The following is a 72,089-nucleotide window of genomic DNA, read 5'->3' on the forward strand; positions in this document are numbered from 1 at the left end:
TGAGACGAGAGGGTTGAGTGCTGGGTATTGTTAGGATTGAGTGTGAGATATATAACTGTAACTGAGAATAAAGCTGGTAATCAAGAACCCTCCGTCTGGTCTGTGACAACGCTACAATACAAACCTCATTCACCTGCGTTCATTTGACCTGCGTTGGTATAGAAGGAAGCACGTACGCAACTTTAAACAAGCGCAGCCCGTTTATAAATAATGCTTACGTCCGTTTAGAAAAATGTGCTTACGTGAAAGTCAAAGATGACGTTCAAGTACTTTTTTTATAAAGGAGGCCCCTGGTGTCCAGGTTCAGCAGTGGGTGGGCAGAAATAATATTTCAGATTTTTTCTCATGCAATTTTTAAATTCACTTTCCTATTAACAACATTGAACATGTTCAACAAATACATTTCATATACTTACATAATACATAATACTTAGTAAATAGCCTCAGCTGTTGACAGCACAAGGGGGAGTGAGGGAGATGCAGAGAGGAGTGAGGGAGAAGAGTGAAGAGATCATCTGTCAAGTGGCACTCCGCCCACCTTCCTCGGGTGTATATAAATGAGGATTTATTCAAAATAAAAGCACAGAAGTTAAACTTGTTTAAGCGTGCACATTTTAGAGTGTCCTTTTATTGTGACCAGCCTAAGGCCCATCTAATAATAATAATAATGTATTTATATAGCGCATTTCTGGGGCTCAAAGACACATCTGTGCAATAAACATGCTGTCTAATCAGCATCTGGATATGCCACATCTGTCAGGTGGATGGATTATCTCAGCAAAGGAGAAGTGAAGAACAGCTTCTACCACAGGGCCGTCCAGGCCCTGAACACAGCAAAGACCTAAGTTCTGGGCCCTGGACAGTCTGGACGGATTGTATGGCAGCTGCTGGACTGAAAAAATCAGGTGTAGTGCTGAGGCACAAACATGTACATTTCAAGCCTGCAAACTGTGACACTTTAAATAACGTGAAACAATACTATTGTGCAATATGACAACCCTAGTCGTCTATCTGTACAGTATAGTACAGTGGATAGTGTACATAGCCTTTATTTATGTAAACCAGCTCCTTCCCTTCTTGTGATTTAAAAAAAAAAAAAAAACCTGTACCTGTACTGTAGCAAATGACAATAAAGTCCATTCATTCATTCATTCAAGTGCTCACTAACACAGATTTAAAAAGCACATGAACACAACGAAGTCGGAAGAATGACTTCCCAACTCGGGAACTCGGACCTTCCAACACCACATTAAATGCAGCATAACTCTATTCCTCGCATCTCCTCGCTTCCTTCTCAAAACGCATTGGAGAAGAAGATCCAAAGTCCCTCCCCTTAGGTAGTCTGATCCAATGTGTTTGAGAAGGAAGGGAGAGGATGCGAGAATTATGATGAGAGGAAACACTTTTATTGGGACGTCTCGCAACAGTTGTTAATCTGTGTTCTCTGAACGATAATAATCACCAGGTTCAGACAATTAGACTTCCGGTTTCGTTTTCTAGACTTCAAAATAAAAGCGCGTGGTAAGCGATCACTGGAAAATGATGGGATCATGATCATAATTTACATGAAATAAGGAAATATTACAGAACGGATTATCATTACAATGTACATATTTATGCAATTACATGTCGTTTTACATAGGGCACCTATAATGGACTGTAGGCTACAGAAATATTAATAATAGATTAAGATTATTTAAACTAATCTCTAGTACAGACAAGATGTTTCTGTACACTTCAGAATACATTCTGCTGCTACTGTCACAGCAGTAACATAATCAATTAAGACAAGTTAGACTGTTCTTGTGGTAACTATATAAGCCAACCTTAACAACCCCTCCATCATTTTTGACAGATGAGGTGGTATGCTGTAAATCTTGGGCAGATTACGTTTTCTCCAAACGCTCCTTTAACAGAAGTGTTGTTTATATTAATTGTTTGATTTCAAACAATATTGCCTAGTTTTTACACACTTCCGTTTCGGATGGAGAAAGAGCAATAATGAAGTATATTCAATTTAATTATGGTGGGAGTACTTTTAGCAGCAGACAATTTTCATTTCAGTGTTACTGGTTTAGGTGTGTCCAGTAGTGACCTTCCACTTCACTAGCGTATTAGGATATCAGAATTACAAATCCTAAAAAACACAAAGAATACATAGAGAGCAAAGTTCATTTCCAGAGATAAGTTAAATATAAACGTATGGTTACTTCATTCATATTTGCTATGTCTAAATGCTTAAATAAGCTTAAAGTGGACGCTTTTATTTGAATAGGTGGGCGGAGTTCCACTGTCGTTGACGGAACACAGAGCCGTAGTCTGGTGGTGGAGGAGGCGGGTCAACATTGGCTATGTCCGAGAAATTATCTTAGTTTCGTAGTTTGAATTGCAATTTGTTTAGCAATATTTGTGTGTATTGCATTATTATCATTCGAGCTTATTTTGGCTTTTCGCTTCTCTGTTGAATTATCAGTCTGCAAAGTTGGCTAGATGGCATTAAATCCAATGCCCTGACTAGCTAGCTATGTAGCTAGCTTCACTTGCTAGCTAACAATAACAACTGAGGCTGAATAACGGCGTTCGTAGAAGAAAGGACGAACCAAAAAACTAGCCTAATCCCACCATTTGACTTTAGTATGCAGGGTTATGATGAGTTCATACAATGCAAACTCTCCCAGCTGAGGGAGAGCAATGGCAATCAAGTGTCACGAAGTTGTAGCCACGCATCCTCGTCCATCCGCTTCCATGGCTCTCCCATCCTCCCTCCTCTGGTAAGGGTCGGTGAGTCATTCACTACAAATGACTACACAGGTGGAGGACTTCGTTGGTGTCTAGTTATTGAAAAGTGACTGTATGTGTGCATGTACAGTAGCCTACATTTAAACATTTTCACACCTCTGTATGAGCCTATTGAAATAACTTGTCTGACCACTCGTCTGTTGGATTTCAGCTCACAGGAGAACAGAGACAAGAGATCCTGAGACACAGAGAGGCAGCCAGAATGGTGATGGACCGGAGGAAAAGACCGTCTGATTCAAGGATGGCCCATGTTCACAACCTTTTACACAGTATTCAGGTGAGCCAACATGGATTGAACGTTTGGAAGTGTGCATGAATTGCCTTAACTTTGAATGATGATTCGTTTTTGTTTTGTGACTTTCTATCTGTGTTATAATTCTATCTTATATTTTAGGTAAGGCAAGCACCTACTTTGGAGGTGTTCTTTCAAGAGGAATCTGGCCTTACAGCAGTGAAAACCTCTGCCCTCAACATCAGCAGCAACATATCACTGTCTCAGAGTAATGACAGAGACAGCCTGCCTTTGACTTCTACAGCCTACAGTGCCTTTACAACCAATCACCTTGCAGCACATCTACACCCCAAACTGACATCCCAAAGTGAGACCCGAGCCAGGGACACCGTCCTGTACGACCAGGAGGAGAGCGTTAGTGGTCCATGTAGAGAGGACCTGGGTGGCCAACGGACCACTGACCCTCTTGCTGACATAAGCCGCCAGACACAGTCATCAGGCTACGCGACCTACGAGAGCGTGGAGGCCGTCTGTGTCTTGACCAGGACCGAGCCAGAGGAGAGCAACAGGTCTGGGCTCCAGGGGGGTACGACTATTGCTTCTGGTTTTTTTTTCCTACACAACACCTCAAACACAATCGCCAAGGTCCCTGATATTATTAGCCACCCTCCAGTAGATGGTGAGGATTTAGAGGAGATGTGTGCAGAAAAGCAGTCCCCTTGTGATGTCACAACAGCTTGCATAGTGGAGGATGCATTTATTACATCGGCCAAGCATGATGATTTAATATCAGCTCATCCAGACGGAGTGTCGGTGATATCTCATTTATATGATGACGACGATGTAACGGCTCCTCCAATAGCAGACTCCAAAATTACTCACCCTGGAACTAGAGAGTGTGTAGAAACATTTAGCTACCCTGGAACTAGAGAGAGTGTAGACACATTTAGCCACCCTGGAACTAGAGAGAGTTTAGACACATTTAGCCACCCTGGAACTAGAGAGAGTGTAGACACATCTAGCCACCCTGGAACTAGAGAGTGTTTAGAAACAAATAACAAAGCTACAACAGACAAAATTCCACAACAGACTGAAGCTGGGGATGAAGAACGGCCTTACCGGCTGAGCCTCCAGACCCTCCTCAAGAAGTCACGGGAGGAACGGTGGCGCCAGCGTCAGCTGAGGAACCAGGCCACGGTCTCTTGGACCCAGGAAAGGAACAAGGAGCAGCAGCATCAGAGGGCAGAGGAGCACAGCTTATCTGACAAGGAGAACTATGAGTTTTCCCACAAGTGGAGAACGCCGGTGGAGGGCAGCAGGAAAACCCGGGAGAGGAGGAAGGATCTAGGAAACCAAGTCCAGGTTTCCACACCAGAGACAACATTCCCGAAGGAGGGATGGGGTCAGCATGAGGATGATGTAGAAAAGTCAGGGATGGGGGGTGTGGAACTCAATGATAAAAGTTGTAATGCGGGAAATATAAAGCTAGAAACTGAAGATGTACCATTGGGTGGAGAAGACGATATCCAAACTCCAGAAGGGAAATTACCTGGAGAGGACAACTTGGCAGCAAATGACGTACTGGTGCACTTGTCACTAAATATCACAACTCAGTCAAAACTGATGGATAGGCTTGAACTTCCACAGTCCATATCTGCTGAGGACTCCCCAGCCAAGGAGGCCTTTTACCTGACCAAGGGAAAGACTAGGATCAGTAGCCTGACTCGGCTATGCTCTCAGGGGGGTCAAAAGTTCCAGACTGTCCCTACCCCTCAGTTCTGCAGGAGCCCAAACCGCTGCAAGAGTCAAGGCAGCCGAAAGCGTGGTGGTGCCCCCCAGAGGAAACTCACAGTTAACACACCCCTAAATGTGGACATTGAGGTGAGGTCATGCCAGAATGATGCCAGGGACCAGCCAAATGTGTCCATGGGGTCTCATATAGGGCCTCTAGTGGTAGGGGGTGGTATGTCAGTGCCACTGGGCAGTTGGAGCTCAGATCAGACGGAGCAGATTGCACAACTGGAGATGAACCTGTCCAGCCTGAAAGCCATGATCTCAGATCTAGAGTCCACGCTCAGCGAGACACAGAATCAGACTCTCCCTAGCAAAGCTGACTCAACCACTCACAGAAAGTGCGACGACAATGACTATCATACACCTAACAGTCAGGCTGACTGTAACTTGGCCATTGACCAAAAGCACAATCATCCTAAGATCCAGGTTGACAGTTATGCCAGAAACAATTGGGAGGACGGTCAAACTGATCTCCATAGAAATGACCAGAAAAGCAATGACGATCAGAGAGACAAGTATAAAACATCTCCCAGAGAGTCCCAGACCTCAGAGCTGGACAGAGGAGGTGGAGATGGACGTCTGATGTCAGCGGCTGAGGTGGCCTGTACAGTCCTGGGGTCTGACAGAGGACCACAACCGTCATCAGTCATGAACGTCAGTGGAACAGGGTGTGAGAAGCAGCCAGACGGTCTTCAGCACACTCCCAGGCATCGTATCACCTCCCTGGTTCAGAAGAGGCGGGTGCCCGACCTGTTCCGGAAAGTTCTGTTGGAAATTGAGATGCCACACAAGTCCTCTACCGTCCCCTCGTGTCCCAGCAACCAGCCGATAGAGAGGCAGAGCGAGGGGGAGGACTCCTCCGGCCAATTCCTGTCCCTCAACCAATCGTATGACGTGGACACCCCCTCTGGTCTGTGGTTCCAGGGGGAGGAGTCAGGATCTGGGGTGCATGACTCCAAGGGGAAGCAGCTGACTCCTGAGTACGGAGGGTGGGGTGAAGGAGGGCGGGCGAAACGCAGGCTGGTCATGCATGTGACAGAGGGGAGCAACAGAAGTGGAGGGTCCACGGTCAGAGTCCAGTCCAGCACTCCTAAAGGTAAGCCTTTGTCTCGTTGTGGATTCAGGGCCCAGTTGTTCGAAACCTTTTTGCTATCCAGGATCAGATCAATCTGGCTTTTTTTTTTTTTTGCCTATAGGGGAAATCAGCCAGCTTGATCAGATCCTGGATAGCAAGGATCTAATCTGTTCTCCATGTGTGACTGTTCTCCTCCATGTCTGACTGTTCTCCATGTGTGACTGTTCTCCTCCATGTGTGACTGTTCTCCTCCATGTGTGACTGTTCTCCATGTCTGACTGTTCTCCTCCATGTGTGACTGTTCTCCTCCATGTGTGACTGTTCTCCTCCATGTGTGACTGTTCTCCTCCATGTGTGACTGTTCTCCATGTCTGACTGTTCTCCATGTGAGACTGTTCTCCATGTCTGACTGTTCTCCTCCATGTGTGACTGTTCTCCATGTCTGACTGTTCTCCTCCATGTGTGACTGTTCTCCATGTCTGACTGTTCTCCTCCATGTCTGACTGTTCTCCATGTGTGACTGTTTTCCTCCATGTGTGACTGTTCTCCATGTGTGACTGTTCTCCTCCATGTGTGACTGTTCTCCATGTCTGACTATTCTCCTCCATGTCTGACTGTTCTCCATGTGTGACTGTTCTCCTCCATGTGTGACTGTTCTCCATGTGTGACTGTTCTCCATGTGTGACTGTTCTCCTCCATGTGTGCTGGTAGGGGGGGGTCGTGAATGTGGCGGGGAGCAGCAGATGAAACAGGCCCACGCCGCTCAGCTCAGTAGCCTGAAGGAGGAGCAGCGCAGACAGCAGCAGGAGCTACTGCAGGTGAGCCGACCGCAACCCAACCGCAGTGTACGACCACGACCGTAAAGAAAACGTGTGTGTGTGTGTGTGTGTGTGTGTGTGTGTGTGTGTGTGTGTGTGTGGACTGCAGACATGCTCATTACAAGGGACCTTCAAACTTCCCCCCTGCTTAAGCCCTGGGATTGTTCTATAAATGTTTAATTGGATCGTTCTTAAGAGGAGCACTGGCATGATGCTGTAGTGTGTGTGTGTGTGTGTGTGTGTGTGTGTGTGTGTGTGTGTGTCTCTCTCTTTTCCCCAAGGACATCCCAGGTTCTTTGACATCAATTTCTTATTCATTCTTGTGTGCGTGTTTGCGTGCGTGCGTGTGTGTGTGTGTGTGTGTGTCCACGTGTCCTTGCCCTGTTAATTACCATCTTTGTCTCTTCTCATGTTTAATTTATGCAGCTATAACAACACTGTGATTAACATAAGCTGTTTAATAATAGGACCTCTCTGTATGTTCCCCCCCCCCTCTATCATTGGTGGTGTGTTGAGGGTAAAAGGAGTGAGACGGGGTGTGTGTGGATGGAGAGGGGGATGGAGAAATGAGGGGTGTGTGTGTGTGTTTGTGTGGTGGGGGGGTTAATTGACACAGAAAAAGGAGGAGATTTGTTTAATTCACGAGTGTCTGTGGTTAAGTGCCACATCGTCCTGCAGAGTGCCTACCGCTAACGGTCCCCCCTCTCTCTCTCTCTCTCTCTCTCTCTGTCTTTTCTCATCCCTCATTTTCCCCATCCCTCTCTCTCACCTCTTTCTTTCTCTCTCCTCCCTTTTCGTATCCGCCCTCCCTCGCCGCCGCTCACTACGGCTCATTCCCTCCTCCCTCTCTGTTCTCCCTCTTTCCTTCCCCTCCTCCCTCTCTGTTCTCCCTCTTTCCTTCCCCTCCTCCCTCTCTGTTCTCCTTTCCTTGTCTCCCGTCGCTGTCCTTCTGTGTTTCTCTCTCTCTCCCCCCTGGTGAGGTTCGTCCCTCCCTGCCTCGTCTACTGTCCTTTCCTTCCCCATCGGACGTCTCCTCTGATACCCTCCGTCTCACTCTCTTCACTTGGGCCTCCCTGCCTCCATGCCTCCCTGCCTCCCCTCCCTGCCTCTCTGCCTCCCTGCCTCCCCTCTCTGCTCCAGTGCTAATGGGCACCTGGTACGTCTCCTCTGATCCTCTGGTTCCCTCCGTCTCTCCCTCAGACGCTGGCCGTGCACCACCACCTCCTCCTCCTCCAGGCCGCGTCCTCCCCCCGGCCCCCCGCGTCCACGCCACGGCCCGGGGACCACCAGGCCACCTCCCTCCCCCTTCCCTTCTCTCTCTCCCCTGGATCCCCCCTACCCACCCATCCCTCCTCCCCACACTCTGACTCCTTCATACAGGTAAGACCCCCCCGCACACACACACACATACTCCCTCTAAGGCAGTGCAAAGGCACTGTGACAGACATTTGTACAGTTTTAAACAATGTTGTCAACACGTCAGCGGGGGCGTCAGTGTGGACGCAGCTGGTTGAACCACCGTGACAATCTGAGATGGGACATCAGAATTCTCGCTTCCTCTCTTTCGTTCTTCATCGATGCTCTTTTTCTCTTCTCCTCGCCCCCCCCCCTCTCATCTTCTCTTCCTTCTTCGCCCCTTCCCCCCCCACCCCCCCCTCTCTCTCCTCCCTTTCCCTGCCTCTCCCTTCCCTTCCCTTCTCTCTCTCCTCCCTTTCCCTGCCTCTCCCCTTCCCTTCTCTCTCTCTCCTCCCTTTCCCTGCCTCTCCCCTTTCCTTCCACTTCTCCCCTCCCCTCCGCCCCTCTCCTTTGCTCTCTCCCTCTCTCTCCTCTCCCTCCCTCAGCCCCCACGTGTTCTCCAGGTGGCGTGCGGCCCCCTGGTGGTAGCGGCGGTGAAGGGCTTCCTGACGCGGAGGCTGTTTGGCACGGAGAGAGTGGGCCGGCTGAGACGCACCATCAAGGTGACCCCCAACAGAACACTGGCTCATCCCTGGTTCACTCTCATATGATGATGAAACCAGGAATGCTGTTTCTTACCTTCACTAAAATGGGCTTGGAGCCCTGATTTTAACTGTCTTGTATCGATTACATCCCTGGATGTATATGATGGAATGGAAGGATGAACAGGTGTGTGTAAAGCCCAATTTATACTTCTGCGTAAAATCGACGGCGTAACCTACGCCGTAGCTTGCGTTGGTCCGCAACCGTAAGCACCAGGCACGTGCCGTGAGCTTTTAGATTGGGTAAGCATAAAATATAGAAATACACGTAATTACACATACACGCTATCAGTGAACGCAGTTTCAAGGAAATGCAATTTTGATGCCCTAGAACCCGCTAATAAACTGTAGTGTCACTTTGTGGTCAGATTACCAAAAACAAAAAAAACTGTTGCCAGTTTCGACTATATCAGGGGTGCTCATTGTTCAATCTTTTTTTAACCAAGATATTTTCAAGTAGCCAACCTGCTGAAATCTACAAGTCCAGTTTCAACATTGCAAACGCACACATGCACAACACAGACACACACCGTTTCCATCCTCCATAGTAAACTCACAACACACTTTCTTTTCACACTTTGTCACACAGGCACTTGACATCACATCACAAACCCTCCCTCTCTATCTCTCTCAAACACTTTTGGTCCAGAAGGCACGGACAGCGACATTAGGCCTATCTCAGCGATTGATTAACCAGCTCTCTGATTGATTGATTAAGCAGCTCTCTCTCCAAACACAACGGCACATGACTATTCAAAGGTAAAAGCAGAGGAAGTCTTAAATAAGAAGCCATAGCCAGCAGCACAGCAGTACCCAAACCAAGCTAAACAAGCACAGATCGCCACCAAGCTAAACCAAGCTAAACCAAGCTAAACCAAGCTAAACAAGCACAGATCGCCACCAGCCTCGCCAATCATATAAACCAGCAAAGAAGCCATGACGTAAATTTAAAAATTATATCTTACCTTTACTTGAAAACGAGGTCCATGCGCCTCTCCTTGCGAAAGAACACCTCTGTCACTTTAGTGTAGAAGTCACTCGCCTGTTGCAGTTTGGAAAGTCTCTCTTTTTCAATTTAGATCAGGGCCAGTGATGACACTGACAGTAATGTCCATATTCACAAAATTAAAAAAGCAAGTTATCCTTATTGATTAGATCGTTTGAGCTAGGTAGCATAAACTATTCTGCCGGGCGAGAGAAAGTAGTGTGAAATGTTATGTGAACTTGAAAATGATAGCCAATCAGTAGCTCTTATCGGAATTAAAGACCTACTGATTGGCTATAAGCATGCTTACCATGGCCACATTAAACAGCGGGCTGAAGCATCGAAAAAAAAGAAAAAAGACATTTTCACGCATTCGAATGTACGCGAGGGAAAGCAGAGAGAGGAGTGCTTATATGCAACGCAATGCAGAGTAGGAAGTGCTTACTCCTGCAGGTGGCGCTAAAAATGCAACGTCAAAATGAATGACTCCTGCTGCCCTGGGACCTAAAATACGACTCTTTTAATGAAAACAAACAAACGGTTTACATGCACTTTTATTTTAATATTTTCTTTCCTTTCCTTTTTTCGTTGGGTAAGCACTGCTTACCTCTGCTTATATGGACGGCACGTCCCTGGTAAGCACTGTGATTGGTCCGCTTGGTAGCACATGATTCCGACATGATTCCGACTCTCTCGTAGGCCAAAATGCGGAAGCCATGACAGAAATGTCATTTACTTTTTCTGTAATTACTTAGAAAAATTATGATAACCATCGTATTATCTTAGTTTAATGTCATTTCAATGCATCATATAACTTTTATTTACAACAAGCATAACAAAAATAAGTTTTTTTGATCGCTATTATGCCGCTATGAGTACACCGACCAACGCGACAAAGACAAAAAAATCGCTATAATGCCGCTTTGAGTACACCGTTCCAACGGTGCGCCCTATGGAAGCGTCAGGCACAGCCTTCCTATAAGGAGCGCGATTCACATTTACAAGATGTACAATCCTGTTTATTTAGAAATAAATGATTAGTTACAGGGAGCCCCATGGCTGTTCGTTGGGTTTAAATGATATTTATGATAGACATATTTAATGTAAAGTTATCTATAAGAACTGTGATTGGTCCGCTTGGTAGCGTCACATTCCGACTCTCGTAAATGCGGAATTCATGACAGAAATGTCATTTACTTTTTCTGTAATTACTTATTAATAATCGCTATTTTTTTTTATCGCTATTATGCCGCTATGAGTACACCGACCAACGCGACAAAGACCGACCAACCCAGAAGTATAAATTGGGAGAGCCCTTGCGTAGGCTACGGCGTAAATTCGACGCAGAAGTATAAATTGGGCTTAAGGATGAACAGGTGTGTGTGTAAGGATGAACAGGTGTGTGTGTAAGGATGAACAGGTGTGTGTGTGTGTGTGTGTGTGTGTGTGTGTGTAAGGATGAACAGGTGTGTGTGTGTGTGTGTGTGTAAGGATGAACAGGTGTGTGTGTGTGTTTGTGTGTAAGGATGAACAGGTGTGTGTGTGTGTGTGTGTGTGTAAGGATGAACATGTGTGTGTGTGTGTAAGGATGAACAGGTGTGTGTGTGTGTGTGTGTGTAAGGATGAACAGGTGTGTGTGTGTGTGTGTGTGTGTGTGTAAGGATGAACAGGTGTGTGTGTGTGTGTGTAAGGATGAACAGGTGTGTGTGTGTGTGTGTAAGGATGAACAGGTGTGTGTGTGTGTGTGTGTCAGGATTTCCGTTAGAAAACATTGGTGCCGGTCAACGTGTCCGCCGGAAAGATTTCAATGTGTCGGACAAACGGGAGAAATTCCGGTCATCATATTAAAATATAATAGAGGTGTTTATCGCGGTGATTAGCTGTTGTGTAGTCTACATATGCCATTTAATGTCTATTTCTCATCCGATACGATTAGATGCGAGCTATATAATAATATAGAGCTCCGGACGTCACGTGACTCGTTTTGTTTACACCGTGATTTTGGCAGGAAGCAAAGCGTGAGCAAAAATGAATGGCGCCAGCGTAGATTTCAAGCCATCAGAGATCACTGCGCACTTTAATTCCAAGGACATTGAACGCTATATTGCAAAACTTGACCCTTAAAATGCCCCCATGGTGCTTTTCACCAGTATTGAACGGACGGACAACCTTCCAGACCTGCAGTATCCCGACATCTATAATCACCTGATCAACTTTCCCTCGTCCTACTCTGGAGAGTCTTTAAGCCCCTTTCACACATACGAGCCTTCCCAGTATAAGTAAACAGAAAATGTCCCGCAACATGTTAGTGAGCAACAGGCTTCTTTCAGCTTAGCCTTTGTTAGCCCTGCAAAATCCATGCCATAATGCATAGCTCAAACTTGCCTATTAGTATAATAAAATGGTCAGAAACCGTAATAAAAGCCTGTTAAATAAATAAGATATTAATGTTAGGAAGCGCTGTATTCTGTACCTGATATGAAGTGGTCACTACACAAGCGGAGTCCGTTGCTTGTCGGGTCCCATCGCTCTTTTCGCTTCTAGCATGTTTTATTGCAGTAATCCATTTATGTCGTCTTTCGGGTTCTTTTGGGAATCTGATAAAAATGCTCTCCCTTTTACTGTTCAAAACACCCACTTTCCTGCCAAAATGACGGTGTTTTGATTTCGACTCTTGCGTGACGTGGTGGCCCGCTAGGCAGGGTTGCCAGATGGGGCGGGTTACCGCCGAATGGGCTGCTGGATTTAGTGGTTATAGACTGGTTAGGCTGTAAATTGTCAATCCCATCTGGCAACCCTGCCGCTAGGCAGGTTATTACCGCTGTTTCTTCAACGCATAGGCTAGCGCTAGCCTACACATTAATCAAATATATAGCCTATATATTGGTCTTTTTTTATATAGAAGGAACCAGAATATGTGACAATTAAATCTTTGCAAATTGTATTCAAATTGTGCTTAGAGGGAATTATTTTCATTGGACATTATGTCGGACTTCAACAGATTTTACCAGACAAAGACCGGTAATTACCGGTTAACGGAAACCCAGGTGTGTGTGTGTTTGTGCTTGTGCGTGCACTTATGTTTGTGTGTACACAACAGTTATTTTAGAACTTTGTTGTGTGTGCGTGTGTGCGTGTGTGTGCGCGTGTGCGTGTGCGTGTGCGTGTGTGTGTGTGTGTGTGTGTGCGTGTGTGTGTGTGCGTGTGCTTGTTGTCCCTCAGGACACCCAGCAGTTTCTGATGGCGTTCCGGCCCCAGACCCCCGGCAGAGGAGAGCTCAGCAGCAGACAGGACCTGCTGCTGCAGGAGAGAGTCACCCTGCAGGTACACCCACGCACACACACACACACACACACACACACACACACACACACACACACACAGACACTCATAATAAGATCTGAAGTGCATCTGTCTTGTTCCAGCTTCGCTCAGCTCGGTACGAGGTCCATGCCGTCTTCCTGGTTCAGTCCACGGGGGAGCAGATGCAACTGATCAGGCAGGACCGGGAGCTGGCCCGGGAGAGAGAGCTGAAACGCCAGGTAACACTCCAGACCCAGACCCAGACCCAGACCAGACCCAGACCAGACCCAGACCAGACCAGACCCAGACCCAGACCCAGACCAGACCCAGACCCAGACCCAGAACCTCACCCAGACCCAGACCCAGACCCAGACCCAGACCCAGACCCAGACCCAGCTCGGGTTTCGGAGCAAGAGCATTAGTCAAGCATTAGTCAAATACATGCTCACATCCAGTCATCCGCTCACTGCTCTCCATCAAAAATGGCACATCCATCAATAATATTACATAATAACAACTGCTCTGATTAGATTGCTTAGATTGTTTAATACATTAACGGGGGGAAAAGCGAGATGAACTCGCGAGTATCATGCTTCCTCCATTGGACTGAGGAACAAGCATAGGCACAGGACATCGCCATAATAGTGATTTTTTTGTTATGCTTGTTGTAATAAAAGTTCTATGATGCATTGAAATGACATTAAACTAAGATAATACGATGGTTAGAATAATGTTTCTAATCTTTATTAATAAGTTATTACAGAAACAGTAAGTGACATTTTCCGAGAGCGAAATCTGTTGTGGTATTTAAAGATGGCGGTTAGTGAAGAAATCTATGAACATGGGATGACGATTTCCATTGACCAATCAACGGTGTGCAGCGTCACACGTCACACGCAGCCTGGCAAAAAAGTACCTTTGGTACCTTTCGCTACCCATCACGAACAAGAACTATTTTAGTTCTTGTTCGGCATGGGTACCAGAAATGGCACGGGTACTTTTGGCAGTGGAAAAAGGATAATAAACCGGGCCAGCACGGGCTGACCCGGGCTGGCCCTGTAGTGGAAAAGCGCCACTAGAACTAGACCCAGACCAGACCCAGACCCAGACCCACCCGCTTTGCTGCCAGCTTATTGTTGGAAATATTTAGCTTTTGCCTGTCTTCTTGGTCATGAGGAACATGTGAAAGGCTTTATGTGGGTTTACATACCGTGGTACATAACGACTACAGTACTACAGTATATTGAGTATGTTACAGTATATTGAGGTAAGGCATTGTTTATTTTATTTTTATTTAAATGTTTACAGGGGAAAGCACCTTGAGACCAGGGACTCTAATTTTGTATAATCTAAACACATCACTATTTTTTATGACATTTTTTTATTTATTGATTTCATTTACATACCGTTTTACAGACAACAACAATCCACTGCCAAGAATCAGGCGATGGAGTTTGTGAAATGCCCCAGTGAGACTAATGGCGCTTTTCCACTACAGTTGGCCTCAATATTTTGTGTGGTTTGTATGGAATGTGAAATATAGATAAGTGTGAACACAATGTCAATACCTATTCCTCCAAGTCAAGTCTGGGACGTGTGACTGCATATGTGTGTTTGTGTGTGTCAGTGTAAGATCAAATTGGAATATTTTGTGATGTTGTGTGGTTTTCTACCTGCATGTGAATGTCAGTAGTGATGTAGTCTGTTGTATAGGATTCGTCCCCCAGCAGACCCAAGCATCCATGCCAGAACAAACATCTCTTACCCACACTCCCAACGCATATAGGCACTGGAGAGACAGAGAAGCTCAACTAGTGAAATCTGTGAGGTTTTTGTGAATCTTAGACTGTGTGTGTGTGTGTGTGTGTGTGTGTGTGTTTAGTCACAGAGTGGGGACCCAGTGCACTGCAGGGGGAGGACATCTCTGTCTGCCGTGACCCAGAAGGCCCTGGAAAGGAAGAGGGGAGTGATGTAAGTTCTGGGTCACCAGACACGCCCTTATACACTGAACTAAAATATAAACGCTTTTGTTTTTGCTCCAATTTTTCACGAGTTGAAATTAAAGATCTAAGACTTTTTCCATGTACACAAAAGGCCTATTTCTCTCAAATTTGTTTAAATCTGTGTTAGTGAGCACTTCTCCTTTGCTGAGATAATCCATCCACCTGACAGGTGTGGCGTATCCAGATGCTGATTAGACAGCATGATTATTACACAGGTGTGCCTAACGCTTAAAAACACACCGCAAGCGCCAACCTCAGCAGCACGTGTGCGTGGCGGAACTGCTGCGGCTCTTACCGTTGCAGCTTCCACACTGGCTGCGTGTCTTCTGTGGCTCTAACTGCTACTGGAGCTGCTACTACTAAGTACTGGAAAGCGGAAGCATTTTGTCTTCTTTTAGCTCTCCAAGAGTTTGGAATCAAGCAAATACTATGGGGTAAAAGTAGAGATTCTCAGCTTTAATTCAATGGTTTTTGTTTCACCATTTAGATTTTTTTTTAAAACACACTCCCCCCATTTCAGCTCCATAAGTATTGGGGGAAAACATAATAATATATAATAATAAATATAATACATTTATTATATAAATAAGAGTAAATAAAGTACTTTACTAGTATTTGGACGACAATCATTTGCATGCAATAATAGCCTTGAAGTCTGCGCATTGACCTCATAGACGCTGAGTATCTTCTCTGGTGATGTTCTGCCAGCTCGACTACAACCATCTTTAGTTGTTGTTTGTTTTTAGGTCTTTGAGACCTCTGCAGGCTTTGTAGGTACTTTTTTTAGCAAATTGTAACCTGACCATCTTTTCTGAGTGGTTTGATCCTTGCAGCGAAGCCTCTGTAGTTGGCCTGGTGACGTATTATGTGGGTAGTAGTCTATCCACATTCACGCCTACCTGCTGAGTTCCCCATCTATGGGACAGTTTTCTTTCTCTTAGTTTTAATATTAATCATGGTGAGCATTATGCGGTCATCCACTGTAGAAGCCTTCCTTGGCCTACCAAACCGTTTGCGATTGCTGATCTCAACAGTGATTTCTTTATCTTCTCTCTTCTTCTCTCTTTTTTTCTCTTTTGGTTTTGGTAAGTGTAAGGTTTTGGCTATGTTTATGTTTCTGGTTGGTTTTACTGATGTTTCAACCGCATTGCTTCCTTGACTTTGATTGCCGTCTCTTTGGTCCTCATGTTAACAGACACCAGTAGTAGACTTCATGTTAACAGACACCAGTAGTAGACTTCATGTTAACAGACACCAGTAGTAGACTTCATGTTAACAGACACCAGTAGTAGACTTCAAAGGCAAATGCAGAGCCTAGGATCAATACGACATTGGCAGCTCTCTTTCTCCTGTACAACTGATGTGACGGAACACACCTGACTAACCAGAAACGCCTGTCAAGCCAATTTTCCAATGCTTTTGGTACCCTGAAATAATATGTATAACATGTGTAATTTCTAAATGGTGAAACCAATCTGAAAAAATAAAACATTTAATTAACCTGAGAATCTCTACTTTAACCTCATATAATTGTTTGATTTCAAATCCAAACTTTTGGAATATAGAGATAAAAGAAGACAAGGTGCTTCTTCTTTCCAATACTTATGGCGGACACTGTATACATGAACGTTTTGGTTACATAATGATTTATTTACTTCCTTCTTTTCCCATCAGGATACAAAAGAAAGCAGCTGAGAGGAAACGAGGAGCGGGAGCAGGGGTTGGGTCTGGGACTGGAACTGGGTCTGGGACTGGGACTGGGTCTGGGACTGGGTCTGGGACTGGGACTGGGACTGGGTCTGGGTCTGGGTCTGGGACTGGGACTCGAGCTGGGTCTGGGTCTGGGACTGGGACTCGAGCTGGGTCTGGGTCTGGGACTGGGTCTGGGACTGGGTCTGGGACTGGGTCTGGGACTGGGTCTGGGTCTAGAGCTGGAGCTGGGGAGCCTGAAAAGTGGTTCAGGCCAAACCATGGAAGAGTCTGCAAAAAGACTACCGTGTCACAAAGACCCCGTTGAAGATTCCAAACCTTTCTGGTTATTCATGCTGTAGACTAAAATAGGAATAATTAACACAAAAGTGACTAAATTAATTTCATATGTACCCAAAATAAATCTTGTTTTGCTTTGTTGTAACAACCAGCAAAAAAAAAAAATATGTTACACTGTAAGATTGTATTCAAGATGTATACAACTCACCACAGTCAAGTGTAGACATTGATCTGACAATCAACTCACACCTACATTTTCTCAATTCTCAAAGTTTAGTTTTGAAACATAGTATATGTTTTGTACGATTTCTATTTATCTTTCTTACCCGTTTGTGATACAGTATTGGAATAACAAAGAAACCAATGCACATACAGTTTTTTTTTATCATAATGTTATAAGAGTTCTAACTTATTTGGTATTTATTTTGTATGTTTGCTTCTAATAAATGTTTTGTTATTGAAACTTTGTCACGTGGTGTCTACTTTAAAGTTTACTCTACTCTTCAGTATAGTTTGAAGCATTATTTTGAATTGTGCTGTAGTTTTGAAATAGATTCTAAACGCAAACCGCAGAGGGCACTATGTAGAATGTAAAATAGATTCCAACAACTCAACAACCGACATCCTGATCTCGTCTGTCTGCGTAATGTAGCTCCATTAAGACTTCCGGTTTTGTTTTCCGTCGCTTTTGCGGCTTCAAAATAAAAGCGCGAGTTGAAAGATAAATGGAAAGTGATTGTATCACAATATTTTCTCTTACTTTTGCTGAAATAAGTACGATTTATCCAACAGAAAGTATATGCAAAGAGTACTATTGATCTTTAGAATGTACATATTGGTGCATGCAACTTTACACATGCCTATTTGTATAAACTGGTCACATGTCAAGCTGTAAATGTATAGGCCACTTTAAGCTGTATGGCGCCATCAAAGAGCATCAACCTTTGCTAAAACATTGATTTAGACTCAAACTCACCTGATATTTAAGTGTTGAAGTGAAGATTCATTTAAATCTTTGAAAAATGGTTCTGTTCAATCCATTTATATATCCTATGTAGTGCAGACAGACCACTTTTAGATGTATGGCAGTCCTTTATTCTGGGGCAATACTACTATACTATACTATCAGGTTAATTAGGATATAAGAAGAAATACAAACCCTTCTGGGGTAATACTATACCAAATATCATATGATGATGATGTAGATTATATTATTGTTATTATGATTATTTATTTATTTTAAAATGTTTTAAGATAATTAGCATATTAGCAATATTATTGTTTGTGGGTCCTTATTTCCTACCATGTTTCCCTCTCTTGGACCCTGAACACCTCTTGGTCAAAAAGGCGCAGCAGCGCCTATACTTCCTCAGGAGACTGAAGAAAAAGAAAGCCCAGCTGTCTCCCAGGATCCTGACCAACTTCTACCGCTGCACCATTGAGAGCATCCTCACTAACTGCATCACAATGTGGTAAGGCAACTGCACTGTGTCTGACCGGAAGGCCCTGCAACGGGTGGTGAAAACCACCCAGCGTATCATTGGCACCAAACTCCCTTCCATCTAGTCCCTCCAGGCAACCTGGTGTCGACAGAGGGCTGCAAACATCATCAAGGACACTTCACACCCCAACCATGGACTGTTTGACCCCCTACCTATGAGACTCAGGAAGAACAGGATCCTCAGGTCCCGTACTTCACAGAGCTATCACTCTGATAAACAATCCCCCCCTCCACACACCCCGCTAAACTAGTGCCCCCCCCCCATTTACATTTACATTTTTGGCATTTAGCAGACGCCTTATTCCAAAGCGACTTACAATCAATACATTTGAATACTAAGCATGTGAATCAGCAATCCACCATTCGTTGCAGGAAGAGTAATCTAGCTCGGGCCCGGGGCCACTGATAGAAGAAAAAACCTTCTCCCTATCGCCTTCTACAAAAAAAAAAAAAATACTTTTTTTTTCTGGAGAAACTGAGAAACAGTACAAGGGGGGCAATAGAAGTTCTTAGGGACACAGTAGAGGGGAAAGCGGGTGTCTTTAGGAGACGTAGTGGTGAGGGTCAGAAGATGTCTCAGGAGGAGCAGTTAAGATGTAACCTGAAGAGATGGGTCTTCAGTCTACGACAGAAGATGGGTAGTGACTCAGCCGTTCTGACGGCCGTGGGGAGCTCATTCCACCAGCGGGGAGCCAGTGTTGTGAAGAGACGTGATCGGGCAGCCCGACTGCTGTGTAGAGGAGGTGGGGCCAGTCGGCCAGCCGAGGTGGAGGAGCGGAGTGAGCGGGCAGGGGTTTGGGGGGTTACCATTTCCTTCAGGTAGGCAGGGGCTGTCCCTTTAGCTGCCTGGTATGCAAGCACCAAGGTCTTGAATCTGATGCGAGCTGCTATCGGGAGCCAGTGCAGGGTGCGAAGGAGAGATGTGACATGCGAGTATTTGGGGAGGTTGAATACCAGCCGGGCAGCAGCATTCTGGATGAGCTGCAGAGGTCTAATGGCTGAAGCGGGGAGCCCAGCCAGGAGTACATTGCAGTACTCCAGGCGGGAGATGACCAGTGCCTGGGTCAAGAGTTGCGCTGCCTCTCTGGTAAGGAATGGTCGTATCCTTCTGATGTTGTAGAGGAAGAATCTGCAGGAGCGAGCCGTTGCTGCAATGTTCTCCGCACAGGATAGTCGGTTATCCAGGATCACTCCAAGGTTCTTGGCTGTCAGGGAGGGGGTTACAGTAGAGTTCTCCACTGTGATGGAGAAGTCTTGGAGAGGGCAGGCTTCCCCCCCCCCATGGTTTAAGTTGTATGCTAAATGGGTGAATGAGAGGCCGTTGTAAAGCACTTTGGATAAAGGCGATATATAAGTGCAGTCCATTTACCATTTACTAACTGTACATAGCTCATAACTGTATACAGCCCATAACTGTATATACCTCTAAACTAAACTGATGTTACAATACTACCATTGCACATACTGTATATTGCCTACTTACCTATCACTACCATTCTTGTTTTATTTATATCATGTTCTTAAATCACTATTTGCACTTTTGGTTGGATGCTAAACTGCATTTCGTTGTATAGTACTTGTACTCTGCGATGACAATAAAGTTTAATATAATATAATCTAATCTAAAATGCTAAATAAAGTTTCACTTGGGCGTTCTTATTTTGAAGAAATCTAAATGTACATTGACCGGAAGTAGATGGGCGGAGTTCCGCTATTCTAGCTCAGAGAACCCAGGGTTCCACTGGTGGTTTATTACTATCGAGAACACAGTCGCTGGTGGTTTTATTCCTCTTCTAACTCAGAGAACACAGAGCCTCTTGTGGTGTATTACTAGGAGCAGTCTGTGCCTTTGTTCTTAAATATATTTTACTTCTGTAAGAATGGAAGCTGCCTCAGACACCGGAGCGTCTTCTCGGACGGAGAGAAAAGCGCAGGAAAGGGCTAAAATACTGCAGCGGGAGAATCAAAGAAAGACATTTAAACTGGTGAGAGAATGTAAAGCGCGGGGACGTTATGATTTGGAGTCTTCATTTGCTAGTAAACATGACCGTTTTTTTTTTACTCTGCTTAGCTGTTTGTCATATTACTACAGCTAGCTACCGGTATCTGGCCAAGAACACAAGTTGGTGGACAACGAGGACAGACGTAGCTACATAGTTCTATCAAGAGGACAGACGTACATAGTTCTATCAAGAGGACAGACGTACATAGTTCTATCAAGAGGACAGACGTACATAGTTCTATCAAGAGGACAGGACAGACGTACATAGTTCTATCAAGAGGACGTCCCCGTGGAACGCATACAGATAACACTGCCAGTCGTCATATAGCTATCTGTTTGAGCTAGCTAGCTACTTTGTTACTTTTTTTGAATGTGACCTACATTGTAGACATTCGTTGCCTATCGTCAGACAATATAATAATAATAATAATAATAATAATAATAATAATAATAATAATAATAATAATAACGAGGGTAGCCAAATGTTCTTAATGATCTACATGTTTCATGTAACAGAATGTGTTGATGTGGAATTAATTTAATTCAAGAAAACGTGACTTATGTCACTATTGGTTTATGTTACAATGTACCTTAACGGTGTCTGTTTTACCTTGGGAGGACTACCTCAACAGTGTCTGTTTTACCTTGGTTAGGGTTAGGTTGATTTTATATTGGGAAGACTGCAGTGGATTTACTCATACCCAAATCTCATCAGACACTCCACAATCACAATCTACAATCTAATCTACTCTACAATCTCAATTTGCAAAACTGATCCATATTTATTTTTCTTTTACCTTTTGACCACATCATAATGATAAACATCCTATTGTGTCCTCATCAATGAGTATACTGCATAATGCCTACTAAATTCATAATAAGTATGCCAATACTAGCCGACCGTTTACACCACAGTATGCATACTGCCTCCCAGAATGCATTTCACACCGGCCGGCGGCGGGGATTTTAAATCCTCCATTTTAAACCTCCATTGGCTAAAAGCTGTAATTTTGGCTCTATAAGTGCTAACATGTCATTTTCTGATTTTTAAATATATTTTCAGGCAAGAAGGTAACCATATATATTCCCAAAATGTGTCCAGTTTATCAAAATAACCCATTTATATATCTGATCTGACATTTTTTTCCCTCTTCTGTTCGCTAGCTACATTACGGCTGCGTTCATAAATTCACCCTGGAAATCTGATCAGCATTCATGGAATGCCTCTTGTCCAATCAAATTACCGGGTCCCTTTATGACATTGAACCCAGTGTGCGCTCCGGCACTCTCAGCGAATTTACGAACTACATTGCTTAGATACCTTCATTGCGGGGTTCGACAGAAACGTCAGAAGACATTAGCTAAACAAGTTGTAAAATGATTTGGGGCCAATATCTTTAGCTAGCTAAAGTAACTAGATTACTTTATTGTTGTCTTAGCAGTTGGTAAAAGAACAGGATTCAAATAAATATATCAACAATATCGTGGGCTTGCGACAGCAAGCACAATTACAACCCAACTTGAAGCTACAATACTGGGACCATTCGTGACTGGGCAGTCAAAGGGCCAATCCCAATTCACCCCTACGGCTTCGTTTTCACCCCTATGGCTTCGTTTTGCGCGTTCACGTTTAGGGGTAGGGCCGGGGTGTCCCAATTCATATTTCATCGAGCCATGGCTTCATTTCGAGGGCTAACTATGGCTTCATTTCGAGCGATTCCAGGACCAGACTAGCTTCGAAGCCGTAGGGGTATGCTACCCCTTGATTCCAGGATGCATTGCGAATCATCTACAGAAATGTTATGTCGCTCTATTCAATGCGGAAATGTCATTTTACTTTCTCTGTAATTACTTATTAATAAAGATTTGAAAAATGGTGATAACCATCTTATTATCTTAGTTTAATGTCATTACAATGCATTATAGACCTTTTATTTATAACAAGCATAACAAAAAAAATCGCTCTTATGTCGGTGCTGTGTCTAACGTGACAGTAACGCAACGCTGCATGACAGTCGAGCATTTCAGAGATGTACAATCATAAATCAATTATTACCTGTGGCGTTTGACAGCGGATGATGGTACACATATGTAAAGTTATCTATCAAACGTTAGGCTGACTTGTACATGATGCGCAGTTTGACCTATTTCCATGTAGCGGCACCCGCAATCTAATCCGAGCAGTTGTTATTATGTAATATTATTAATGGGTTGTATCATTCATTTAAATGCATTATAGACCTTTTCTTTATAACAAGCACAACAAAACATTATTATGCCGATGTGCTGTGTGTCTAACGTTACAAGCTGATTTGTGCATGACAGACGCGCATTGACATATTTCCATGTCTGATGGCATATGACACGCGAAATGTAACTACAGTTAAGGATACGCGTAAAGGATGATGATCTATCATCGTTCGACTCTACTGAGAAATGTTTCTGCCTATTTGTCATCTCTCCTTCACGGGCAAATGTGGCCGCGTCCCCAAGAGATCCTCTTTCTACGTTTTTGACCACGACTACTATGATGGAATGGTTTTTGGATTCTTGACGACGAATTGTTCTGAGAAAGGCGCTTGGTAACGTGATTTTTGGACAACGCTTTATGACAACTGATGGACTCGTGTGTATGTGGTGGCTGAGGATTGAGAGTCACGGGTATCTTTGGAGGAACATCGTGCGCTGACAGATCTGGTTAATACTCTGTTTTGGTTGTAGTCATTCATTGTCATTATTGCGATGTCCACAAAAAAGACATCGTTGACGGAAGAGACTAAAAAAGGAATGTCTAAACACTACAGTGTGTTGATAACAAACGAAAAAAGATGCTTATAGCACACGCAACAGAAATAAACACAGCTGAAGAAGGCATTGTGAGATGTGTGATTTCGCCGGCAACATATTAACTCGTCATCCGTACCGCGTTTATTTAAACCACTGCTGATGACGTATCGGTCGTGAAGGGCTGTCCCATTTCATAGGGGTAGATTTCAACCCCTACGGCTTGTGGCTCTGTTCGAAGGCCTTAGCTCGAAATCGAGTCACACTCGAAAACGAGCCATAGGGGTAGAAAAGGGAATCGAGATTGGGCCAAATACTAGGCGAACATGTGTGTAAGACACAAATAAACTTGGATTTCATGCATGGTATCTTTGTTATCATGACGATGTTGTCATGTCTAAGAATGCTTTTCACCATGTTAATTCCCAATATAGTGAAAATACCATCGCTCATCCGTGATCAGACTAAAGCCTGGTACACACATAAAGATAATCTGGCCGATTTTGGCCCGATTCCCCCCTTCCGACCAAGGACAGCAAACGCCCGATTATCGGATGGCTATCCTGTGGTGTGAGGTGTGTTAAGAGTCCATTTCTCCCGACAATCTGCTCGGAAAATGGTTGGGGCCGACGATCGTAAATATTAAACGTGTTCAATATTTACGATTGTCGGCACCGACCGTTCACCGAGCAGATCAAAAATCCTCTTGTGTGTGGGCGAAACTGACAACTTGCGATCACGAGGTAGGAGATCCTAGACATGTAATGTATTGACAATTTCCAGCCTAACCACAGTCTAAAAAACCAGCCCAAAACCTATATTGTCAGAAAAACGCTAATTACTATTGGGCAGGTGCCCATCTCCTGCCCCCCAAACTGTATGTCTGTTGCCACGCTGACGCGTCTTCTTCTTTTCTTCTGCACTTTATTTGCCCTGTCGCACATGGCTGCCACGTACAGGTCAGTCAGGGTACTACTCCATCACGTGAGATTTCTGGCTTGGCGGACGAGACTCTTGACTGTGCTGTGCTCTATTGGGAATATCGGATTACACCACACACAATACGATCAAAACTGTTCAATCCATGATCTCCATGTGTGGGGTCTCTCGATTTAGAAAATCTTTATGTGTGTACCAGGCATTAGCTGAGGTGCTGCAGCTGAAAAGTATCAAATTTGTGCAAAAAACGATGTTTATTGCAAGCCTTCGGTCTCCAGGCTATCAGACAATGTAAACAACAGCTGTATGACGAGTTTGTATGATGCGGTTTGACGAGACACGCAATGCATTTTGGGGATTTAGTACCCCAATAGTGTCCAGTCATGCCAAAATCTAGTATACATACTAAATTTCTCGCATACTCAAATCTCGCATACTGTACAGTGTGAACGCTCTCGCATACTAAAATCTTTGTCATATCTAGTATGAGTAGTATGCCATTCCGAACACAGCCATATAATTACAGCAAACATGTCGTCAGTTTGGCATTTGTTCTCCGTTTTCGTGACTTCAAAATAAAAGCGCAAGCTAAGTGATCACTGGAAACTAGGGATGTAATGATATACACACAAGTAGGGTTGGGTACCGAAAACCGGTACCGGTATGGTACCGGTTACTTTACATTCGATCTACCGAACCGAATTACAAGAGAGATTTCGGTTCCTCGTTTCGGTTCCTCTGTCGCCCCCTGGTGTCCGAAACGGACGTTACATGCAAACGCACGTGCCATCGCCTGTTAGTTACACTCAGTGCATGTAATCCGAGACTGAATCGCTCTCAACAAGTGCAAGGTGACGCGCTTGCAAAACAGTTTTGTGATTGGTCTGAATTTAGCGGGAAATTTGGATTTCAGGAAATCCCTCTCCTTTGCGTCTCTCCATCACTTTAACAACGACATTGGCAGGGGAAAAGAATTGGAGTCGAATTTTTATTGACAACGGATTTACATGCTGGAAAAACATGCAGCTAAAATTCAGGGAACATTTGGACAATAAGAGACACAAGGAAGCTGTGGTCGCGCGGTCTAACTACAGGGCAATATGCACGGGGCAAAAATAATCTAAAGTCATCACGAACAGACCGGCGGAGGTACTCATGTCGCTGTCATCAAAGGTAAAAGTTGGTTTTCTTTAACTCAGCTGATGCATTACCTTGCTGTTGATTGTTTACCGAATGCTCCATCTGACTGTCTCACTGTGATTTTACTTGTGTAAACAGTTAATGAGTAACGTTAGCCCGTTTTGTGCGTGTACTCTCATGTAGGGCTGCCACAAACGATTATTTTCATAGTCGACTAGTCACCGATTATTTTAACGATTAGTCGACTAATCGGATCATAAATTACAGCTTATCGCACAATTACTCAATCGCTCTTATTTAGCTATCATCTTCTAAATCAGCTTCTAAATTTAGCTTGAAGTTGTTAGTTGTTGTTGTAGGCATGTGCTAACTAAAAATAAAGACAATTAAAATGATTGTTCACTCAAAAATAGATATTTTAATGAACTTTGCAGATTTATTTCTGGCATCACTTGCATGTAATGTAATGTAAAGAGTAGTAGAGAGTGCAAACTGCTCAGTAAAATGAGGTAGGCTAGGCACTAGGCAACCAAAAGAATACAAAAACAAAAATAAATACTTGTGCAGAGTACAAAAGTTTTGCTTTCCATAGTAGAACGCGCCTTCTTAGCACTGTAACGTTAAGACAACATTTTTAGCTATTTGATAAGTATCGCTCTGATGACAACGTTACAGCACATAACGTAAAATAATGTAAGAAGGCTTTTAACGTAACGATATCGTTAGCCAATAACAAGCTAACTAGCTTACCGTCTTCCTCGTCATCTGCCACAACGTGCTTCCTTTTGAGATGCTCGAGCATCATAGACGTGCTGCCATGATAAGCGAGTTCAGCTTTGCAAATTGTTTATTTTACATTCTTTTTTTCAACGTTGTGGTTGAAATGCTCCCACACTTTAGACGTACGAGGACGGGAAGACATTTCTCTCTGTTTGTTTTTCCGGGGACGTCACGTGTGCCCCGGATGACCGACACTGCGCATGTACATCAAAGACACTGGGAGACGCTAGCCAGTGGCAGCTTCAGGGAAGAAAAACGGAGGGGAAAAAAACAAAAAACGTATTTCAGCTCCAAAAAAACATGCGACGACGTCGATTACCAAATATGTCGGCGCCGATTTTGGTAATCGACGTCGTCGCGACTAGTCGACTAATCGTGGCAGCCCTACTCTCATGTAGGCCTACTTCATATTGATGAGCTGATAATCTTTCAGTGTGTGTGTGTGTGTGTGTGTGTGTATGTATGTGACTGTCAGTCACAAGTTTATATTCTACGGATGTTGGTCAGTGCTGTATGCGCGTTCCCGGTTCTGTGTGTACTCTTGTATACTTCATATTCAATGAGCAGATTATCTTTCACTGTGTGTGTGTGTGTGTCTTGGGCATATCTGTCAGTCACATGTATATTATACGGTAACCTATGTTCAGTGCTGTAGTTCCCCATGTTCTGCTGCAGCTGTAGCATCAGGATATGTTCGTATTTGATCACCTTATATAAAACATCGCCGCTCGGCATTAATGGCGTGCACTCGGAAAATCGCGTCAGTGACCACCCCGCAACTGATGTGAAAAATCCTGGAGGGAAACACTTATATATTTATTTATTTTTATCAAAAGTACCGATTTAAGTACCGTTTCGGTACCGGTACCGGTTTTAAAGTATCGATTTGGCACCGGTATCGAATAAAACCAAACGGTACTCAACCCTCCACACAAGTCACGATTCGATATCATTCACGATACAATTTTCTCATCATTTCTTTTAACAAAATGAGATTGCAGACAAATTATGACTGAAAAATATTATTTTATTTATTTCTCAGAAAAAAACAACTAAATAGTGTATTTCCTTCAAGAATCCCTTTTTATTTCTGAGGTAGATTATAACTGTGAAACGGAAACTATGCAATGAATGCATATTTCCTTTTCTTTATAAAGACGAAAGCAAAGTCAAAAGTAGATTACGCTCTCTGCTGTTTAAAAAGAATATCGCGATTTAAATCGTCACATATTTCTTGAAACTGATAGGCTCACATTATTATATGACATCTGCTGGTGAAAATGGTAACAAGCCAGCAACCGACTTTTATTTACAAAAATGTACATGCATACAGCGTTGTTGAAAATCAATGACAGCTACTAACACAGCTTGTGTTGTGAGCTTGCTAACAATGTAAAGTAGTGTTTAACATTTTCATTGGTCACTTGTGCCCCCTTTCACCAGCCACTGTCACAATTTTTACATCTTTCATGAAATTAGGAAGTATTATGTAACATAAAGTATATACAATTTCAAACATGCAATTTTGATAATTATAATTTTACATTTTACATGAATAAGGATACCAGCGTAAATAAAAAGCTACATTTATTTAATTTATGCAATGGTACAAACATTTTCCCAAAAAAATGAAACTGATGCCAGTATGTTCTGACTCTCTGCTTTGAGACACAGTCGGGTCCTCTAGCTATGTTGAGGGTCCCATAGAGGTCCGGCTAGGGGTGCTCACATCTCTGTCCTCTATCAAGGTAGCCAAGATCCTGAAGAAGTCAGAGGCTGAGCGGACAGAGGATGAGAAGGCGGCGCTGCAGCAGCACCAGGACACGACGCAGGAACTGTGCAAGAGACAAGTCCACAGGAACGTCCTGAAACGGAAGCAAGAGGAGGTGAGAGAGTGGGAGAGAGCACACTCACACATTCCTCACGTAACAAAATGTATGGAGTTATTAGCTTAAAATGATAGGACAAGAAGATATGCACATATACTGTACATCAGGAGAACCCAGCCCTCCTGGAGAGATACCATCCCGTAGGTTTTCATTCCAGCAAATGACAAATTAGTTGCTCCTCAAGACCTTCCAGTCGAGTGTAGTGTAGTGTGCATGATGATCATATGCTGGGGAAGAGTAGCACAGAAATCCACGCTTGTAGAAAATACTACCAGAGTTTTGTCAAGAGCTGGAGGCGGCAAGAAATATGATGGAGACGGCCGCTTCATAATTCTCTATGCAGGAAAAACCCTGCTACTATTCAGCGGTAAACATTCAGTCTTTTCATACATTCGGCCGAATACCGAATATGCTTTTTTTGCTATTATTCGGCCGAATACATTCGGTGGCCGAACCTTCGGTGCATCCCTAATCTAATATAATCTTGTGAAACAAATGCTGCAGATACTGTTAGTTAGTTGAGAATCTCTCTCTCTCTCTTTTTTTCTCTCTCTCTCTCTCTCTCTCTCTCTCTCTCTCTCTCTCTCTCTCTAACCCGTCTGTCTGGTGTTGCTGTTGCAGGTGTTTGATGATGCAGAGGAGTTGAGTAGTAAAGTGAAGCGGCTGGCTGAGGCGGTCAGACAGGCTCAACACCTGGTGATCTACACTGGAGCTGGGATCAGCACGGTAACACTGGAGCCCTGCTTCTACACATCTACATGGTTGGCAGACTGAGCCTTAACTGAACTGGCTGAGATGTTCTTGTGACGTCGCATTTTCCAGTGCGGCTTGGCTCTCAGAGCTGAACCATGCTGGCTGTACTGGGATGGCCTAGTTACCAGGTGTTGTTGTACTGGGATGGCCTAGTTACCAGGTGTTGTTGTACTGGGATGGCCTAGTTACCAGGTGTTGTTGTACTGGGATGGCCTAGTTACCAGGTGTTGTTGTACTGGGATGGCCTAGTTACCAGGTGTTGTTGTACTGGGATGGCCTAGTTACCAGGTGTTAATATTTTTTTATACTTTCTAAATGGTGAAAGAAATGTTGAATTAAAGCTAAACATCATCATGTAGGCCTATTATCAACGTTATGGCCTTAAAGAGGTACCTCACTAGTCTAAAATGATGGCCATAATGAGGTACCTCACTAGTCTAAAATGAATGAGGTACCTCACTAGTCTAAAATTATGGCCTTAATGAGGTACCTCACTAGTTTCAGTGTGTTGACTTTTGACGGGAATCAATATTCAAATAACTAGTTTAAGAGTCATTTCCTATCATGAGCTAGATGTACTTTGGAAGTGTCCCTCCTAATTGCATTATAAAATTCTATTCGCGGAAATCGTATCACAGAAGTATTTCAACGCCAGCCAGTGTGAACTAACCGTGTTGTGCGCTCAACTCAACTAGAGAACATAAAGTAATTTCTAGGCTAAACCTGGTCAAATATATTGCTTGCTTAGATTCAAGCAGATTATCTTAGCACAAATATCTATCTGTAGCATTTTCGGACAAATGAGAAAAACTTTTTAGGAGATGTATTTTAGACAAACAATAACATTCAGCTTAGTCATACAATCAAAACTATAAATACACAAAATATGAAACATATTATGATAGGTGAATGTCCTAAAAAAATAGTCAAGTGAGAAAAGATCGTCTTTAGCAAGACAATACGTGCTAACACACGGGTAAGCTGACTCATAAGAGTACGATTCTGTAAACAATTTATCCCAGACCAAATGGAATTTCTACAGAAAAAATCAAAGGACCTTTTATCAAATAGAGTTCTATCAACAATAGCATTCAACTTATAAACAGTGTTATCCACAGGTCTTCAGCTGGATCTAGTGGTGCAATACCGTTTATATTCCAATTACTTATTATAATGAACTGATCGACCATTTGGCTGAATCTCTGTGGAACGTTATAAAAGATACACATAAAATACTGGAAAGAAACATCACACAATAATGAAAATGACAGAAGACTAGTAAAAAAAAAAAAAAGACTAGAAGACTAGTCATAAAACACATGTTAAGATACACCTAGCACAGATTCAAATGTCATAAGGGAAAAGGTTTGATTTAATTGAATCGCGGACAGGATGTCTGCTAGGTGTGCCCAAACACTCAAAGTTGATCAAGACATTCGCTTTGGCTCATAAACACAGAGAGTAATTCACATGTAAATAGATCACGATTTTAGCCAACAGCTGCTCAGCATACTCATCAATTTTCAGACCAGTTTAATAATCAGCCTGTCTTGAAATTCAGACAGTCAGTCAGAGACTGAAGACCCATCTCTTCAGGCTACACCTTAACTGCTCCTCCTGAGACATTACTACACCCACCACTGTGTCTCCTAAGACACCTACTTTCCCCCTATACTATGCCTCCTAAGACTTCGACTACCCCCCTTGTACTGTCTCTCCAGTGTCTATTAATAAAAAATTAAAAAATATCACGACGACTGCCACTGGCCTGAGCTAGATCACTCTTCCTACTAGAACTGGTGAATTGATGATTCACTTGCTTAGTCAAATGTATCGATTGTAAATCGCTTTGGAATATGGCGTCTGCTAAATGGCCAAAATGTAAATGTAAATTAAATCCATCTACAACTCCATAATGCACCCTATGCCTTTATTCCTCCCTCCCTTCTTTGGGGTAACCGCTGAACCATTGTCTAATGTGCCGTGTTTCAGGCAGCATCCATCCCAGACTACAGAGGACCCAATGGGGTGTGGACACAGCTGAAGAAAGGCCGGACTGTCAGGTGAGATTGAATGATCATTTGCGGCAGTAGCAGCGTGGAAACGAAATGTAGGTGGATGTGGAGAGCCTTACCGCCTGGCAGTCACCATAAGAATGATTGTCTTGGAAGTCTGGCTGACGTATAGTTACAAAGCGTACTGTAATATTCATAAATAATACAATGTAAACGAGTACCGTATTTTCCGCACTATAAGGCGCACCGGATTATAAGGCGCACCTTCAATGAATGGCCTATTTTAGAACTGTTTTCATATGCAGGGCGCACCGGATTATAAGGCGCATAGAATAGATACTGCAGTCAAACGTTTGACTGGGGTTGCGTTACGCCCAAGCTCCACCTACTGCGTTGCGTCACCTCTCCATCGGTGTTGTGTCAACTTCCCGTTGTCCAAGCTCCACCTGAGCGTTGTCACCGCCAACGTTCTACCTGCTCCACTGTCAAAAATATATATTTTTCCACCTCAAGTATCAGCCGTTCGTCATCCATTTTTGCAACAAGCGTCAAGGACCTGCGGTGATTTACAGCTGACTCGCGTGAATAGCAATTCGCAATAGCTGCAACCACGAGATATAGAGTAGTTAGCTACAAGCATTTTCAATCTGCTATTATCTCTATTAGTGGATTAACCGCTGTGGTGATTTAACAGCTGATAAAAATACATCAAGTAGACTACAAACAGAGCAAAACAACACCAGAAAACAACCAATAGGCTATACAATTATAACCAACAACCAATATGTGACAGCTCCTGGTGAAATGTGCAACGTACTTTTTCAGTTTTTACACATGCTTAAACTACAGATTGTAAGCTTTCAAATGATGTGTCATACATTCAAATCAGAGAAAGATTGAACACGACAGGCGTATTTGAATGTTGGTTCACCTCAAACACTGAATGGGAGAAAAGTGACTCTGACCAAACCACAACAAACGCTGCTAGCGGCTAACAGCTAACAAAACACATCGCTACGAAGGTCTAAACTGTATTTTAATAACATGACAACATACTGGGAGAACATCGACATGCTAAAAACACATAACTACACATAACTAGATGAACACACAGTTCTTGCTTTTGAACACGAGCTAAAACGAAACTATGTTTACAAGTCAACCCTCCCTTACCGGTAGCCTCCGGCAAACGAGAATAATGAATCCAATACACAAATGATAAGTGTTTAGTGATCGTTAAACTGTTGTTTATTATATCGAGTGGGTACTTTAAAACTTCAAGTTGAAAGCACCAAGAATCTCACTTTGTTCCCTCGGAAACTCTGTTTAGTCTTCTTTACTTGGGGTCTTGTGGTGTGGGACTGTGAGTAAGCACAGTATACCGGTGTTTACTGATTACCGTAATGCTGCAAGCGGTGCGGCTTTGTAGTTTACCAGTCGTACTGAAACATTTTGACAGAGCGCCTTGAGCGCCGTGTACAACCAGTATGGATCAACAAATTAACCAATTGATCCATATATAAGGCGCTCCGGGTTATAAGGCGCACTGTCGTTTTTTTTGAAAATTAAAGGCTTTTAAGTGCGCCTTATAGTGCGGAAAATACGGTACATCTTTTAAAAGAAGAGAGTTTTATACTCACCTTTCAACCAAGAGGTATTCAAATCAAGAGTTGTTGTCAGGGAGAACTTCCCGTTGTCCATGCTCCACCTGAGCGTTGCGTCACAGTCAACGTTCTACCTGCTCCACTGTCATTTGGCGCATATAAAAATATATTTTTTTCCACCTCAAGTATCAGCCGTTCGTCATCCATTTTTGCAACAAGCGTCAAGGACCTGTGGTGATTCACAGCTGACTCGCGTGAATAGCAATTCGCAATAGCTGCGACCACGAGCTATAGAGTAGTTGGCTACAAGCATTTTCAATCTGGTATTATCTAGTGGATTAACCGCTGTGGTGATTTAACAGCTGATAAAAATACATCAAGTAGACTACAAACAGAGCAAAACAAGAAAACAACACCAGAAAACAACCAATAGGCTATACAATTATAACCAACAACCAATATGTGACAGCTCCTGGTGAAATGTGCAACGTCATTTTTCAGTTTTTACATGTGCATAAACTACAGCTTTTTAAACAGATTGAACACGACAGGCGTATTTGAATGTTGGTTCACCTCAAACACTGAATGGGAGAAAAGTGACTCAAACGCAGCCACAGCTACGAACGCTGCTAACAGCTAGCGGCTAACAAAACACATCGCTACGAAGGTCTAAACTGTATTTTAATAACATCACAACATGCTGAGAGAACATCGACATGCTAAAAACACATAACTACACATAACTAGATGAACACACAGTTCTTGCTTTTGAACACGAGCTAAAACAAAAGTATGTTTACAAGTCAACCCTCCCTTACCGGTAGCCTATGGCAAACGAGAATAATGAATCAAATACACAAATGATAAGTGTTTAGTGATCGTTAAACTGTTGTTTATTATATCGAGTGGGTACTTTAAAACTTCAAGTTGAAAGCACCAAGAAGGACCGCCTCGAAATTCATCGATGTTCATGTCCCGTGCTAGCGCTGTTGCCTTCATTCGAATAGTGACTGTAGAGACGCTTCTACTTGCTGCTCTCTGTTCAACAACCCACTGTTCGAGTTTGTCCTCGGCCATCTCGCTTTGTTCCCTCGGAAACTCTGTTTAGTCTTCTTTACTTGGCGCAGGTCATCTTCTTGCTTCCTCCACTTCCGTACCATTGATTCATTAATGTTGAATTCTCTCGCTGCTGCTCTATTCCCATATTCTACTGCGTGACTGACAGCCTTGAGCTTGAACTCTGCGTCGTAAACGTGTCTCTTGAAAGGTGCCACAGTACCGGTTAAGCCGTAATGCTGCAAGCGGTGCGGCTTCAGTGATTCCCGCAGAAATGAAATATACTTTGGGGGAACGACTCGGGGTGGGGGGGTTGTATGTGGGCCCCCCCCACCCGTGAAAAATGTTGAGTGAATTTTCATAGTAACATTGCACTTCAGACAACCTACAACTGGTGATGGTGTCTAGGTCTTTAAGTGTTAAACAGCTGAGAGCAGTCACTGCTGTTTTTTGTGTCTTCTTTCACTCACACATCTTACCAAGTGTGTATGAACATCCTCACAAACCAACAAAGAACTTGATCTATATCAAATTTAAGACAGAAAACTCCACACAGTTTTTTTTACTCACTGAGCACAAATTATACTTTGGGGGGAGCCATTATACTTTGGGGGCCCCCCAAAGTATTAACATGCTGTGGGAATCACTGGGCTTTGTAGTTTACCAGTCGTACTGAAACATTTTATTATTATTAAATAGTTTTTATTGGTTTTTCATACTGAAACATTTTGACAGAGCGCCTTGAGCGCCGTGTACAACCAGTATGGATCAACCAATTAACCAATTGATCCATATATAAGGCGCTCCGGATTATAAGGCGCACTGTCGTTTTTTTTAGAAAATTAAAGGCTTTTAAGTGCGCCTTATAGTGCGGAAAATACGGTATTTGGTTTGGTTGGTTTAACGTGTCGGACAAGGGGTCACTCATTTTAAACAGGTTTCCACCCCTTTGCAACTACTTAGTCTCAACAAGGTTATGTTATCGGTTACAGCAAAATGGATTTCTAAAGTTCCACATTTTTTTCACTCACAATTCCTTTGTCTTAATGAGTTTACAATGATCATCTGGCCATTGGGGAAATGGATAACAAGAAGGTGGGCAGATTCAGGTTTCCCCTCAAAAGATGAATGTTGGGAGGTGAACTGATTATGCTGCTCGTACTGAGAGAATTTCTCCCCATCTCTCTCTAACTCTCTGTTTCTCCCCATCTCTCTCTTTAACTCTCTGTTTCTCCCCATCTCTCTCTAACTCTCTGTTTCTCCCCATCTCTCTCTCTAACTCTCTGTTTCTCCCCATCTCTCTCTCTAACTCTCTGTTTCTCCCCATCTCTCTCTCTAACTCTCTGTTTCTCCCCATCTCTCTCTCTAACTCTCTGTTTCTCCCCATCTCTCTCTCTCGCTCTCTGTTTCTCCCCATCTCTCTCTCTAACTCTCTGTTTCTCCCCATCTCTCTCTCTCACTCTCTGTTTCTCCCCATCTCTCTCTCACTCTTCGATGGACTCTCCAACAGTTCATCAGACCTGAGTGAGGCAGAACCCACGCTAACACACATGTGCATCAGGATGCTACACAAGGAGAAGCTGGTTAGTGAGCATTTATCTGCTGTGAGGGATTCCCTTGACCTGTGTGTGTGTAGGTGGGTGGGTGGATGGGTGGGTGGGTGGATGGGTGGGTGTGTGGATGGGTGGGCGCATGTAAACACCTTATTCGGAATATTACAATAACCCGAATATTGACCTTAATCGGAATATGGTGTGCATGTAATCACAGTCATTGAAACATTTGTATCTATGGAGGATTTCTAATCCTTTAATTCTATTTAATCTTTTTCTTATTACCAGCATGTCAATTTCCATGACAAATAATAATAATCAGAAAAGTAACCATTACTTTTTCACCTTACACAGTTTATCAAAGATGAACAAAATCTAGACCTTTGTAAATAAAATGTAGTCTTTATGGTTCAATGTCTGCTATGAAGAGTAACCTTGCATTTTTGTATGGTCCACAGTGCTCTATATTTCAAGAAATTGTCTTCTATTACCCCCTATATATTGCCCTGTAAAACACTGTGATCATGGTTTACCATCTCAGACGTGTGTGTTTCTATGCAGGTGCAGCACGTGGTGTCTCAGAACTGTGACGGGCTCCACCTGCGTAGCGGCCTCCCCAGACAGGCTCTCTCTGACCTGCATGGGAACATGTTCATTGAGGTTGGTCACATGTGTGCCCGCCCCACACACAACACACACTCAAACCAAAATACCATAAGCACCTATAGCTCTTCCTCACCTTCACCAGTCCACAGCCCCAAACCTAACCCACTAACCAGAACCAAGTCACCTTGTAACCTGTCTCTGGAGTCTCCTAATCGATTTCATAACGACTTACACATTTTTTGGGGGGGAGTTACAGGTATGTACTTCGTGTTCCCCGGTGAGAGAATACGTCCGTTGTTTTGACGTGACGGAGCGCACGGGGTTGCATCGCCACGGGACGGGGAGGGGTTGTTCCCACTGCGGGGGCCAGCTCAAGGACACCATCGTGCATTTCGGCGAGAGGGGGACCCTGGAGCAGCCCCTCAACTGGAGGGGGGCGGCGGAGGCCGCTGAGAGGGCCGACGTGATCCTCTGCCTGGGCTCCAGTCTGAAGGTAGCGCACATCGCTGACATGAAGACCACTTGATGTGGAACAGGTGTCACGCTTCTGAGAAACAGTATAGCTTCCTCCCTTACAAGCTAATTACAAGTCTCTTTCTTGCGCTTGCGTCCTCTGGTTTGCCTGCATACGTGACCGCCATTTGAAACACCCTAAGCCACGCAACTAAAAAGCTAGCAGTTTGATGGCAAGGGTATTTGAATATATATATATATATATATATGTGTGTGTGTGTGTGTGTAGCTTTTGTCTCCAAAATATGAGATACCTACAGTTATGTTTACGTTCTGCTGTTTATGACATATGGACTTTCTTTGCCATCCCACTTCTATTAATCCAGTCTACATAATAGATGACTAGCTAGACTGATCCTAGGCTTGTGTTTTTTCAGGTGCTGAAAAAATATCCCTGTCTTTGGCACATGAACAGACAAGCCAGCAAGAGACCTAAGCTCTACATCGTCAACTTGCAGGTACAGCTACTGTTAAACTTGTGAATCAGTTCAACTAGATTTTATATTGGGAGAGTTTCCTGGACCTGGATTAATCCTAATGTTTAGTTTATAATATGAGTTTCGAGACTCTTTGTTAGAGAGTCTCCATTGAACGTGTGATTTTGTCCAGGACCCCGCCCCATGGTGTTGTTATGGATTAGTCTTCACAGTAGTCAGAGTTGGCAGGACGATGACCGGCACACTGGCAGAGGCCTTGGTCTCAGTGTGTTTTCCCTGGGTAGATAAAGGTTCAGTCAGTGATCTGTTGACATCATGAGGAATGTAATCACTTCAATGTTGACATCATGATGAATGTGATCACTTCAATGCTTTAGTGGACGCCCAAAGATGAGCTTGCCACTCTGAAGATCCATGGGAAGTGTGACGATGTGATGCGTCTTCTTCTGGAGGACTTGAACATTCCCATCCCTGCATACCACAAGTGAGAACAGCCTCCAGTCCACATGGGCTGACATTCCCTCCATTCTGCCCCTCTTTAATTCCCCTGTTACAGATCTAATATGTCAATCTAATAATTGCTTTATTGCAGAAAGTGTATGGCACTGTTGATTATACTTATTCAGTCGTCTCAGATGAGTGATTAAGTGACCTTCTGGCCAGAGGCAAATAAGAAAGAAAAGCATGTATGAATAATCTGGATGGTCCAGTGGCCTCACCCACTTTCTTCTGCTAGTACAGTGCCCTCCATAAGTATTGGAAAAAGGAAACATTTTGTCTTCTTTTACCTCTGTACTCCAACAGTTTGTTTGAATTCAAACAATTACCGGTACTACTTAGGTTAAAGTAGAGATCCTTAGCTTTAATGAAATGTAATATATAATTATAATAATAAATATAGCCGCAAGCAGCAATTAAGGACGCGTCTTTGAGTCCCTGAAAAGCGCTCTATAAATATAATGAATTATTATTATTATGTTTTTTTCATTTTAATTTCTAAATGGTGAATTTGGTTTCACCATTTAAAAAGTAAAACAATTGTTTAAACCTATTTCGGGGCTCTAAAAGTATATCATAACATGTCCAAATGAACGATTCATGATTCGTATTTGGTCGACAATCTTTGCATGTAATAACTGCCCCTGAAGTGATGCACTGCCAGGCCTGTACTGCAGCCATCTTCAGTTGTTGTTTGTTTTGAGGTCTTTTTGCCTTCAGTTCCCACTTCATCAAATGAAATACATGTTCAATTGAATTTAAGTCTGAAGATGGACTTGGACAGCCAAGAACTTTCCACTTTTTGGCCCTGAAAAACTCCCTGATATAAGAAAGGGAGTTTCATCAATCAGGGATGAATGAAGTGGGCTCATACATTGAAACATTTGTATCTATGGCCTGGATTTCTAATCCTTTAATTCTATTTGATCTTATTTTTATTACCAGCATGTCAATTTCCATGACAAATAATAATAATCTGAAAAGTAACCATTACGTTTTCACCTTACACAGTTTGTCAAAGTTTAACAAAATCTAGACCTTTGTAAATAAAATGTCTTTATGGTTAAAAAAAACTGGAAAAACTCTCTAGTTGCTATTGCAGTATGTTTAGGGACATTGTCTTCCTGTGTGATGAAGCTCCGTCCAGTGAGATTGGAAGCATTTGCTCGTACTTCAGCAGACAAGATGTTTCTGTCCACCTCAGAATACATTCTGCTGCTGCTGTCAGCAGTTACATGAAGGCTCTTTTTGGTACTTTTTACCAAACTGTAATCTGGCCATCCGGTTCCTGCTGCTAACTGGTGGTTTACACCTTGCCGTGTTCTGAATCATGAGCATTCTTCCTCATCCACTGTAGAAGGCTTCCTCGGCCTTCCTTCCTTGGCCGTTTGCGATTGCTGAGCTCGCCATAGTTGTTCTTGTTTTGGATGATTTTCAGACTGTTGTTGGCAAGCCTAAGTCTTTGGATGTTTATGATAAGCCCCTTTCACACACAGTTCCCTGTAAATTGCATGGAATCCCAACCCGGGTCTGCCAGTGGTTTTCGCCGTTCACACATGAGCCAAATGCCCTAAGATTCCTGTGTTCTCCTTTTCACACATGGTTCCGACCCGGGTCTGTGAATCACGCATTCAACTGGATGCAGAACTGGAACGAGACAGGCGCGTGAGTAGGGATGGGACGATTATCGTTTTTATCGTTAATCGCGATAAAAACACCCGCGATAATCGTGGAGAATTTAAATTATTTGAATAATCGTCATAATCGTATGTTATGAATAAACTGTGTTTAACAAATGTCTGGTGCTATTTTTCAGCCTAGGCTACATTACTTTTGCAGTCAAGTTAGCGACTGTTACTGTAATATAATTGCAATTCCTCACATGAGCCGCGCGCGAATATCCTCACAGAACTTGTCTCGCGCTATTGTTCAGCCTGCATGGGTAACGTTACTGTCAAGTCAGCCTTGTCAGTCAGTCACTAGGTAACGTATGCTAGCCTTCTCACCATGGCTGGTGAAAAACTTTAGACGGGATACTGTCATTGGCCTTCCTTGTTATTACCAGGCAGTGACAGTCTATGGCTGCAAAAGGCACGGTCGCCCCTAAGCTTTAGCAAATATATTGTGGTTTACTTAATACTGTTCAGCACTTGAGGTTACATTCAATGCATGACTTGTGCTATAGGCTAAATACAATGATTAAAGCGGCAAGTAGCAAGTGTGCGCATCAAAGGCATTAGGCACGTAACATCCATGCTGTATAAACACATGACAACCGTCCGTTATTTCCCGAACTTTGCCCGAACCCCCTGCGAGGACCCGGGGGACAACGGTACGCTCCCCGCGGCTGCTATCAGACTGGCCGCGGGAGTGAGTGTTGAGGGAGAGAGGAGACATATACATATATATAGGGTTAGGGTTGGAGAGTGAGTGTTGAGGGAGAGAGGAGACATATACATATATATAGGGTTAGGGTTAGAGAGTGAGTGTTGAGGGAGAGAGTAGACGGCAACCCTCGCTCGCCATAGACTGTATCCCTACTCGTCTCTCCTGAGCTCGGTTGTAACGTGAACCGTGGAATACAGGATATGTTAGATGCTTTACAGTAATTCCCCAAATGACCAGAAAAGGAAGTTAGATTTGTCGCTGGTCGCTTTTGACTAATTAAGTCGCCAAGGGGCTCTGGAAGTTGGCAACACTGGGAGTGCGTTCTTTAAACTTCCTTGGGTACGTTAATGAAAGGTGCTGATTAGCCGAAAAGGAATTGCTCTTTCTTAAGGACCCGGATTATGGCCAGAGATATGTGCCACTAGAATCTGAATTTGAATTACTGACTTAAAATGTCCTAAAAATACAACAAAATCTAAGTTAAAGTGATTACAGTGTTTTTTTATTATTATTTTATTCTCGCGATAATATCGTGGATCGCGATTATTTTGCCCACGATAATCGTGACATGACATTTTCTAATCGTCCCACCCCTATGCGTGAGACTGCCATATATCATACCTCCATTTTATATGTATTCATCATCATATTTTTCACATTAATTTAACAGCGAGTCAACTCGTATTATGCTTACCATCACCAAGTTCGCAAACCAACTAAAGCAGTTGATTACTGTTGATATAAACATACTATACTAGTCCAAAAGCACAGAATGGGAGAACTTGGTGATGATAAGCATAATACCAGTTAACTCAATTAGACATATTGCTATGCGCTCTGCGCTGCGGGCTCTCTCCCTGCTGACTGCGCGATGCAGGACAGCTGGGAGGAGATGGTGTGTGTGCACTGCTCCGTAATGCGTCTATATCACAAAATGTACATTTGTTAAGTAAGTAACCTAGCTAACTATGATTGGAAACAACGTACTATCCAGTTGTGGAATTATATTGGCTGCCCCGGGCTTATTGAATCACGCATTCAACTGGATGCAGAACTGGAACGTAGTAGACGTGATTCGAACGAGAACTAAGGCTTCCCTGTGAATTCCCTGGAATCGTACATGGTCCTGACCAGGGAAAATGCCTGGTCGATTGTCCCTGCTCAGTCGTGTTCACATATAAGCCGACTCGGGAAATTCCATCGAATCTACTAGGAAGCCTTGTATAATGTGAAAGGGGTTATAGTTTCTTTCAGACTTCTCATCCTAATAATTGCTACCTTGACTTGCAGTGAAAGCTCTCTGGTCTTCATGTTGACAGACACCAATAGCAGACTCCAAAGAAAAATGTAAAGGCTAGAGTCAATACCAGACATTGAAAACTCTCTTCCTGCACAAATGATATGACAGAACATACCTGTACCTGACCGACCCTTGTCAAGACAATTTTCCAATACTGTAGTCTGCAATAGTCCCTGCAATAGAAGGACTAGGTATAAAAAGGGTTGTAATTTCTAAATAAAAACCAAGCAAACATTTATGGTCCTCTGTGGCTCAGTGTATGACGCTTAGATTGTGGGTTTGATTTCCGCTGAAAAATGTATGCACTCACTGCAATGTAAGTCGCTTTGGATAAAAGCGTCAACTAAATGGCATATATTATGATGATTATTATTAGGGTGCAAGCCCACACAGTGGGCAGAGCCTTATTGTAACTGTTAGTTATTCAGCCCTGTTCCGTTTTCATGAAAAATGGCCATGGCCAATATTGGATTTTTTTTGTTGCTTTTTAGCAGTAGAGGTCCCCAGTCCTCACCCTCACAAGAATTTTGACACCAAAATTCCAGAAGGGGGGTGTTATGAGGCTGTTTATAGAGGCACCAAACCAACACTGGCAGATCAGCCTCCTCAAGACGAACAAACTCAGACTCACTCTACGCTACATTTCCAGCCATTTTTTAATATTGTTACGTTGTATGCTTGTGCCAGTCCCTGTGGGGCGGCTGTGGTGCAGGAGGTAGAGCCGCCGTCTAATGATCTCAAGGTTGGCAGATCGGCGGTTCGAGCCCCGGCTGGCCACATGTCGAAGTGTCCTTGGGCAAGATACTGAACCCCAAATTGCTCCCAGTGAGCGGACCGGCGCCTTGCATGGTAGCTTGCCGCCATTGGTGTGTGAATGGGTGAATGAGAAGCCGTTGTAAAGCGCTTTGGATAAAGCTATAGAAGTGCAGTCCATTTACCATTTATCCCTGCAAAGTTAGCGAAGCACAAGTTCATACTTCTAAAAATACACTGCTACATGCAAATTAATATATGCCATAAATGATGACATATCCAAATAGGGCTCTCAGTCATTGTTAGCCTAATCAATCTCAAAGGTGCCGTGCTTTGAGACAGTGCCATTACGGAGATGTGTAGCAAATATGAGGTTATCCCATGCGTCCTTAATTGCTGCTTGCGGCTATATTTATTATTATAATTATATATTACATTTAATTAAAGCTAAGGACTTTAACCTCATAGTAATTGTTTGAATTCAAACAAACTGTTGGAGTATAGAGCTGCAACTAGGACAAAAATGCTTCTTCTTTCCAATACTTATGGAGGGCACTGTATGTGTAGGACCTTGTCATGGAATGAAATGCAGCCTGGGTGACTTTCACTGAGACTATGCCACGTTAATGAGTTCAACTGATTATTATTCATTCTCATTTGTTTTCCAGGACAGAGGATCCTATCTTTTGTTTAGCCACCCCGTTGAAGCCAGACGAGGAGGACAGTCACAGTCGTAAAACGATAGCACTGCCTGCTGACTCCCAGGGCCAGCCTGGGGGAGCGGTGGTACAAGGAGGTTGGTTTGGACGAGGTTGCGCTAAAGGAAGGAAGAAAAAGAAGGTGGCATAGACAGTTTCCTCATTTTTCTTTCTGCCGGGGAGACTTGACTGAGACCCCAGTCTCTTTTACAGAAGTGGCCTGTAAGAACAAGATGGGGAGAAATGAAACATACGGACAGACACAATCACACAATATCTCAAGGAAATAAAGCAGAGGGGGAAAAGGAAATCTACCAAAGAGTGGTGGATGGTGCCTTTGGACCATGGCTTTAAGGTGCAATCTGTAATTCAAACAACAAAGTGAGCTTCCCGCCACACTGTTGGGTAAACAGCTGGGATGGGGCTGGAGAAATGTAAACACACTCATTTTACACTCACTTTTACAAGACTCAATACAACAACTTTTATTGTTGTATCCATGTTTAGCTAGACAGTTAATGACACAACCATGACATTTTTATGTCACAGTGGTGTCATTTTATGTAAATGGAGTGAACCAGAGCTGTATAGAGAGAGAGAGTCGGGTGAAGTCCGTTCACTCGAAATTGTTTCCTCAATAGTTCCCGGAAGTTTAGTTACAGCAAATATTAACGTAAGAAAATAAAAGCTCATGTTTGATTGGTTATTGGTTGAGACAGGTGTAATTAATATAACTAAATGGACAATTTCTTTACCTGTGTAGTTTTATTGAGTTAATACCAATGTTTGATCTAGTTTTCATGTGAGTAGCTGCAATGGAAAATGTTGAATAAAAAAAAACATATTTCCCCCCCACTGTATCATTCATTTAAAAGTCAAAAAGTATTGCACAACAGCTAATCACCACGCCAAACATCTATATTATATTTTAATATGATGACAGGAATTTCTCCTGTTTGTCCGAGACATTGAAATGTTCCCGGACACGTTGACCGGCAACATTTTTTTCTAACGGAAACCCTGGTTGGTGGGCCTCAGTTTGGGAACCACTGGTACACTGTGTACATACATCTACTGATGCCTCTGGACACATCTTCAGTGATGTTCCTGGAATCATCGGGCATTTCGGTAACTTAAATTGTACATCAGCCCTCAAAACGTGGTAGTTTGACAAATCGTAGGACATAGTAGTATGAAGTAACCTGTCACCAACAAGCAACAAGCATCATCAGCTGTGCTGCTAAAACCCTAAACCCTCCTAACTTGGGCGGTATACCTTTATACCGTGCCCATCCTCCAATCAGAGGGCTGCCCGTCTGATTAAATGTTCCTCATTGTGTCAAATCAAATCAAGTTTTATTTGTATAGCGCATTTCTCACAATGTGATTCGCATGATGACAGAACATGCAAGCAGGCAAGGGTAAAAACCCTGTACATTGTGCATTCCCTTGCAGCCCTCTACTCATAGAGCGACTAAATCAAATCAAATCAAGTTTTATTTGTATAGCGCATTTCTCACAAGGTGCGACTCAATGCGCTTCACAGAATGACAGACAAAGCAGGCAAAGATAAAAAAATAACCTGTACACTGTGTAGCCAGGAAAATTCCCTTGCAGCCCTCTACTCATTGAGCGACTACTACCAGTTTGCCTACCAGCACCCAGCAGCGGACCCCAAAACCCACCCCCCCCCCCCCACACACACACACACACACACACACCCGACCCGCCCCACCACCAGCACATCCGGCCCAGCCAAGCAAGCACAGACCACAATAGCCCTTCACCAGGCTAGCCAAGTACGTGCCCCAGCGGTGGAACAGACCAAGTGCACGGGGCGGCCAGGGGCCCCTGAGGACCATCGGCGCATAGCAAGCAAGGAAGGAAGGGCAAAAAAATACACATGCGCTGTGTATCCAGGAAAAGTTCCCTGCATATTATCAGCGTACACACTGTCCATAAATGATTTAAAGTTATTTCTGCATCGTTCTGCATCCAGCATGGGCACAGATCCTGGTACTGGCACTGGTACAGCCTGGTACTTCAGCACCCAGGTACTCTTTCCTGCCAACAGAAGATCTCAAGCGCAGTTATGATGCAACAACACAACAACAATACAACCTGGGGCCTCATTTATAAAAAAGTACTTGAACGTCATCTTTGACTTGCACGTAAGCACATTTTTCTAAACGGACGTAAGCATTATTTATAAAACGGGCTGCGCTTGTTTAAAATTGCGTACGTCTGTCGTTCTATAAATACCAAATATACTTGAAATTGAACGCAGGTGAATGAGCTTTGTATTTACGCCCTGTCTGTTACGCTCCCCCTGAGATGTTCGCCACTAGGGAGGGGGAGTGCAACCTCCTGCCTATAACCACTCTGCTAGTAGGTGTAACAATAACAGACCATGGGTGTGGTGCAAGAACTAATCGATAACCAAACGGAAAAGGGTACCTTTTAAATAAAAGGATTTATTGCTTAGTGAAAGTATTTACAAGTGTTTACAATATACATGTATATAACATTAAACAATTAACAAAGAACAGAATGAACTACCACAAAAACTACCGGGGATTAACAAAGGGAGGGAGAAGGACCATGCGAACGGTGTCACAAAATAACAAACACAGCCCTATTCTTCCCTACACCTCTGACCTACCTATATCACAATCTAACTAACCCGGAACCTAACTACCTAACTACCTGCTACAGTATTACGGGGCGTGACACCCGCTCGCTTCTTACCTAATGTATCTAGACAGTGGTTATCTACGTGATGCAGAGTATACCCCAGGGTATCTTACCTAGCCCTTCTCCCTTGGCGAGGAAAAGAGAAAACAGGGGTCATCAACACACTAAACCACAGCTATGAACAAAAACAAAGACTTCTTGGTAACAGATTATACAACTAGTCAAACAAAAACCACCACTTCTCTCTCTCTCTACACATGACAAACACACATTAAGTAGGAGATATGATCCTCTGTGATTGGATGACCGGGGATGATTGCTGATGGAACACAGGTGAGGGCTGACGAGACAACGATGATGGACAGGAACCAATAACGAATGAATGAATGAATGAATGAATGAATGGACTTTATTGTCATTGCTACAGTACAGGTACCAAACAACGAAATTTAGGAGGGGTGGCTCCCCTGGTGTTAGGAAAGGGAAAAACAAAAAACACTTTTAGAAAAAGAATAAAATCACAAGAAGGTAAGGAGCTGGTTTACATAAATAGAGGCTATGTACACAATCCACTGTACTATACTGCACAGATAGTCAACTAGGGTTGTCATATTGCACAAAAGTATTTTTTCACGTTATTTAAAGTGTCACAGTTTGCAGGCTTGAAATGTACATGTTTGTGCCTCAGCACTAGCTGCCATACAATCCGTCCAGACTGTCCTGGGCCCAGAACTTAGGCCTTTGCTGTGTTCAGGGCCTTGACGGCCCTGTGGTAGAAGCAGTTCTTCAGTCTGTTTGTCTTAGCGGCCGGGGTCCTGTACCTCCTTTTCGAGGGCAGCCTGATAAAGTGTACGTGCCCAGGGTGGGTCGGGTCCCTGGAGATCTTGGAGGCCTTCCTGAGACAGCGTGTGTTGTACAGCTCTTCCAGAGAGGGGAGGGGGGCGCCGGTGATCTTCTGTGCTGTTCTCACGACTCTCTGTAGCGCGTTTCTCTCCGCTGTTGTGCAGCTGTAGAACCAGTTGCAGATGCCGTAGGTGAGGATGCTCTCCACTGCGCCGCGGTAGAAGGCCACCAGTATCTCCTGCTTGTTGTGTTCTTTCCTGAGGCATCTCAGGGTGTATAGCCGCTGTTGTGCCCTCTTGATGGTGCCTTTTGTGTTGTCCTTCCAGGCCAGGTCATCCCGCATGTGATGTCCCAGGAATCGGAGGGTTGAGACTCTCTCCACGCTCTCTCCGTCGATGAGCAGGGGCTGGATCTCGGACTTTTTCCTCCTGAAGTCTACGATGAATTCCTGGGTCTTTGACTTGTTTAGCAGCAGGTTGTTAACCTTGCACAGCTTGCTCAGTTGCTCTACCTCATCCCTGTACGCCGCCTCCCCCCCCCCCGAGATACATCCCACCACGGTGGTGTCGTCTGCAAACTTTACGATGTAGTTGCTGGGGTGGACGGGGGTGAAGTCGTGGGTGTAGAGGTTGTAGAGGATGGGGCTTAGCACGCAGCCCTGGGGGGACCCAGTGCTGAGGCTGAGGGCTGTGGAGGTGTGGGGGCCCACCCGCACCCTCTGGGGGCGGTCGGTCAGGAAGTCCTTGATCCACGCACATATAGAGTGTGATAGACCCAGGTCTAGTAGTTTGGTCACTAGCCTGTCTGGAAGGATGGTGTTGAAGGCGGAGCTGAAGTCCACGAAGAGCAGTCTCGCGTAGCTGTTTCCCCTCTCCAGGTGGGATAGAGTGGCGTGGAGAGTCGTCGCGATGGCGTCCTCTGTGGACCTGTGGGCTCTGTAGGCGAACTGGTATGGATCCAGGTTGGGCGGGAGGCGTGTGAGTATGTGGGCCCGGACTAGTTTCTCGAAGCACTTCATGATGATTGGTGTGAGTGCCACCGGGCGGTAGTCGTTTAGGCAGCTCACCGTGCTTTTCTTCGGGACTGGGATGATAGTTGAGGTTTTCAGGCAGGGTGGGACGGTGGCCTGGGACAGGGACTGGTTAAAGATGTTGGTGAAAACCCCGGCCAGCTGGTCGGCGCAGTCTCTCAGCACCCGTCCCAGGACGCCATCCGGCCCCGAGGCTTTCCTGGGGTCCACCGCCTTCAGTACGCGTCTCACTTCATGCTCTGTGAGGGTGAGGCTGCTGAGAGCTGGAGAGAGTGGTGTTTGTGTTGCGGTTACCTCCGTTCGCCCCTCGTCGAACCGGGCGTAGAAGGTGTTCAGCTTTCCCGCCAGCAGGGGGTCGTCCTCTGCGGCTGTGAGCCTGTTGGCTCTGAAGTTTGTCATCTGCTGAACCCCCTGCCACATCCGCCTGGAGTCGTTGCTCAGGAGGCATTCCTCAATCTTCTCTCTGTGCTCTGCCTTGGCCGCTTTGATGCCGCGCTTTAGGTTGGCCCTGGTGGAGCTGTACAGCGGTGTGCTCTTCCCTGCGAAGAAGGCGTTGTCCCTCTCGTTGATCAGTTTTTGGACCTTCCCAGTCATCCATGGCTTCGTGTTGGGGTAGACCCGGACCCGTTTGTCCACGGTGACTGAGTTGGTGCAGTTCACTATGTGGTTCAGAACCGACGACGTGTACTGTTCCAGGTTCTCATGCTCATATTCCTGCCATAGGGTGTCATTTAGGCAGATCTGCAGTGGAGCGGACCCTTCTGGCCAGGTTCTGACAGTCTTAGTGGTGATGGGAGCACTTTTCCCCATTGTAGTGTATGCAGGAATCAGGAGGATTGACACATGGTCAGACATGCCTAGATGAGCTAGCGGACTAGCCTTGTAAGCACGTTTGATGTTGATGTATACCTTATCCAGTGTTTTTTCTCTCCTCGTTGCACATTTCACATGCTGATAGAACTTGGGTAGTACTGCCTTCAGGTCGACATGATTGAAGTCCCCCGCTATGATGTGAATAGCCTGTGGATCAGTGCTTTGTTGGCTACTGATGACTTCATATAGTCGCGCCAATGCTACTCTGCTGTCTGCGCTAGGCGCTATATACACACATGTTATTAGCACCGCGTTAAACTCCCTAGGGAGGTATGTGGGTCGGCATTTAACAGTCAAGTATTCCAGGTCTGGGGAGCAGTGGCTACTTACAGTTTTCGTGTTTAAGCACCAGCTATCCTTCGTCGATATTATGATCCCACCTCCGCGGGACTTACCGCTAAGCTCTGTTCGGTCAGCGCGGTGGAGCGTGCGCCCCTCCAAGCTAACAGTAGCGTCCACAATGTTGTCATTTAGCCAGGTTTCGGTCAGAATAATCACACAGCTATCCCCTACGATGTTATTTTTAGCAACCTGTAGAATAGGGGAGGAACCACATGCACACCACTTCACCTAGGGGGAGACAGACACAAGCAAAACAAAAACAGACAGGACACAATACAAAACATACAAGTCTGTAACACTGTCATAGCGGGGTGCGGACACCAGTGACCACTCGGTGAGCTTCCCATCTTTGAAAACGAGTCTATAGATTTACTTTAATCATTGCATGCATTCAATTGTATGCAGAACTGGAGCGGGACGGGCGCGTAGGACTGCCATGTACCATATATATGCCATGTCATACCTCCGTTTTATATTGAAAAATATGATAAATACATGTGGGATGGAGGTATGATGTGTGGTGCGTGGCGGTCCCGCGCGCCCGTCCGTTCCAGCGAATCAACTCGTATTAGAGTGCTTACCATCACCAAGTGCGCTCACCAACTAAAGCACTTGATTACCGTTGATATAAGCATACTATACTAGTCCATCAGCACAGTATGGGAGAACTTGGTGATAAGCATAATACCAGTTGACTCAAATTAGACATAATATATTATGCGCTCTGCGCTGCAGGCTATGGTGTTTTTTGAAGGATTTTCTGTACGCCCATCCAGATCCATTGTGTATGTCAAAATGTTGATATGGACCCATATGATTGTAAATAACCTTATAACAGGGCTTATAATCAGGGGTGCACATAACTTTTTGGGGCCAGTGCTCAGAGGAGCACCTAGGGATGCTGCTTGGTGCTCCCCGAGCTCGCGAGTCACGACCCGTCCCACAGGATGGATGAAAAAGGGATACATGGATAACTTATATTAGCAAAACAACATTTATTCATAAATAAAGATGAACGAACAAATGATTGTGTGCAAAACAAAAGAAACAAATGCAAAATCAAATGACTGCTCTTTAAGCATGAAAGTCTGTCAGACTCCTTTAAACACAATGAAATCAACTGATCTCTTTAAGCACTGCTCTGTTCTGTAAACACTGAAATCAACTTTTCAACAAAAAGTTACAGCCTAAGCATTTATTTATACTACAAGCTTAATCGTCATCATCACTGCTCTCTTGACTGCTGTAAATTATCACTGTCCTCAATTTCAACCATGGTAGAGGATGTTTTTTTTGTGATCAACTTCTTTTCTTTTTTTTTTTTTTTTTGGTGCGCAAAAGCGCCCTCATGCGGCTGATCTGCCGCGCAGCATGCATTTTGGCGACGCATGCGCACTGGCGCACCAGTTATGTGCACCCCTGCTTATAATGCTAAATACCGAGGAATCCTGTGGAATCTCGACTTTATCACGCCTCAATTTAGAATGATTACACCCTACAATAGCCTTGTAGACTGAAATACAATCATCAGTTCCCTTTAAATCTTGAATTTAACAAATTTTCTCGGCTGTGTTGTTCGAGTGCAGGCGGCTCACATGCCTGTAATAACTCTGCATAACCAGTAGGTAATGTGCGTACGCAAGTCAATACCTGAGCTACGATTGTTTCCACGGTCAAATTGACTCACGTTGACATTTTATAAATCACTACTTTGACGTGGTTTTCTACGTACGACACGGGTAAGATCAAATTTGATCCAGGGTACTTTCTATAAATGAGGCCCCTGGTGTCGGTCCTGGTACTGGTCTAGGTGCTACTGGCAGGTATCACTGCCCCATCAGCACCCAGGTCCTCTTTCCTGTCAACAGAAGATCTCAAGCGCAATTATGGTGTAACAGCACAGTGATCCTAGTTCTATAATCTCCAATGCCTCTCTAGTTTCAAAAGGCGAAATTGAATAAGTAGGTTTTGAGGTCTCGCTTAAATATTTTTCTTGAGTTTTAGACAACCTCAGGCTCTCAGGTAGGGTGTTCCACAGTCTAGGAGCATATATGCTAAAAGCTGACCCTCCATATCTCTTGGTCCTGTCTTCTGGTACTATCAGTGCCACTAGACCTTAGGGGTCTAGCCGGTGTGTATCTTATGAGCATGTCCATGATGTATTTGGGTGCATGGCAGTGGAGTGATTTATAGACTAATAAAATGGACTGCACTCATATAGCGCCTTTATCCAAAGTGCTTTACAACGGCCTCTCATTCACACACATTCACACACCAAACCATGCAAGGCACCGGCCCGCTCACTGGGAGCAATTTGGGGTTCAGTGTCATGCCCAAGGACACTTCCACATGTGTCCAGCTGGGGCTCGAACCGCCGATCTGCCAACCTTGCGATCATTAGACGGCGGCGGCTCTACCTCCTGTGCCACTGCTGCCCCAAGCCGGCCGGCCCAATAAAAGAGTCTTGAAGTCTATTCTATAACTGACATGGAGCCAGTGCAGTGATCTCAGGACTGGTGTGATGGGTGCTCTTTGTTTGGTCCTTGTAAGGACACGTGCAGCAGCATTCTGAACCATTTGGAGTCTACTAATAATTTTTTGGGGAAGACCTGTCAGGAGAGCATTATCTAGCCTGCTAGTGACAAACGCATCCATTCGTTTTTCAGTGTCTGCCTGGGAGAGAAAACATTGGACCGTAGTAATGTTTCTTAAATGATAGACGGATGTTTTAATAGTATTATTAATATGGGTTTCAAAATTAAGATCTGGATCAATTATGACACCTAGATTTCTGGCCTGGCACTTAGTGTTAAGTGCCAGTGTTTTCAGATGTGCAGATAATTTCTCTCTCCCAGCCTTCTCACCGATGATCAATACCTCTGTTTTTTCCTGATTGAGTTGGAGAAAATGTTGTGTCATCCATATATTTATATCAGCAATACAATCTATCAGGTGGTCGACCATTCCGTTGTCATTGGGAGTTACTGAGTTACTGAGACTACTACCAGTTTGCCTACTGGCGCACAGCAGCGCCCCCCCCCCCCCCCGGGGGACCCCAGATGCCCCACACACCCGACCCGCCCCACCACCAGCACACCCGGCCCAGCCAACCAAGCACAGACCATAATAGCCCCCGCACTTGGCTAGCCGAACCAGGTGCCACAGCGGTGGAACAGACCAAGCACATGAGGCGGTCCCCGAGGAGAGGCCAAGCAAGCAAGCACAGGCGAAAAACCTGTACATCATGTATCCAGGAAAAATTCCCTGCATCTTCGACTGGACGACTGGTTTTGTGTTTTTTTGTGTCCGTTGTTAGTTTGTCGACTCTAACTTTCTTAGCTTTAGGTTATTTGTGTTATTTAGTACGTACCTTCTTTTTAGTAGTTTGTTTAGATAAGATAAGCTTAGTTTGTTCATGTATTTGTTTAACATTGAATACAGTTTATTTTCTATTTGTATTGTCCCTCACTCGCCATAGGAAACAGGAGTAGGTGAGATACCCTTGGGTATACATTACATCACGTAGGCTCATTTCTGTTAAATACATTAGGTAGGCAAAGGAGCGTCTGTCATTATGTAGAATTGTACACTGGTAGGGTCACACTTTATTCATTTTGGTTTCTTTGGGTTGACACCGCTCATAGTCTCCCTGTTGTCCTATGGCTTGTGTATTTGTACCTCACCATCGTTTCCTTATTAAATCATTGCACTTTAGTTATTTTCGTGTTGTGCCATTTATTAGTTTCCCCTCCCACACTAAATGGCAATATACACATTTATATTTCGGCTCCCCCCTACACCCCCTAGACGTAGAGCTATAAGATCTGGGAGTTTGTAACACCATCAATAATATAATGTTTCATTTCACTTCATTATGAATTGTTCTGGATTCAGTCTGCTGTGATCCATCCTTAATGAGCGATTAGAAAAGTGAAACAAAGCAGAACACAGTCACACACACACACACACACACACACACACACACACACACACACACACACACACACACACACAGACAGAGAGAAAGCAGAGAGATGGGAGGGTAGAGGAAGATAATCATGTTGATGCTAGAAGAACGCATCAAGATGACGATACATAGACAAGTACCTCGTCTTTGAAAGTCCAATTTCACAGTCAAGTTTTGGGTTCATTAAAATCTCTCCCTCAAACTGATTTGATGTTGTGACGGCTATGAGTAGCCTGGTTGTCTGTGTCTGTGTATTTGTGTGTATGTCTTTTTAACAGCCATAAGTCCAGTCCAGGGGATCCACCCCCCCCGTGATAATTACCAATCAACTCCTGCAGTGGTCAATCAACTCCAGCCAATCATCACCAGCCAATAATCAACCCCCAACCAATCATCAGATGCCACACCATACAAAAGACCTTGAGAGTGAATCAGCAGGAGCTGTGTGATCCATTCACACAGTTCCCACCATTTTGTTATGCCATGCTGGTGGTTTAATTTGTTCGTTGTGTTCTTTGTTTAGTGAATTATTTGATAAGTGATACCATGTTTGAAACCTGTTTATTGTTATTGTTTATTTTTACCATCCACGGGATGAGTTTATTGTTTATTTGAATAAGAGGCATTTGTTATAGTTTTAATTCTGTTTATCTGACCCATAATGACTTTAATTTACCCTTGTAGTAATAAATATCTTTCTATTACTCATACCACCTGTATTTTGTTACTTCTTATTCTCCCTAGTGAAAGTAGAACGTAACAGATGTACAAGCCGCAGTTTTGTTAGTTGTGCGCTCTAACTCTTTTTCTCCTTCTCATGCTGTCCCTATTTCCCCCTCTTTATAATAATAATAATAATAATAATAATATATTAGACTCATATAGCGCTTTTCTAGAAAATCAAAGACGCTTTACAAACTGAAAAGATTGAGTAGTAATAATAAAAAGAAACAAAAGGTAAATAGAAGAAAGTATAGGGGCCTAATTAAGGTAGTGCTGGGGGCACATGGGAGGGGGAGAGGGTTAACTGGTGAAGGCGAGCTTGAAGAGGTGGGTTTTGAGGGCCTGTTTAAATGTTGAGAGGGTGTTGGCCTGTCTGATGTGGTTGGGGAGGGCGTTCCAGAGGGACGGGGCTGCAGCTGAAAACCCAGCTAGCAGGGAATGTTCCCACAACATTGGCTAACATTCCCTACAAGTTCTGCTAATGTTTTAAAGAAAACGTTTTCATCTAATGTTCAAAGAGCATTTTAAGGATGTTTACCATTTCAAATAATGTTCCTATAACGTTAAATGTTAACAAAGTAAGAACGTTTTAGGTGCAACATTCTGAGGATGTTTTGGGGACATTGTTTAGGTAACAGATTATAGAATGTTCTTTTATAAAATGTTCCCACAATGTTACACGATAACAAAGGAAGGACATTTTCAAAGCAACATTTGGATAATGTTTTCAGGATGTTATTGATGCCTCAGATCACAAAACGTTTTTTCTAGAATGTTCCTGTAATGTGATATGTAAACAAAGGAAGAACGTTTTACCTGCAACATTCCAAGGATGTTTTGGGGACATTGTTTAGGTAACAGATTATAGAATGTTCTTTTATAAAATGTTCCCACAATGTTACACGATAACAAAGGAAGAACATTCCCAGCTAGCAATTTTTTGTTCTAAGAATGTTACCTAGAATGTTCTCGTAATGTTTTCAGCGGGAAGTTTTCTTTAAGTTCCCAGAATGTTCTAGGATAATGTTCTCTAAAAACATTTTTAAAATGTTGTGTGATAACCTTCTTAATGTTAAGTGACAACATTGCTAGAACATTATGCCCTAATGTTCTTGAAAATGTTTTCAGCGGGAAGTTTTCTTTAAGTTCCCAGAATGTTCTAGGATAATGTTCTCTAAAAACATTTTTAAAATGTTGTGTGATAACCTTTATAAGGGACTACATGTCAACAGAGGCAGCTACCATGTATGTCCACGCCATGATCTTCACACACATCAACTACTGCATAACAAGCTGGTCACAAGCAAATCCCACAACCTGCAAAGCACTCGAGTCACTATACAAACAAACAATCAAAACACTAGACAAGAAGCCAAGACACTTTCACCACTGCACAATACTGAAGAAACACAACATTCTAAGCTGGGACAATCTGAAAACCTACACAAACCTCTGCCTTGTCTATAAAACTATCCACAATTGAGCCCCACCACCACTTAACACCTTCATCTCACGACCAGGAAGTACAGCACGCACCACAAGGGGTGTCACCAGAGGAGACGGCACCATCCCATTTAGGAGGAGTGCCTTTAGTCAGTCTGCCTGGTCAGTTAGAGGGGCACGTGAATGGAACCTGATTCCAGGGCACCTTAAAGAATTAGGCACCTTTAAATCATTTAGAAAGCACCTAAAACAGTGGATGATCAACACACACACCTGCCAACATTGAAATGTCCTGTCCTATACCTGTATGTCATGTGTACCGCCTGTCTGTGTACCGCCTAACATGTCTTACCTGTACAGTCTGTGTGCTTGTTTTTAGTCTGCTTACCGAATATGTACCCTCCCTTTAACCGCCTATGATTAATGTATGCTCTTTTAACCCTCTGCTTATATGTACCCTCCTTTTAACCGCCTATGATTAATGTATGCTCTTTTAACCCCCTATGTTATGCCCTTAAGCTAAATGCTTGTCCTGTCTACTTTTTTGTGCCTAGGTCTACCTATATTTTATCTTTTAAATGTACTTTTTTCCTCCAGGGAGCCGTATACAACATCATGGCATAGGGACTGCGGATGAAAACTATAGCTTTCGGGCTAACTCTGGCGTATTTACAATTTATTTTTGTTTGTAATATGTACTGTCCCTTGAATAAATAAATGAATCTGAATCTGAAATCTGAAATTTAAAAAACAACATACACAAATACATAATCATATGTATCAATATACATAATATATATTATGTAATAATCAATGTCATAGTATTGTCTCAGCATTTTATATAACTCCCTAGATAGATCATTTTCGAGATGGAATTGAAAATCTTATATTCCTAAAAGAATACCAGTGATATATATATATATATATATATATATATATATATATACACATTATTAAATATTTGTTCTATATTTTTGTCAAACGGAATCAACTAAATACAGTAGAGATATCAATCCAAAATATAGGCTTTTATTGCAACCAACAAAAAATAAATAAACTATGTTTGTGCATACATAATAACAATAATAACAATAACAATATTTAGGCCAATAACAATAATAATAACAACAACATAGGCCAAAGTGCTATCAAAATAAATGTGGAAAAATCAAAAAATCAAAAAGATCTAGCCCATACGGACGCTACGGCTGACAGCCCTCCAGTACGAAGCCAGATCTCTGAGGCCCTGCATATACTGTCCTTTCAGCCTCAGTAGACGGGCCTCCAACTCCCTCCACTTCCGTCTCCTTGTTGGGGGAGCGTGGCCTCTGTCTGCCATCCCCAGCTTATCCTCTGCAAGTGTTTTCTGATCCTTCAGGTGCCGAAGGAATATCCAAAGTGAAGGATGGCGCACTTGGACAGCATCGTTTAGAGTACGATGATAAGCTAGAACAAAAATACAGAATTATAACTTATTAGCCTATTAATGGCCTATTAATGTGCAAACTGGTTCTACATCTGCAAGCTGATCTACTAACGGTGTGCAGTGAGGATTGTTGATCTTTCCAATGTAGAAGATAGCGGGCCTTATTTGAAGTATAGCCTATAACAAGTATATCTCACAACTTCTCCTGTGTGTGAACTTCAATTAGTATTCGTTATTTGGGATCTTAGTAAATCAGGCCCTAAATGTTATTAGTTTGGCATGAACATTTTGACATTGAACATGTTCCCCTCTGTGTCTCCTCCTTTCACAATTTTAAATCCTTTCTTAATCCTTTCTCAATCACGGTGCCCGCCCATGATTGGACTGATGTTACGTCCATCATCATTAGCGTGCCTGTACCGGACCAATTGGCAACTCGTCCACCTGTTTAAAGAGCCCTCCTGTTTAAAGAGCCCTCCTGTCCTCTGCTGTGTTTGATGTTTCGTTAATTTTTGTTTCGGCTCATAGTTAAACCTATACTCGATATACGCACAGGCCCAGAGGTGATAGGATAAGAATGAATTAACCCATAATTAGCAGACAATATTATATTAACAATATAAAATAATTAACTTAATACTTCAGATTTAGTTATTAGATGATTTTTGTTTTGTTTTGTTCAGATCTGTCATTGTTACACTTACATTCAACATGGTTATTGGTCCTTTGCTCCATGTTTCTTTCAAACACATTCCACATTGCTGGTGGGAAGGCCGCTCCAGGATGGACATATGTGTTATGAACATACGTGAGGAAGTCTTGTAACTCAGGGTGGTTCCCCAGGGCACGCCTGGTGTTTCTGTGGTTGAGGAGAAGATCAAAATTGATCTGGACCAGAGCCAGAGGCAGGTGTCCTAAGGCCATCACCTTGCGGATGACTGCTGCCAGTCGATGGTCATTTCGGAATGGACCAGCCAATCCAAGTCCCTGTACCCTCTTCCACAAGGCTTGGTTGAAATGGAAGTAGCATCCTCCGATTCTGGCTTGTGGCAACTCCGTTTCAAGAGCAGTTTTCAGCGCTTGCTCAAAGTCACAGATGACTTTACGCGGACGCCAACTGTGGTGGGTGATTCTCCTGACTGACGTTTTGACACACTGGAACACTTGTCGGTAGTGTCCAATTGTACGTTGCTCCATGAGGACATGTACAAGGGGGACAACGAAGCCATGAATGTCCCCGAGTATAGTAAATACTTGGTTGTATGGGCGTGGGCACGACTTGAATGTAGCATCCATGTACAATGTCCTGCAGTGTTGCAGCTGTCTCAGGTTGTCCTCTGTGGAAAACACTGCTATGCCCCACTCACTGTCTTGGTGCAGGAGGAAGTGGTCTCTGCCCCATGTCTCAGCCCATGAACCGTCGATCCTTACATCATCAACGGTAGCTGGGATGGGAGGGATTACAGCAGCTCTGGCTCTGGCCATAACAGACCTAACTGACAGAAATCTTTGAGGTCGCCCCCGACCTCCACCCTGGATCGGACGGCCCCGCTCTAGACCTACGCGCTCAGCATTGTAAATGCGTTTGATTGGTACTGTGGGTTCTCTCACCACCTCTCCAGTAATCACTTGGCGAAATTGCGCATTGTTCACCATTTGTGTATCGGGGGCATGTACATGTTCGTAGACCTCCCGAACTTCGATGTTGGGATTGACTACCTCTACATCAAAGATGTTGGTAACCAGAACTGTCCGGCAGTCTTCTCTCCAACACCGCCACCGAATATTATATTTGTGCGGTGTTTGTGGTACCTAAAATTATCCAGAACTAATATTTTACCCCCTCGGTCTCCAGTCATTATTTGAGCCATTGTCACTACACATGTGTTACGAACATACCGGTATGTGAGGAAGTCTTGTAACTCTTAAAAGCTCAATTACAATTGAGCTTAAAATAATTGATAGGGGGTGTTACGCCCCCTGGTGACTCGGGGTAGAAGGGCGCAACATAGAGCAACAGAAAGGACAAGTGAGGGTGCAGTCACACAAAAACCAGGAAACTAAAGGTTGCAATTATGCATGCTGTATGCAAGTATATTATATCAATGTGTTTCTATGCAGTATCAATAGCATCTAATTTAGATTTTTTATTTTAGTTGTTTATCTAAAGAAAATAATATTTTAAAATAATGAATTATCTAAAATAATAAATTAAAAACAATCTAAATGATATGCTATTATCAATAGCATACCCCTTTTATAATTAGCATACTGAATTTCATTCTCAGATTTGATATAAAGACTATCAGAGTTGGGTCATTTGTGGAGACAACCCCAACCCAACTCAACCCAACCCTACTTGGTGAAGACAGGAACCACAGGCAACCGGTGAAAATCACAGGCATATGGGCTACCATGTCAGGTAAAATAGTCTTACTGAAAGACCTTGTATAAAAAATATTGATGGGAATCTATAGCCTACCTTAATACTTGATGTCTTTTATTTTCAGAGAATCCACAGCTCCTGTTTGAAGGGACCGTGTTCCTGCCACTCCACAGAGAAGATCCCCTGACAGGCTGTGAAGAGTACAAGGAGGGAGCAAAGCTTCTCTTCCCACCCTCAGCCATCACTGACACCCTCCTGTTCCTACATCATAAATGTTTTTGGGAACCACGCCAACTTGTTGGGATAGGTATGAATTAAACTGCCACCAATGGGCAATACTGTGAAATTGTTGCTAAAAGAGTAGTCCACAACATCAGGAACACATGCTACCTGAAGAATAGGTTTCTCCACTCTCATATGGAGTAACTCTCCCATGTCACACTGTGATGGTGGTCATTGTAGTCTGTCTGGGATGGAGGATGTCAGTGTAGTCTCTTTCAGAAGGACAGTTTAGTCTCTCTGTGGTGGAGGGGAATCTTGGGGGAGTTGTTACACAACACATTCTTGTTTATTTATTTATTTGTATTTTAAATAATTGGTTGAACCTGGTCTCACACGGCAGACGGCAGAATTTGACGTTTATGGACAAACGTCAAATTCTGACGTGAGATCGCATCCAAACGTCAAATTCCGACGTGACATTTGCATCCAAACGTCGAATTCCGACGAGACATTGGGGTATCTCGTTCTGATAGCGCAGGGGTGCGCCTGTTATGTGCGCCTGTCGGGGCTTCTCTTGAATTGCATTTTGAATTGCACTTGCATTAATTAGTTAGGCCACAAAAAAAATAAAATAAAAAATAACTCTCATGCAGTACTATATAACGACACCTGGGGTCGCTTGACACAACGGCAGGCGGGGAACATAGGACCTTTTTTCGGAAGCGGGGAACATAGAACCCTTTTTCTGAAGCGGGGAACATAGAACCCTTTTTTTTTTTTTGCTAAGAAATCGGGGAACATAGGACCCGGGGAACATAGGACCCGGGGAACATAGGGATGACCCCGTAGGGGGAGGGGAGGTTGTATGCATGTCAGGGGGGGAGGGGGGGTGGCAGGGTTGGGGGAGATGGTTAGGGGTAGGGGAGGTTGTATGCATGGGAGAACAGGTAGGTTTTGAGGTGGGATTTAAAAGTGGGGAGTGAGGGAGAGTCTCTGAGTGGTTGAGGGACAGAGTTCCAGAGGCGGGGTGCAGCTCGTGAAAAGGCACTTTTCTTTCTCCCTCAGTTTCCTGGATTTCATCCTGTTCATATTGGTTTGAGTGACTCATATCTTTCTCCCTCAGTTTCCTGGATGTTTTCAGTGAAATAAGAGACTGACTCAGCTGACGCTTCCAGACTTAAGTAATGTTCTCTGTGTCCAAGGACCAAAGACGGCAAACTCTCATTGTATGTAATAGCCAGAGATATAATAGTGGAGGCATCAGGTCCCAGTGTGGACACAATGAGAAATTAACATCTCAGTAGCCCTTTGTACTGTAATGTGATCACCGTAGGTCCCACATCGTGACATACTATCCAAGTGTGCCAAAGGTGTTCCATTTGTAGTAAATGGATTAGACCTGAGATCTTGAACAATTTCATCCCTTATAGATGCTGGTGATCTGAATATCTATTTTGGGGTATTCCCTTCCTGAGTAGAACCCTGGAAAGAGCAGCCGCTGGCCAATTCCATCACTACATGTCCAACCATGAGCTCTATGAGCCCCTACAATCTGGCTTCAGATCCCACCACAGCACGAAAACCGCCCTCATTAAAATCATCAATGATCTCCTCATTGCTGCTGACTCGGGCCATTTCAGTATCCTTACCCTCCTGGACCTCTCTGCGGCCTTTGACACTGTCTCCCATACCATCCTCCTCAACCGCCTCTCCACCCACCAGGGTGTCACTGGCGCAGCTCTCTCCTGGTTCAAATCATACCTTTCAAACAGGGAACAGTTTGTCTCCATCAACAGCTCAAGCTCCCCCCCAGCCCCAGTCAAGGCGTCCCCCAAGGCTCTGTACTCGGACCCCTCCTCTTCACCATTTACATGCTCCCCCTCGGCCAGATCCTCCGTTATCACAGCCTCAACTTCCACTGCTACGCCGACGATACCCAAATCTATCTCAGCTCCACCCCATCCTCTCCGCTCCCCCCCCAGTCCCTTATCAACTGCCTGCATGAAATAAAAACCTGGATGACATCTAACCTTCTCAAACTCAACAGTAAGAAAACAGAGCTCATGGTTGTGGCACCCAAGGCGCTGCTCCGGAAGGTTGACGACTTCATCCTTGAGGTCGACGGCTGCTCCATCTCCCCATCCTCCGAAGTCCGAAACCTGGGCGTCATCCTTGACTCCACCCTCTCCTTCCAGTCCCACATAAAATCTGTCACCAAATCCACCTTTTTTCACCTCAGAAACATCGCCAGATTACAACCTTCCCTCACCGACTCTGTGGCCGAAACCCTCATCCACGCCTTTGTCACCTCCCGTCTGGATTACTGCAATGGAGTCCTGTTCGGGGTTCCCAGCAAAGCCCTGGACAGGCTCCAGTATGTGCAGAACTCAGCTGCCAGGGTCCTCACCCACACCAAGCCTTGGCAGCACATCACCCCCACCCTCACCTCCACTGGCTTCCGGTCAAGTCCCGCATCACTTACAAAATCGTCCTCCTCACCTACAAATCCCTCCACGCCTGCGCCCCCCAGTACCTAACTGACCTCCTCTCCCAACATACCCCTTCCGGAACCTGCTGTCCACCCCCGGCACCAACCTACGGACCTTTGGGGACAGAGCCTTCAGCGTGGCTGCACCTGCCCTCTGGAACTCTCTCCCCATAGTGATCCGCAACGCCCCCACCCTGGGCCCTATTCCACAAAGCTCGATAAAGTTCTAAGCCTCGATAAAGTTCTAAGCCTCGAAAATGTTAGCTTGCGTTCGGTGCCATCAATGTGGCTCAAATAATTCGCTGCTTGGTTGAGCTCCTTCTGAGTCAGATATAATTAGCCTGGTCCCGACCAGGCTAAAACACAGGCTATAGTCATCCGTGCGTCAAAAAAGGCTCACAGGCGGAAACTAAACCCTGAACGAAAGTTCCTCATGTGTCTTTTAGGAAATATTAGTTCCCACTTCACATGAGATAGATAGATTAGATAGTTTGACTGTGTGATAGATAGATAATTTGATATTTTGAAAGTGTGATCGATCGATAGATAGTTTGATTGTGTGATAGATAACTTGATATTTTGAAAGTGTGATCGATCGATAGATAGTTTGATTGTGTGATAGATAACTTGATATTTTGAAAGTGTGATCGATCGATAGATAGTTTGATTGTGTGATAGATAACTTGATATTTTGAAAGTGTGATAGATAGATAAAGAAAAGAGTGTAAATAAAAAAAGAAGTAATTGTCTCAACTTGCATTGCCGTCATGACAGCGGTCTGGCTGGCGTACTGGTTAAGGCTGCGGACTCGAGTTCCAAAGGTTGCGAGTTCGAGACTTGACTAAGTCACTCATTGTTTTTTTTTTTACATTTAACCGAAGATTTCATGCAAAGGTTTCAAACACCATTGTAATCGTGTCAGTTCTTGTAAATTAGCCTGCACCATAATTTTATAGCCTACAATACTTTTTTAGATGAGATTTTAGATTAGATTCAGACAACGAAATGCAGTAAAAAGTGCGCCTGAAGAGGGATTTGAACCACCGATATAATGACGAATAAATCCTATGGCAGCGGTCGATACCACTAGGCCATTGTGGCGATATGACGGTTTGTAGCCTGCTGCTGATATCACCACAGTAGTAAATATTCATTTATTAAAATATGAACATATAACAATAACTGGGGCTAGTATGACCTACGCATTTAATCGGTCAGCAATTTCTTGCCAAACCATTTCCCTCGCCTTGTTAATTGCGGCAGTATTGCACTATTTTACATCTTATTTTTCCGTCTTCATAAAAAATCAATAATTCGGAATGCTGCGCAAATGTAGTACCCCTGCAGAGTGGAGTATCTTCATTTCGACAGATCGACTCTTCTGGGCTGCGTATGTCTGCGTGCACGCGCCCATATCGAAGATTTGTAAGCCTGTCTTCTGTGAACACTGATGACACAAGGCTGATCCTCATTCGAGGAATCACCTGAGGCTTGAAATCCAATCTCGCGTTCCCTGAGCGCCGCATTTATTTATAGCGCCGCTATACTGATCCACCTTTAGTGAAATGGACCCCTGGACTCCTTCAAATCAGCCCTTAAAACACATCTGTTCACAAAGGCCTTTGGCCCCTAGTCACTGTTTCTGTTTTTGCTTTGTTTGTTTTCTGTTTTGTCTGTCTGCTCATTTCCCCTAGAATTGTAAAGCGTCCTTGGGTTTTATGAAAGGCGCTATACAAATCCAAGTTATTATTATTATTATTATTATTATTATTATATGTTGAGTGTGGCCAGCTGATCAGCCATGGCAGTGAAGTGAAGTCTCCAGGAATTTGAAACTGAACTTTGTATTTTGAAAGATTTTACATTCCGTTTCACGATCCTACCAGGTAATATACCAGGTAATATCTGATACCTTTTTGAAACTCGATGGGCACCATCTTTCACCCTGACCAAGACAGCATCATTAACATGATACACAGATGGTGGATTTTGTTTTGATGTACACTGGATCATCTGCTTACTACAGTGCTCAGTGGCTTTCTGCGCCCTTTTCCTCAGTCTGTGTCGTTTCTTTTCAAACTCACGTCGCTGTTTCCGGGAGGGTAAAATAGTTTGTGGCTTGTTCACAGATTTGTTACAGACATTGGATGGAGAACCTGCCAAGGGATGTATTACCAAATAACTTTTTCTCCCATAGTATACTTCAAACAGTGTTCATTTTGTTAACGAAACGTTAAGATGCAGTTTGAGATGGGTCTTGAACATGGGGTATGTAGGGCACTCTCTAATCACAACTGGTAGGCTATTCCAGTAGTTACCACCTTTTACAGAGAACACAGTTTTTTGTATACCGAAAAGGCACCTCACAGTCCCCTCTACTGATGGCCCTTGTGGTAATGCCAGTGTCTGCTTTCTGTTGGATGAAGTATATTTGAAAACTTGGAAATTCTCAAAACTTAGCATGTCATTCTTTTTCCAAGACATTACAGTGATGAAATGAAATTGGTTTCCTATCAAATACCTTTATGGCTTTTTTGAAGAGTAATTCTATTGGTGTAAGAGTAGAGACATATGATAGAGACCATGCCTGGGTTGCACCAATTTGGCGTAAGTCATTACTAAGTGTAGGCATTTAGTAGTTACTAAACCCCTAGTAGTTACTAGCAGTGGCGTACCGCAAAATCCCGAGGCCCCCCCGCAAGGTGGCGGCGGGGGCCCTTTCGCAACGGAGGTTAAAAAAAACGTGCGTTTTTTAGAGTCCGTTGCGTTATTGACGTTGCGAAATTTCGCAATATGCACTCTACATTCTAAATGCTTGACTTAGCAAAAGGTACAAACAAGTGAGAGCAATAGCCTATAACTAAAACCAAATTGTAGGCTACATCAGTAGAATGTATTATAAGTAGAAAAGTACAAGCTTTATTTCTTTTAACAAAGTGTGGTGTGCACAGCAGTGCGATATCTGTAAACATACAACCTGTAGACTCTCCACTAAGGGTTGCCAGATGGGATTGAGAATTTCCAACCTAACCAATCTAAAAACGTGTAAATCCACCAAAAACCAGCCCATCTGGCAACCCTGTCTCCGCTGCATCAGAGTCTACTTGTTGCGCAAAATAGGCCAGGGTTTGTCAAATCCTTTGTTGGACATCTCGTTTCTTAAGTCCTGGTATATTGTGGCATTTCTTTACTGTTTGCCATCTGGTCTAGGAATACCCAGGGAGACGCAGACAGCAGAAGTAGAATAGAATAGTAGAATACAAAAAGAAACAGCTATATATAGCCTAACCATGCTAAATTATGTACTGACAGTCTGTGACTGTGAACCTGGCCGGACCCTGCCCTTCTGCCTGAGTTTGAGTATGATGCTGCCCAAATAAATGTTATTGTTTAGTGCTGTACGCTGTCGTGGTATTATATTGTGTGAATTATCATCTGTATGTTGTTTTTCTTTCACTCGACTAACCGCCGAGATAATACTTGAGACATGTACTTCCGTATTTTTTTTTTTTTTTTTTACAATATCGGACCGACAGTCCCACATATAGCGGCTATAATGTCCGAATAGAGAATCTACCACCACCTAAAGAATGCTTATTGGACTTGTATCCATGTTGAGAGTGAATGACACAGGGACAGACAATCAGGCAGCAAGGTGCACCGAAGCGAACTGACGCTGAACCCCTCATATAGGGCTTTCACACTGGCAAAGAACCGTGCCGGTTCGCGTTCGCGTTTGGGAACCTCCGAACGTTGGCGTATAGGCCTATATATTAAAATGAAGGTTGACACAGAAGGGCCACTTATTCTTTTTATTTTTTTTATTTTTTTTAAAGTTTCTATCCAATGTTAGGGGGCCCCCTAGTGGCTGGGGCCCCCCCGCGGTGCGTCGCTTGCGGGCCCGTCCGCTACGCCACTGGTTACTAGCTAGTTTCAAACTAGTTGTTTACTAATTTCGGTTGCACCACGCCAATCGTTTGTCAATCTTAGCTAGTAAATACTTAGTAATGCGCAAGTTGTTACTAAAAAGACATTGTCGCATAAAACGTAGAAGAAGAACATTATAGCCAATCAGCGAGCAAAGCAAAACCCTCCGTTTTTAAATCCTACATTTTGGCCGCCATTGGCTAAAAGCTGTAATTTGGCTCTACAAGTGTTAATATGTCATTTTATGACGTTTTAATATGTTTTCAGGCGAGAAAGTAACCATATATATTCACAAAATGTGCCCAGTTTATCAAAATAACCCGTTTATATATCTGATCTGACGTTTTGTCCCCCACTTCTGTGGGAAACTTCGCTAGCAACACGAGTAGAGCTTACCGTCGTTACCTCAGCGGAGATAAAGTAAGTTCTCTTTCATAGTATTCGTTTCGTATCTCACTATGGGAACGCCCCCTGCGTGACCTCATCAGAAACTGAATTACACTGCGCCAGCCCATTGGCTGGCCCAGGCGACGCTTGTGTCAGGAGGGACGGGACCCTCCGCCTATATAAGGCTTACACACGGCGTCTGTCGTCATTCAAAAACCTCTTCTCGCTTCTCACTGGAGCTGACAACAACTGTGCGGGTGGCTAGAGCTAAACAGTCCACAGATACGAGCAACCAAACTCGTGCCGACGGGCGCTCTGCTGCTAAACTGCATTTTCGTTGACGTTCACAGGAGTAGAAATACTTCTGTTGAAGAGTAGGAATACTCTAACTCGGGGTAGCGATACCCCATGTTACGATTCGAGTAGCAATACTCGCCTTGCTCGGAACGAAAAGAGTAGCGATACTCCTCGTTCTGAACGACACGAGTAGCAATACTCCCTGTTCTGCGAGTAGGAATACTCCGAACGGTTACGGGTAGCAATACCCAATGTGAGAGACAAAAGTAGAAATAACTTTATCTCTATAACGCACTGCTAGCGGGTAGATAGTAATATCCCTCCCCTGGCCCCTCTGTTTCCCTTGATAGCTGACAAGCTAACGGACGAAGTAGCGAGGCCTGCTAGCAGCTAGCCTACAACCCCTAGCCAGCAATGGCTAACGTTGAGGCTAGCGGACCTAGCACAGCCGAGACTAGCCGGAAGACCTGCCCGTGCGGCAAGTCAATGGCTAGCTGGGACACTCACTCTAAGTGCGCAGCGTGTCTGGGATTAACCCACGCCCAGGCCGCTGTTATCTCTACCGATGAGTGTATCCACTGTGCAGTGTTCCCCAATAAACTTCTCCGCCGACGGCTAAGTCGCATGGCTAGCCTGTCGGGAGAAGATCCGCTTCTGTGTGAGGCAGCCGAAACGCTGCCATCACAGTCTAACGCGGACATGTCTCCAGGTTTACCGACACCATGCTGGGCGGACTTAGTGCCACATAGCCCTGACATCGGTTTCCCGGTACTGGATGGGAGTTGACAGCTTTACCGCTGCTCGCTATGACCCTAGGAGAGACTCGGACAATGATGAGGGAGGGTCACACGACTCAGACCTCATTTTGTCCACCGATGATGAGGAGGACTCCTCATTCTCAATCGGTAGGCGCGGAGCTGAAAAGCCCCCCACGCCTGGCGGAGGCAACCAACCCTCCGCCCCGTCTCTCATGGACTGTGACATGCAGGACATGTGCAAGCGAGCAGCAGAAAGGCTGAATATCCCCTGGCCCGTCGCCCAAACCGAAACTGCTAAGTCACGCTTTGACGGCAAAAGACTGCAGACGGCGGCTAAGACGGGGAAACAAGTTATGCCGTTCTTCCCCGAGCTAAAGAAAGAACGGCCATTCAGCGAGAAACACCCAATAATCGGGGGTTCTCAACTGGATTGTGAGGGGATGGACTCCCTCGGCCTCCGCCACATCCCACCGGTCGAGCCGGTGGTGGCGCGCCACCTGCACCCGAAGACCCCCGTATCTTCGGCTGCCCCGTCCCTACCCTCCAAGTCGGACCGCTTTCAGGCTAGCCTTACAGACAAGTGCTACAAAGCAGCGGCACTGACAGCGAGGGCTCTCAATGCCTCCGCACTACTATCAGCCTACCAGGCTGAGCTGGAGGAGGATATGACTGTTAAGCCAGACAATACCCTATGGGAAGAAATCTGCGTTATAACGGATCACATCCTCCGTCTCCACAAGATGGCCATTCAAGCCACGGGTAAATCCATGGGTCTCATGGTACTGCAGGAGAGGGCGCGTTGGCTCGGTCTCACCAACCTGTCGGCGAAGGAGAGAGAAGAAATTCTCGACACCCCTATCGTACCGCAGGGTCTCTTCGGTGCAGCAGTCACCTCAATGCAGAAGAGATGTGAGGAGAAAAAGAGAGAGGATGAGGCTATGGAGCTGTGCCTTCCGAGAAGAGCGCAGCCCGCAGCGCCTGTGACCCAGCCACGGCAGTCATACGCAGGCTGTCTCTCGCCCGGCCCCTGCTTTCAAGACCCCCAGAGCGGCTAGACAGCAGGCAGCGCCTCAGGCACCCAGAGGTCCCAAGAACCCATGGGCCAGACCTCAGGCGTCCCCGCCCCCTCCCCCGGCCGCCGCGTTGGCGAGGAAGAAGAAGCGGGTGATCTGACAGCCTCTCCTCGGGAGGAGAGCGAGTCCAGTCGGCCCCCCTCGCTGACCGCTCTGTACCCTCCCAGCTCCGTTCCAGAGCAAGTTCGGTACGACATGTTCCATACAAAGGTGAGAGACTGTTCATACTGCAAAGTTGTTTGTCACTCAAGCATGTTAATGCACAATGTATTGAAAATGTCCCGACAAGCGCATCCAGGCAGAGTGCCAAGGGCGTTGTTAACAATGTTGAAAAACATAAGAATACAAGAGATGTTGAAAAACAAATCTTTCTCTGCCATAACGCAGACCGTGGGACTAAGCGTCCCGCGGCTGTGATGCAGAAAGCGGCCCGAACGCGCACAGCGCGGGAAGGAACGCTAGGCGGCTGTTGCGCGCCCCGGCCACAAGGGGGCGCCAACAACTCGCATGTGACGATGTGGCCAGTCAGCCCGCTTTCCACGCATCAGCAGGAATGGGCAGACTGCACACAGTCAGACTGGGTGTTGAGGACACTACGAAGGGGCTACAGGCTCCAATTCTGTGTCGCTCCACCCCCATTCAGAGAAATACTGTACTCTCAAGCTCAGGGCGAACGAGCCAATATTCTCCTGGAGGAAATCTCCATTCTAAGGGAGAAAGGAGCTATAACAGTTGTACCTCTCGAGGAGACCCACAGAGGTTTCTACTCGAAGTATTTTCTGGTCCCAAAGAAAGGGGGGGGGCATGAGGGCTATTCTAGACCTCCGCGTCTTGAATCAGCATCTCAGAAAATACAAATTCAGGATGTTGACACACTCTTCCCTGCTAAGTTTCATACGAGCAGGGGATTGGTTCACATCAATCGACCTGAAGGACGCTTATTTCCACATTCCGATATATCCTCCACACAGGAAATATCTGAGATTCGCTTTCCAAGGGATAGCGTACGAATATGTGGTCCTTCCCTTCGGCCTGTCACTAAGCCCAAGGGTGTTTGTAAAATGCACCGAGGCAGCAGTGGCCCCTCTCAGACAGAGGGGTATCAGAGTGGCCACATATATCGACGACTGGTTAGTGGCAGCCACCTCCCGCAAGGAGGCGGCACGTCACACAGCGGTCATTTCGAAACACCTAACAAGTCTGGGGTTCCGAATAAACATGGAAAAGAGCATGGTGACACCCTCTCAACGCATCGCGTTTATAGGGCTCGCACTGGACTCTATCCGAGCCAAGGCGTTTTTGTCTCCAGAAAGAGTGGAGACGATGCGCGCGACTATAGCGCTGTTTCGCAAGGGCAACATAGTTACCCTCAAACAATGCCAGAGGTTGTTAGGCTTGATGGCCTCCGCTGTGGTGGCCATACCCCTGGGGCGCCTGTACATGAGAGGCATCCAGCGCTGGGTGGCCTCTCTGGGCCTGGACCCCCACCGCGACGGTCACCGTCGTGTGAGGGTCTCCAGGGATTGCTCACTGGCTCTGCACCAGTGGAAGGACCCAGGTTTCATAACACAGGGTGTTTCTATGGGACCTGGCCTGAACAGAAAAGTAATCACCACGGACGCCTCTCTGAGAGGCTGGGGTGCCACTTTCGAAGGGAGAACGATAAACGGGGGTTGGGACCCGCACTTACGTTCTACCCATATAAACGGCCTGGAACTGCTAGCTGTTCACTTGGCTCTGAAACATTTCCTCCCGTGGTTGAGAGGACATCATGTTTTGGTGAGGACAGACAACTCCACGGTCGTTGCCTATGTAAACAGACAGGGGGGACTGAGGTCCCACCAGTTACACACTATGGCACACAGACTGATAGTGTGGAGCAGTGTACACATGAATGAATGAATGAATGAATGAATGGACTTTATTGTCATTGCTACAGTACAGGTACCAAACAACGAAATTTAGGAGGGGTGGCTCCCCTGGTGTTAGGAAAGGAAAAAAAAAAAAACTTTTAGAAAAAGAATAAAATCACAAGAAGGTAAGGAGCTGGTTTACATAAATAAAGGCTATGTACACAATCCACTGTACTATACTGCACAGATAGTCAACTAGGGTTGTCATATTGCACAAAAGTATTTTTTCACGTTATTTAAAGTGTCACAGTTTGCAGGCTTGAAATGTACATGTTTGTGCCTCAGCACTAGCTGCCATACAATCCGTCCAGACTGTCCTGGGCCCAGAACTTAGGCCTTTGCTGTGTTCAGGGCCTTGACGGCCCTGTGGTAGAAGCAGTTCTTCAGTCTGTTTGTCTTAGCGGCCGGGGTCCTGTACCTCCTTTTCGAGGGCAGCCTGATAAAGTGTACGTGCCCAGGGTGGGTCGGGTCCCTGGAGATCTTGGAGGCCTTCCTGAGACAGCGTGTGTTGTACAGCTCTTCCAGAGAGGGGAGGGGGGCGCCGGTGATCTTCTGTGCTGTTCTCACGACTCTCTGTAGCGCGTTTCTCTCCGCTGTCGTGCAGCTGTAGAACCAGTTGCAGATGCCGTAGGTGAGGATGCTCTCCACTGCGCCGCGGTAGAAGGCCACCAGTATCTCCTGCTTGTTGTGTTCTTTCCTGAGGCATCTCATGGTGTATAGCCGCTGTTGTGCCCTCTTGATGGTGCCTTTTGTGTTGTCCTTCCAGGCCAGGTCATCCCGCATGTGATGTCCCAGGAATCGGAGGGTTGAGACTCTCTCCACGCTCTCTCCGTCGATGAGCAGGGGCTGGATCTCGGACTTTTTCCTCCTGAAGTCTACGATGAATTCCTGGGTCTTTGACTTGTTTAGCAGCAGGTTGTTAACCTTGCACAGCTTGCTCAGTTGCTCTACCTCATCCCTGTACGCCGCCTCGTCCCCCCCCCCCGAGATACATCCCACCACGGTGGTGTCGTCTGCAAACTTTACGATGTAGTTGCTGGGGTGGACGGGGGTGAAGTCGTGGGTGTAGAGGTTGTAGAGGATGGGGCTTAGCACGCAGCCCTGGGGGGACCCAGTGCTGAGGCTGAGGGCTGTAGAGGTGTGGGGGCCCACCCGCACCCTCTGGGGGCGGTCGGTCAGGAAGTCCTTGATCCACGCACATATAGAGTGTGATAGACCCAGGTCTAGTAGTTTGGTCACTAGCCTGTCTGGAAGGATGGTGTTGAAGGCGGAGCTGAAGTCCACGAAGAGCAGTCTCGCGTAGCTGTTTCCCCTCTCCAGGTGGGATAGAGTGGCGTGGAGAGTCGTCGCTATGGCGTCCTCTGTGGACCTGTGGGCTCTGTAGGCGAACTGGTATGGATCCAGGTTGGGCGGGAGGCGTGTGAGTATGTGGGCCCGGACTAGTTTCTCGAAGCACTTCATGATGATTGGTGTGAGTGCCACCGGGCGGTAGTCGTTTAGGCAGCTCACCGTGCTTTTCTTCGGGACTGGGATGATAGTTGAGGTTTTCAGGCAGGGTGGGACGGTGGCCTGGGACAGGGACTGGTTAAAGATGTTGGTGAAAACCCCGGCCAGCTGGTCGGCGCAGTCTCTCAGCACCCGTCCCAGGACGCCATCCGGCCCCGAGGCTTTCCTGGGGTCCACCGCCTTCAGTACGCGTCTCACCTCATGCTCTGTGAGGGTGAGGCTGCTGAGAGCTGGAGAGAGTGGTGTTTGTGTTGCGGTTACCTCCGTTCGCCCCTCGTCGAACCGGGCGTAGAAGGTGTTCAGCTTTCCCGCCAGCAGGGGGTCGTCCTCTGCGGCTGTGAGCCTGTTGGCTCTGAAGTTTGTCATCTGCTGAACCCCCTGCCACATCCGCCTGGAGTCGTTGCTCAGGAGGCATTCCTCAATCTTCTCTCTGTGCTCTGCCTTGGCCGCTTTGATGCCGCGCTTTAGGTTGGCCCTGGTGGAGCTGTACAGCGGTGTGCTCTTCCCTGCGAAGAAGGCGTTGTCCCTCTCGTGCGGTCGCTGAGTCCATCCCCACCCAGAGAGATTGTCTCTGTGGGCCTGGCCCGTGAAGGGATCAACCTTGCACTAGTGGGTCTTCCCCAAGGGGTGATCGACACTATTCAGTGCGCCAGAGCCTCATCAACTAGAAAGTTTTATGGGCATAAGTGGCGTGTGTTCGAGACTTGGTGCTCAGAGTCACACGCTGTCCCTTTTCAGTGTTCTGTGACAGTTATTCTGTCAATTCTACAGGACCTGATTGAGAGGGGTAAGGTTTTCTCAACCGTTAAGGTCTATTTGGCAGCTATTTCGGCTTGTCATATTGGCCTGGGTGGAAAGTCGATAAGCCAGCACCCGTTGGTGTGCCAGTTTATGAAAGGGGCCCGAAGGAAATTGCCTACGTCTAGGCCGTTAGCTCCTTCATGGGACCTCCCTATGGTACTACAGTAGATGCTCTCTCCTGCCCACCGTTCGAACCGCTGGAACAGGTGGAGGTGAAAGTGTTAACGCTAAAGACGGTCCTATTGCTTGCTTTGGCTTCGGCTAAGCGCATAGGTGAAGTCCATGCGCTCTCGGTGCACCTTCTATCCCCTGCCTTTTGCCTCGGAAGAGCACAGGCGGTTGCATACTTTATGTCCTGTCAGCGCGCTGCGTGTTTACATAGACAGGACTCAGGGTTGCAGGAAAGGTGACCAGTTGTTTGTATCCTGGGCGAATCCACACACGGGAAAGCCAGTGTCGAAACAGCGCCTTTCCCATTGGGTAGTGGCGGCTATTGCCTTGGCTTACTCTAGTAAGGGTCTACAGCCCCCCGCGGACTTACGTGCGCACTCTACTAGAGGTTTGGCGACCTCCTGGGCACTCTTTAAAGGGGTGTCTATTCAGGAGGTGTGTGCGGCGGCGTGCTGGGCTTTGCCCCACACGTTCGCTAGATTTTATAGGTTGGATGTTACGGCTCCAACGCTATCACACTCAGTCCTCAGTTTGGGTTCCTCTTAGGACGTAGTTCCTAGAGTGTGAGGGTCCATTCTGGGACAGTTGTCGTTTTGCAGGCAGGTCTGGCAATAC

At 44.8% G+C, this 72,089-nt stretch overlaps 1 protein-coding gene across 1 annotated transcript; it reads left to right on the forward strand.

The window, feature by feature from the left end:
* Window positions 1-20,376: 20,376 nt before the first annotated feature.
* On the forward strand, window positions 20,377-43,012 carry sirt7 (sirtuin 7; the record flags this gene model as incomplete). The annotated part of the gene is made up of 10 exons (XM_080522533.1): window positions 20,377-20,481; window positions 27,890-28,027; window positions 28,652-28,756; window positions 30,776-30,846; window positions 34,969-35,041; window positions 35,573-35,671; window positions 35,874-36,110; window positions 36,508-36,588; window positions 36,945-37,051; window positions 42,175-43,012. The coding sequence occupies 10 exons, from the start codon at window positions 20,377-20,379 to the stop codon at window positions 42,353-42,355; spliced, it is 1,197 nt and encodes a 398-aa protein (XP_080378659.1). The 3' UTR covers window positions 42,356-43,012.
* Window positions 43,013-72,089: the final 29,077 nt, after the last annotated feature.

This window comes from Nansenia antarctica (genome assembly GCF_963989245.1).
Source record: "Nansenia antarctica genome assembly, chromosome: 2".
In the NCBI taxonomy this organism is placed as follows: domain Eukaryota; kingdom Metazoa; phylum Chordata; class Actinopteri; order Argentiniformes; family Microstomatidae; genus Nansenia; species Nansenia antarctica.